The sequence below is a fragment of the Ananas comosus genome, linkage group 15 (assembly GCF_001540865.1).
Source record: "Ananas comosus cultivar F153 linkage group 15, ASM154086v1, whole genome shotgun sequence".
NCBI lineage: Eukaryota > Viridiplantae > Streptophyta > Magnoliopsida > Poales > Bromeliaceae > Ananas > Ananas comosus.
Window position 1 is genome coordinate 7508366 of NC_033635.1, and position 70751 is coordinate 7579116.

The 70751-nt window shown below is 40.8% G+C and overlaps 1 protein-coding gene across 1 annotated transcript; it reads left to right on the forward strand.

Moving 5' to 3' along the window:
• LOC109721354 lies at positions 7588-60380 on the forward strand. The gene is made up of 6 exons (XM_020248920.1): positions 7588-8039; positions 18661-18751; positions 18878-19089; positions 19169-19196; positions 43430-43538; positions 60146-60380. Exons 1-6 carry the CDS (start codon positions 7737-7739, stop codon positions 60225-60227), a joined length of 825 nt encoding a protein of 274 aa, XP_020104509.1. The 5' UTR covers positions 7588-7736; the 3' UTR covers positions 60228-60380.

A 70751-nucleotide genomic window follows, 5' to 3' on the forward strand; every position in this document is an offset into this window, starting at 1 on the left:
ATTGGGTATAGACTGGCTTTCGAAGTATCATGCAACGATCGACTGCAAGAGCAGGGTGATCACGTTCCGTGAGCCAGGACAAGAAGAATTCACCTATCAAGCTTGCCAGAGCTCGTGCTTCGTCGCGACGGTGTCGGCGACAAGGGCAAGAAAGTTGGTGAGCAACGGTTGTGCAGCATTTTTGGCAACTGTTGTGGAAGTGGAACGAGTAGCTCCAACATTGGAAGAGCTATCGGTGGTGCGGGAGTTCCCGGATGTGTTTCCCGCGGAGTTGCCGGGGATACCGCCGGATCGGGAGATCGAGTTCGTCATAGACTTGATTCCCGGCACCGCACCGATCTCGAAGGCTCCGTACCGCATGGCGCCGGCAGAATTAAAGGAGTTGAGGAGTCAACTGCAAGACCTCCTCGACAAGCAATTTATCCGGCCAAGTGTATCACCGTGGGGAGCCCCGGTGTTGTTTGTACGGAAGAAGGACGGATCGTTTCGACTCTGCGTGGACTACCGAGAATTGAACAGAGTCACGATCAAGAATAAGTACCCACTACCCCGAATCGATGACTTGTTCGATCAGTTGCAAGGGTCGTGCGTGTACTCGAAGATAGATTTGCAATCCGGCTACCACCAATTGAAGATCAAGCCGGAGGACGTGCAGAAGACCGCGTTTCGTACGCGGTATGGACATTACGAATTCACGGTCATGCCATTTGGGCTCACAAATGCCCCAGCGGCATTTATGGATTTGATGAACCGTGTCTTCAGGAAGTTCTTGGATCGATTTGTCGTGGTCTTCATAGACGACATATTGGTCTATTCTCGTAGCGACGAGGAACATGCCGAGCATTTGAGAATAGTGCTTCAAGTCCTCCGGGAGGAGAAGCTATATGCTAAGTTGAAGAAGTGTGACTTCTGGCTCCGAGAAGTCGCATTTCTAGGGCATGTAATTTCCGCGGGTGGAGTTTCTGTAGACCCGAGGAAAGTTGAGGCAATCAAGGATTGGCCGCGCCCGACGAATGTCACGGAGGTTCGAAGCTTCGTGGGCTTAGCGGGCTACTATAGGCGGTTTGTGGAAGGCTTTTCAAAGATAGTGATTCCACTTACTCGTCTGACCCAGAAAGGCACCAAGTTCGTTTGGAGCGAAGAATGCGACCGGAGTTTCAAAGAGTTGAAGCAAAGATTGACTTCGACTCCGGTGCTCGCTCTACCGGTGCAGGGCGAGGACTTCGTGGTCTATAGTGATGCCTCCTATCTTGGGTTGGGGTGTGTGTTGATGCAAAACGGGAAGGTGATTGCCTACGCATCCCGTCAGCTGAAGAGCTATGAAAAGAACTACCCCATCCATGATTTGGAGCTAGCGGCGGTGATTTTCGCCTTAAAGCTGTGGAGGCACTATTTATATGGTGCCCACTGTGAGATCTATACCGACCACAAGAGCTTAAAGTACTTGTTTACTCAGAAGGAGCTCAATATGCGTCAGCGGCGGTGGTTGGAGCTGTTAAAGGATTATGATGTCGATATCCTCTACCACCCCGGGAAGGCAAATGTGGTCGCGGATGCGCTGAGTAGGAAGTCGGCGAAGAATCTCGCTTTTGATATTACCCAGTAAGCACCCCTATGGCGGGATATGAAACGACTGGATCTCGAAGTGGTTCCTCCCGAGATTCCAGCCCAGTTGATGGTACTCGTTGTCCAACCGACCTTGTTGGAGAGGATCAAAGATCTGCAACCTGCGGACCCAGAACTCCAGAAGGTGCGGCGAAACGTCGAGGATGGTCGAGGCGGCGATTTCAGTATAAACGCCGATGGTGTGCTTCGGTTTAAAAACCGATGGTGTGTGCCGAAAGATGGAGAGCTTCGCGAATTGATTCTACAAGAAGCACACNGACACTTCATTCGAGATTGCCCGGGAGGAGGAGCCTCACCTGCCCCTTCGATTGCATTGGCGCCGGCGATTCCGGCTCACCATGGAGGAGCTTCACCGACGGCCGCGTCGACAGGACGCGCGATGATGCCGCGTCAACCTGAGGTGGCGCGATCGGCCCCGAGCGGACGGGTATTCGCCGCTCAGGTCCAAGCTAAGGAACCTGCGGAGGCGGAGGAGCATCGCCTTGTGGCAGGTATGGTTTTGATTAACGGAGTTCGCTCCAGGGCTTTATTTGATACAGGAGCCACGCATTCATTCATAAGTAGATCATTCGCACGCATGCATGGCATACATATAGAAGCGAGAGACAAGTGGCGAGTAAAGGGCCCTGGGTGGTCGCCATTTAATACCTACTCGGAGTGCGCCTCATGTCCGGTGCAAATAGGCAGATGGATTATGCCAATCCGGACGTTAGAACTCACGAAACTAGAGGCGTACGATGTCATATTGGGTATAGACTGGCTTTCGAAGTATCATGCAACGATCGATTGCAAGAGCAGGGTGATCACGTTCCGTGAGCCAGGACAAGAAGAATTCACCTATCAAGCTTGCCAGAGCTCGTGCTTCGTCGCGACGGTGTCGGCGACAAGGGCAAGAAAGTTGGTGAGCAACGGCTGTGCGGCATTTTTGGCAACCGTTGTAGAAGTGGATCGAGTAGCTCCCATGTTGGAGGAGATATTGGTGGTGCAGGAGTTTCTGGATGTGTTTCCTACGGAGTTGCCGGGGATACCACCGGATCGGGAGATCGAGTTCGTCATAGACTTGGTTCCCGGCACCGCACCGATCTCGAAGGCTCCATACCGAATGGCGCCGGCGGAATTGAAGGAGTTAAGGAGTCAACTGCAAGACCTCCTCGACAAGCAATTTATCCGGCCAAGTGTGTCACCGTGGGGAGCCCCGGTGTTGTTTGTACGGAAGAAGGACGGATCGTTTCGACTCTGCGTGGACTATCGAGAATTGAACAGAGTCACGATCAAGAATAAGTACCCACTACCCCGAATCGATGACCTGTTCGATCAGTTGCAAGGGTCGTGTGTGTATTCGAAGATAGACTTACAATCCGGCTACCACCAATTGAAGATCAAGCCGGAGGATGTGCAAAAGACCGCGTTTCGCACACGGTATGGACACTATGAATTCACGGTCATGCCCTTTGGACTCACGAATGCTCCAGCGGCATTTATGGACTTGATGAACCGTGTCTTCAAAAAGTATTTGGATCGATTTGTCGTGGTTTTCATAGACGACATATTGGTCTATTCGCGTAGCGACGAGGAACATGCCGAGCATTTAAGAATAGTGCTTCAAGTCCTTCGGGAGGAGAAGCTATATGCTAAGCTGAAGAAGTGTGACTTCTGGCTTCGCGAGGTTGCCTTCTTAGGGCATGTGATTTCCGCGGGTGGAGTTTCTGTAGACCCGAGGAAAGTTGAGGCGATCAAGGATTGGCCGCGCCCGACGAATGTCACGGAGGTTCGAAGCTTCGTGGGCTTAGCGGGCTACTATAGGCGGTTTGTGGAGTGATTCCACTTACTCGTCTGACCCAGAAAGGCACCAAGTTCGTTTGGAGCGAAGAATGCGACCGGAGTTTCAACGAGTTGAAGCAAAGATTGACTTCGACTCCGGTGCTCGCTCTACCGGTGCAGGGCGAAGACTTCGTGGTCTACAGTGATGCCTCCTATCTTGGGTTGGGGTGTGTGTTGATGCAAAACGGGAAGGTGATTGCCTACGCATCCCGCCAGTTGAAGAGCTATGAAAAAAACTACCCCATCCATGATTTGGAGCTAGCGGCGGTAATTTTCGCCTTGAAGCTGTGGAGGCACTATTTATATGGTGCCCACTGCGAGATCTATACCGACCACAAGAGCTTAAAGTACTTGTTTATTTAGAAGGAGCTCAATATGCGTCAGCGGCGGTAGTTGGAGCTGTTAAAGGATTATGATGTCGATATCCTCTACCACCCCGGGAAGGCAAATGTGGTCGCGGATGCGCTGAGTAGGAAGTCGGCGAAGAATCTCGCTTTTGATATTACCCAGTAAGCACCCCTATGGCGGGATATGAAANATGATCGCGAGGCCACCTGGGAACTCGAGGAGCTGATGAGAAAACACCATCCTCACCTATTTGAGGAGTAAGGTACGGATTTGAATTAAAATAAAGAATTGAGTTAGTTTCGAGGACGAAACTCCTTTTAAGGAGGGGGGATGTAAGGAAGTGAATTCTCGAAATCCGAGGATTGTACTTCGTCCAGGATCGACTGACTGTCGAGAGAATACCCTTTGTGGGAGTTAAGAATGTCCGAAACACAAAAAGTGCCTTGGAGTTGAGTCCGCGAGAGCAAATGAGGCAAACTGCATCATTGGGTTGATGCTGCTCTCGGGGACCGGTCTCTGCAGGTGAGAGACCGGTTCCACTGGCTGGTTGTAGCAGGGTTGCATGATGCAACCGGTCCCTGGTAAGGAGGGACCGGTTCCCGAACATTGTCCCAGCGAGAGATGCCAAAAATTGGCTAAGTCCTGAAAATTTAGCTCTCGGGGACCGGTCTCTCAGGTGAGGACCGGTCTCCCAAGGACCGGTCTCCCGGGGAGAGACCTGTTCCCGAACGCGTGCGCCCGAGGGAAGCTCTCGGGGACCGGTCCCAAGTCGGGGAGACCGGTCCCTCCGCGCGAAAACTGCCCAGTGAGGGCTGTGCAATGGATGAAAAGTTGAGGGGTCTAAATGCAAAATGGCATCTATTAGAGTGGGCTGAGCCCTCTCTCTCCCTCACACCCTCTCATTTTCTCTCTTTCTCACACTCTCTCTTGCTCCCTCTCTCTCTCTCTCTAGAAAGGAAAGAAGAAGAAGAACAAGAACAAGAAGGAGAGGAAGGAAAAGAAGAGGAAGATCAGGAAGGAGAAGAAGAAGGAGACCAAGAGGAAGGCTTTGAGCACCTCCATCTCCCTCTCCTCTTCCCATTGGTGTAGCTCTTGAGGTAAGCTACTAAACCCTAGCTTTGTAAACTTAGGGTTTTTTGGGTTTTGATATCTTCGAATGGGTCCATAATTGGACCTAAGCTAGCTCTAAAAAAGATCATCCCAAAGCATGTAGGAGATTTATAGGTGGTTTGCTATAGGTGCAAACCTTAGGGCTCCAAATGAGGTTTTTTGTGAAATATTGAGATTGTCTCATTTTTGAAGCCTGGAACCTATTGTTAGGTCACAAAACGGGGGGCGAAGTCGATTTCGGCATTTCGCGAACCGACGTGGAAGTTCTCGGCAAAATCTGGGCCGGGGCTAGTATTGATTTGGCGATGGAACGGCATAATAGCCTTTTCGTAAGAGCTTCGCCGAGAGGGATTTTTTTTTCAAGCCTCTATCACTCGATTAGCGTGGGGGGTGTAATCCGACACTTTTCGAATCCTTTCTATGTCTTAGTTGCATTCAATCTCATCTCTTCATGTTGCATTGTAGGATTGCCATATGTAGGTTCCATTCCTTATGGACTTCTAATTGATAACCTAGTGTACTTGGAACGCTTGGTAATTTAGACAGGGAGGATTGGGTTCGAGACGTGAAACCTATGGTGCGAACGGACAGAGAGCAACCCGATGGGGTATTGATGACATAGGAAGTAGTACGATACGTGTATAGAACACGGTTGCTGCCGAATATAACTGATGACAGATGCTTAATTAGTGTAAATAACACTTAGAGGTCATGGACCTAGGGTAGGTGGATCCAATTAGAAAATGCCTTGTGAACAATCGAATTTAGAAAACTATAATAGCTATTGCATGATGTTTGGGTAATGATTGAATTCCGCGATATGTCGTGACCTTAGTGACGGGCTCCCACTTGGAGAGGATCGTTGGGTTATTGACCTAGTCTGTAGAGCCTCCTCACTCGAGAGGATTTGGATTGGGTGTTGACCTACGTATACAGTGTATCCTCACTGGAGAGGATAGATCTAGCTCACAGTCTGCGTTAGGGTCATAGCCATACCCAATCCCCACTGGAGGGGATTGTCGTCGAGTACTTCGAGTGTGCGAACTAGACCACTTGGAGTCCCGATCACATGGGGTCCGTAGACGGTCCCGGCCTGGGTGCAACTTGGAGCTCCCTCCCCACTTTGGGATTTAAAAAACAAAAGAAAGAAGGTGAGTCATAGGTGACCTAGGCCTTCGCACAGATATGGGGTAAATAGGAAGGTTTAAATGCATGAACATTGCTATTCGTACATGGATCAGAATTTGCTTAGCATGATACAAACCTTTATTATATGATTGCATGCATTCATATTCATGAATATGAGCATAGTAGCTATGCTTCTACTATTGCATTTACAGCTTGCCGATACATATCTATCATCTATTCAGTTGTTACTTGTGCCCACTTGGACCTAGTGGGGAGATCGGCAGAGTCGGCGGCCGAGTCCACTGGGAACTATGGAAGATAGTTCTCACCTCATTCTATTTCCAGTGGTAGGTACAGGGTTGCCGAGAGAGGACCGCGGCAAGGGCATCGCGCCCGATCAGTGAGGCCGTGGTAGTATAGTAGCTTTCCTTTTTGCATTAGCACACCTATGTATTGAGAGAGATTCATGTAGGTGAGGTTGGAGAGCTATGTATTTTGAAGATCAAATGTATTCATTTTGGAAAATGGGGTAAATGTAAAGAATGCAACTATTGTGATAGTTAGTAAAGTACTCTCTTTATTTCACTCGTATATCTTGTGGATTACTTGCTCTTCTTGTTGTTGGCACTGTTTGTGCCCGCGTTGAATGTGTATATTTAGAATTTAAAGTCCTGGGTAAATTCTTGTACACATATCTATTGTTGAGCCTTGGGCGGACAGGGGGGTGCTGTCCGTTCGGCGGTCCGTCGCCGCGGCCTAATCGTGCCATATCGGTAATGGTTTCGGAGCGGGGCGTGATATCTCTGCTGATTGGAATTTCGAAATCACCTAGAACAGCATCTAATCAAGGTAAACTTGATTAGTATTTATGCATAGATAAGTTAATTACTTGGAGAGGGAGTTATAGGAAATTCTTGTTATTGGCAGCCTTGGTGACCTTGTTGTTGTTGGAGCTGAATTCTTGTTATTGGAGCAGCAAAGAAGGCTTCCAAAGCTGAAGTGAATTAGAAGACATGTTCTTAAACTTTTGTCTTTATTCTTCTTTTATCTATCTTATGCTTTTATTTTTAATTTCTTTTACTTTTTTTATGTTTTATTTTTTAACTTATTTTTTTTTTAATTTTTATATACTTTTAATATTTTTTTATTCGCTTTATTTATTTATTTTTTATAAAATTAATCCACTGCACCGCGCGGTTATCTTCACTGGTTAGGCTTCGTTTGGGATTGCGGGGAGATTGTATTACGTGCGGTGAGAAAGTACAATATAAAAATATCTTATTTATTTTCATATGTAATATTACGTTCTGCTTATCACGATATTCATATATATTTTTATCCCTACATGTATCTCTACATATTTTTATTTTAATTTTATTTTATCTAGTAGCGTCGGAGGTCTCCAACACTAAACTAAATCTTATTTTATAATAATAATAATAATAATAATAGATAATAGATAATAGACGGACTACCACGTAGGCTACCGTGACTATGTACCTGCTGTAATTTACACGTTCCCGTTTCCTTCGCCTTCGGGGACATAGCAAGGAGAAAAAAAAAAAGAAAAAAAGAAAAAAAAATTGTAGATAAAGGACGCCGCTAGGGTTTCCTCCTCCTCTTTAATCTTCTTCAATTTCTTCTTCCTTCTCCTTCCTTATCATCCCCTGTCCTAACATCGATCTAGGGGTTGGGAAGAAGACATGGTGGTGCACGGGGCGCACGGGATCCCGCTGGAGGTGGTGGGCACGATGATCGAGATGGCCGACGTGGCGTGGTATGCCCTCGAGCACCGCCCTGGCGCCCATAAGGCGGCGGCGCCGGAGAAGGCGTCGTTATTGGGGGAGGAGGTTGCAGCGAAGGAAGCAGGGGCGGAGGAGGCGGGAGAGGAGTTGGCGCGGTTGCGGACGGAGAACCTCCGCCTGAGGACCCAATTAGCCGACAATCTCGCCCTCCTTCAGGGCGTCTACAAAGCGCCCTCCATCTCCAAAGATTGCCCTGCCGATGTGCGAACCCCTCTTATTCCTTCCTTTTAATTTAAAACGAAAAAATTATACCACGATTTTATGTCTTAGGCAGAAGTTTGTGATGTCTGAGGAAGGAATAAACAGTAGAGTAGGTAAGTAGAAGATAGAGAATATGGTTAAAAAACTATTTACAAGTTAGAAAAATAAAAGAGTGAGAGAAGGGTGAAGCTCTAGGAAGGTCGAGGAGGTGCGCAGGGAGGTAGAAACCATGGCTGTCGACGGCGAATGGTGGAGCACCACGATCATGGCCGTCCACGGCGAGCGGTGAAGCACCATGATCGAAGGGTCTCGGATTTCAAATAACACAATTGAAGAGCCGCCCGACAGGATCTAGGTTGAAGGAGTTTGGCAGAAGTACTGAAGGGGAAAAGCTTAGCAGATGGTGTGGTGGGAGAATTCAACCGCCCCGGTACAACCAGATCAATGAAGCCCAAGCCCAAGCCCAAGCCGCGGCAAGAGTAGCTTCTCCACGTGCCCAAGACGCAGTCAAACCTAACTTAGAATTGGGCCTACAGTAGCTTGCCCGCATGCAATTGTAATGCCCTTTACACTTTAGTCCTAGCAGTTTTTGTAATTTTCTCGAGTCCTCTGAGCATATAAGTAGTTGCAAGCACAAAATTTCATCAATGAAAAGTATACTGTCCTCTTTACCAATTCTCATCTCTCCTCCATCTTGTTCTTCTCCATGCTCTACTATCTAACCTCTCACTCTCCTCTCTAATCTCTTAGTCTTCTCTCATTTCTCCCCCAATCTTATCTAATTCCCTTTCTATCAATTTTTTCTTTTATCTTTTCCAACTCCTCTATTTCACCAATCATTTGTTACAATAGGACTAAATAGTGCAGCCGTCATCTTCTATGCCATCCACATCTTAGAGAACTCTCATCATCGACGGGTTGCAGATCATCCGGTTTGTTACAAATTGGTATCAGAGCTGTCCGATCCTAGGGATAGGTGTAGTGTAGTTGCACTCTGTGTTGATCCCTTGGATTGTTGAATTAGCAACGTGACAAAGCATTCAAGCTGCGAGAACCTATTCTTGTTGGATCTCGACAAAAGATCTCACTGCTAGGTCCTTATGGACCTAGAGCCGCAGGGTGAGGTGAGCAAACAGCACCCTGAACTGCTAAATCCCTACCTCGATGTTTGCAATATTCGTAGAAGGATCCCGCACCATCAAAAAGGCAACAGAAGGCTGCAGAAGAAGGGTACAGAAGCTAGGAATTACATCAAATGCTTGGTATACATTCGGTGAAACACCAGCTGCACCTTCTACTAAAATTTAACCATCGTATACCCACCAGGAATGTACCAAGAAAAGGGAAAAGGAACTTGGCACTGTAACATTGATTAGGATAGTGTCAGAGCCTCAGTTGAATCATTGGTGCCCGCGGCAAATTAATATAGCACTCAGCAAACCTAGACCAAAGAGAAAACAAACCAACAGCAGGAGACCAGTAAAAAGAACAAAAGAGAGCCTAAAATGAAACCAACCATCAAAAAAAATTGGGAGAAAAAAAAAGCCAAAACGGATTCAAGTTCACAACCAATAAAAGTAAAATGTTAGAAGGTACTAGAAAGAAGGACTTAACTGACCATGTTAAGTTCATTGAAGAAAGGCTGCAGCAACTAAGCATGGATCATGAAGCCCGCATTAATGGATTAACCTAGCAACTAGTAGAATCCCAAGAAAGAAGAGTAGCAGAGACATAATTAGAGAGTTAGCCACATTGCCATCTCAACTCAAATTTGCTTATAGTGTGCTATCGAGCATTCTAGAAGATAGGGATTGGAATTACACCGAACCGAGCTGCAACAACACACTAGTAACCAAAGGGAAAACAAAGGCAAGGGCATACTGCCTACTCCTGTGAGAGTGCATGAAGTTGAAGAGCCACAGTGGCCTGCGAGAAATCAACCGCAGCAATGACACATACTGAATCCGAAGTTAAGACTTCCTTATGTTTAATTGAGAAGACCCTAAGGGGTGGCTGGAGAATTGCGAGCAATATTTGACATGTATCGAATTCCCTGACAATAATGGCTTGCCATATCAACTATGCACATAACAGGAAAGGCAAGAATATGGAAGCAAGGCTACTTTATTAATAAACCGGAGTTAACTTGGACCAGTTCTCCGAAGCTGTTTGCAACAGGTTCGTAGATGTGGGGAAAGATATTTGATTAGGGAATTCAGCAATTGCATCAAACAGGACCTATAGAGAAATATCAAGAAAAGTTTGAAAAACTATGATCACAACTACTATACTATAACCCATGCCTAGAAAAAGAATGCTTCATATCATGTTACATGAATGGCTTGAAAGAAGAGTTAATACCTTTCATGGATATTGCGTACCCGGATACACTCGAAGAAGCCTTTACCCAAGCTAAACTGCAAGAGAGGGCCATAACCATGACTCACAAAAAGAACAAGTTTGCTCTTAAGGTGCCAGAAAGGCAATATCAGCCGTACAACTCAAGAACTATCATTGGAGCAATCCCCTACAATCCTGTGCAGTTTGCTAAGCCAAAGCACCAGGATCAGCTTAGGGCATGGTTGGTTGCCCGAAAGTAAATTTCAAAAAGTGATGTCTTATTGGGTGTTTGATTTGCGAAAGTGGAAATAAAAGTCACTTTGCAAAATTGGGTTGATAAAGTGAGTTATAACTAAATCTCACATTTTTGACTTAGGCTAAAAGTCCGTAGTTGCCGAAAGTGGAAAGCTTATCTAAAAGGTTATGTTTGGTCTTAACTTTAATTTTTGAATTTATTTTTAAAGTTGCATGTCAACTTAAATTTGAATTAAAATCATGAATTTAATTCCACATTCTGAATTTTATTTGTAAATTCAAATTCAACGCAAAATTTTTAAATTCAGTTTTGCAAATTATATATATATTTTTAAATTTTTTTAAAATATAAATTTTAATTTAAATTTGAATTAGAGTTTTAAATTTTAAATTAGAATTAAAATTAAAATGTTGAATTACCATTGTAATCAAATTAATTTAAGCTAGGAACTTCAACTTGAACTTTGAATTCAAATTGTTCCAAACTATAAATTGAAATTATTGATTGAAACTTAAATTCAAACTTAAATTTTTAAGTTGAAATTCAAATTTGAATTTAAGTTTGCATTTTTAATTTAATTTCAATAATGAGTTTTAGTTTGAACTTTGAATTTGAATTATGAATTCAAATGTTCAATTTGAATTGTGATTTAAACTCAAATTTTAATTTAAATTAAATTTCAAGTCAAATTATGAATTCATATTTGAATTCTGAATTTAAGATCAAATTGTAAATCAAAATTTGATTCAAATCATAAATTCAAACTATGAATTAAAATTTGAATTAATGTTTTAATTTTGGCTAAATTATATATAACCTTCTTGTCAATACCCACTTTTTCACTTTCCCACCCTGTCATTTAAAAACCTACACTTTGCCTTTTTGAAAAATGAAAAATGTTTACAAGGGTGTACGGTGTGACAAAATGAGTAAATCACCCTCATCTTCTTCATCTCCTCCCCAATCTTGCTCATCCCGACGACGGAGGAGGGTGAGGGCGTGTGTCTGGGCATGGACAGAGAGGTGGGCGACGGCGAGGCGGCGGAGGGCGAGGCGGGGGCCGAGGGCATGTGTATTGGCATAGATGAGGGTTTTGGGAGTATTTTGGGTATAAAAAGTAAGGTATAAACGGAACCTTAACAGAACACTGACTGCGGGGGCTGAAGTGAACATTTTTCATTTTTTAAGGGGACAAAGTGTAGGTTTCTGAATTACGGGGGGAACGTGAGAAAGCGAGTATTGATAGGGAGATTTTCTGTAATTTAGCCTTTAATTTTTATGTTAAATTTGATTTTAGAATTTAATCTTAGCTATGAGTTGCAACTTAAGCTTTAAATTGAAATTGTAAATTTAATTATCTTAAATTTTAATTATAAATTCAACTCAGATTTAATTTTAAATTTGAAAATTTAAAATTTAATTTTGAATTCTAAACATAAATATAAATATAAATTTAGATTTAAATTTTTAATTTAAATTATAAGTATAAGTAGTTTGTTTTTATTTTCATTGTTATACATATAATCAAGCAAACAATTGAACTAGAAAACTGTAATTTTTATATCTCACTTTATAGCCGATCAAACAATCGAACTCAAATGTCACTTTTGTAAAAGTTACACGAGCCACTTTTGAGCAAGGTTTAAAGTGCTGTGACATGGGGGCGTGCCGCTGTTTGCCTGGCACGGTACGGCAACTTCACACTTTCGTGCCGACATATGGTACCCTTGCGTGCCGATGGATAAGCATGATCTCCTACTGGCACGCTTTGGCACGGACTTATTTTAATTTTTGTGGTTTCAATAAACTCTTATAATATTATTTTGGAATATTTAATCAAATAATTATAAATATTTGCAATGTATAGCCTACTATACTTATCAATTAATATACTTGTACGTTTTTTTGTATGTAAAGAATAACTATACTTGATGTAGAGTAGAAATTTTTATAGGTTAGAATTTTTAAATGCAAAGGCATCTTTTTTTCTTTCTTATCACCATATTACAGTCTTTTTTTATAAAATACAAAAAAAAATTTAAAAACTATATGAAAAAATTATTTTAAAAAGTATTTGAAAAAATAATTTTTAATTAATTTTTTAAAAAATTATTAGATCTATCAAAACAATTAAGCAATAAATTATATGACAAATAAATTAAATAAATTTAAGTATCAATTGATTTAATATAGCTTTTAATTTTATCAGTATTTTCAATCTTTTAATGCAAAAATAAAATTTTATGTTTGATGTGCTTCAAAATTTGTTTATTGAATTTGATTTTGTTCCTCTAATTCACCAAAAGTTTCGTGGTGCAATAAATTTTGATAAAATAATTTGTGAAGAAAAAATGGATGTCTGTGGTGGCCTGAGCCTGCAGTGCACCACTGACATCCGAGGGGGTTGCAGGGGGTTTTGCCCCCTGCGGTATTTGATTGGATATGTATATTAAAAATTTGCCCGTATATTGATAAACAAAAAAATTAAATTATAATTTTTTTGACCTATCTAATAAGTAGATTTTCGATTTGCAATGTCTTTGGGAGATGTGGGGTACCTGGATGTTTCTTGGTACTCCTAAGAACAAAACAAAAAGGAAAAAAAAAGCAAAAAGCGAAAAAAAGTAAAAAAAAAAAAAAAAAAACAGTGCCGCGGCATAGTGCTGCGTATCACGTTGTCTTGTGTGATAGCAGCATAGTGCCGCGGCACGGAGGGCACGATATGTGCCACCCCATGCTGTACTGCCCATGCCGTATGGCACAGGGCGGCACTTTAATCTTTGCTTTCGGGCAACCGAACATACCCTTAATGAGAATGCCAATCAACATAATGGCAGCAAACAACTAATAGAGCATAGAAGAGCCGCATGGTTGTTTCAAATGTAAAGAGTAGAATCACCAGGCGTATCAATGCAAGAATAAATCTCTATTTAGTATGGTAGCTTTAGGTAATGTGCTTGAAGTGTATGGTGAAGATTGTATGGAAGAAACCAAAGAAGAGATGAGAATAGAAAATGACAAGAGTTAGAAGAAGAAACTGAGGAAGTGGGGCTATGCTTCAATGCTTTAAATGGAGAGAATCGACAGCGAATGATTAAGATTCAAGGTTACGCGAGCAAAAATATCCTAAAAATACTGGTGGATATCGAAATATGCATAGCTTCCTAGATTTTAGGACGACGACGAAGGAAGTGAAGGCACAAGTTGAATTAGTAGCACAGTTGTTAGTAATAGTCGCTAACGGCCACAAGATAATGAGCAAACTTAAATGCAGTAGGTTTACCTTAACCATGTAAGGACAGCCATATAAAGCTGATTGAAGAATCATCCGGTTGGAAGGATCTAGTATGGTGTTAGAACTAGACTAGCTAAAAAAGTATGGCCGGGTCACTTTTGACTATGCCAACAGTACCGTGGTGCTAGATATTGATGACCAATAGTTGCTACTTAAGGGACTAATTGAAGGATCCAAATTGAAGATGCTAGCTGCTAAAGGATGGTACTAGGAATGCNAAAAAGGAAAAAAAAGCAAAAAGCGAAAAAAAAAAAAAAAAAAAAAAAAAAAAAAAACAGTGCCATGGCATAGTGCTGCATATCACGTTGTCTTGTGTGATAGCAGCACAGTGCCGCGACACGGAGGGCACGATATGTGCCACCCCATGCTGTACTGCCCATGTCGTATGGCACAGGGCGGCACTTTAATCTTTGCTTTTGGGCAACCGAACATACCCTTAATGAGAATGCCAATCAACATAATGGCAGCAAACGACTAATAGAGCATAGAAGAGTCGCATGGTTGTTTCAAATGTAAAGAGTAGAATCACCAGGCGTATCAATGCAAGAATAAATCTCTATTTAGTATGGTAGCTTTAGGTAATGTGCTTGAAGTGTATGGTGAAGATTGTATGGAAGAAACCAAAGAAGAGATGAGAATAGAAAATGACGAGAGTTAGAAGAAGAAACTGAGGAAGTGGGGCTATGCTTCAATGCTTTAAACGGAGAGAATCGACAACGGATGATTAAGATTCAAGGTTACACGAGCAAAAATATCCTGAAAATACTGGTGGATATCGAAATATGCATAGCTTCCTAGGAAGGAAGTAAAGGCACAAGTTGAATTAGTAGCACAGTTGTTAGTAACAGTCGCTAACGGCCACAAGATAATGAGCAAACTTAAATGCAGTAGGTTTACCTTGACCATGTAAGGACAGCCATATAAAGCTGATTTAAGAATCATCCGGTTGGAAGGATCTAGTATGGTGTTAGAACTAGACTAGCTAAAAAAGTATGGCCGGGTCACTTTTGACTATGCCAACAGTACCGTGGTGCTAGATATTGATGACCAATAGTTGCTACTTAAGGGACTAATTGAAGGATCCAAATTGAAGATGCTAGCTGCTAAAGGATGGTACTAGGAATGCCAAAAAGGAGCCTGCTGCGCTGTGGGTTATATTATGCAAATTGGAGAAACAAAAGAACTGGAAGTACCTCGGGTGATTCAGGAAGTATTGCAACTATATGGAGATGTGCTTAAGGAGGAGCCTAAAGGGCTTCTCCCTATAAGGTCGTAAGGTCACATGATTCCCCTACAAGAAGGCTCCAACCATTCAACATTCGGCCCTATTAGTACTCATACGAACAAAAAAATAAGATAGAGAAACAAGTCAAAGGGATGCTTGAATCATTTATTATACAACTGAGTACAAGTCCTTACATTTCGCTAGTGTTGTTGGTCAGGCAAGAGAATAGCACTTGACAATTCTGCCTGGACTATCGACAATTTAACAAATGACAATTAACAATAAATATTCCATCCCTCAGATAGACGATTTATTAGATGAATTGGATGCAAGGTTTTAAGTGCCCGTCGGCACGGGCCGTATCCACCGTGTCGTACCGTGCCGACAAGTTACCGGTACGATACAGATCCCGTACCGATGGCACAGTTCAAAACCCTCTATTCTTTAAATTAGTGAGTAATTTTCTCAATAAAGTTCAAAAGAAGTGATAAAAAGACATAATAAATAGTTAGAATATTTTGTTGCTAAAGAAAATAAATATTTCACGATATTATGTGTCGGCACATAAAAATTTTTTTTGACCGGCACGTATCGGTACGACTCGGCACGCACCGTGCCGTACCGTGTCGGCAAGTTTTCGGCAGGACTCCTTGCCACGACACTTAAATCCTTGATTGGGTGGGCCAACATACTTTTCTAAGATTGATTTGAGATTCAGTTACCATCAAATTAGGATGGATTATTCGGATGGACATAAAACAGCCATCTAGATTCGGGCCATTATAACTTTATGGTCATGCCTTTCGGGGTGACGAATGCTTCGACTACTTTTCAATCCATCATAAATGCTATATTTTTGCTCAGTATCTTTGGAAGTTCTTGCTAGTATTTTTTTGATGACAATCTAGTTTACAACAAAACTCTTGAAGCTCACAAGGAACACTTGAAGATCACGGGTTGAATACCTAGGTTATGATATAACTCAAAAAGGAGTAGCCACAAACCCAACGTAGATTGAAGCTATGGTGAGTTGGCCAACTCTGACATCACTCAAAGAATTGATAGGGTTCCTAGGGATCACTTGGTATTATTGGAGATTCATTAAACCCTTGACTGAACTTCTAGCTACCATTTGGTTCGAGATTAAGGAAAAACTAGTTATTCCAGGGATAGGGTTAAGTTTAGGGTTAAGGTGGGGTTAGAGTATTTTTGTGTTTGGTTGGGGGTTGGAGTTAGTCCAGAATAGTGAAAAATAGTGTTTGGTTGGAGTAGGTGGGATAAGAAGGACAGTGTGTTATTATGAATAGAAAATAGTGTTTGGTTGGGGTTTGGTGGGGTTAGGTGGGGTTAGCTAATCCAGGATAACCCATTTGAGGTGGGGTTAGCTGGGGTTAGCTAACCCCACCCATTTTTAGAAGTGTTTGGGGATAAAATGGGGGTTAAGGGATTATTCCACCCCTTTACCCCCAACCAAACGGAGGCCTAAAGAAGGAAAAAATCAAGTGGAGTTAGCATGCTTAATCTGCCTTTGGCAACTTGAAGGAAATCATGACCGAGGAACTTGTTTTGCTAATGCCTGACCACACCAAACCTTAAATTGTAAATGTGGACGCATATAGGCAAGGATTATGGGTTGTCTTATTAAGGGGAGACCATATTCTTATTTAAGCAACGCTATCAACCAACGAAACATAGGGTTGTTGACATATAAGGAGTTTCTGGCGATATTATTAGCAGTAAGGAAGTGGCAGCACTGAGGCATTATCTCAACGAATTCATAATCAAAACCGACTGCCAAGTCTAAAATAATTGTTGGAACAAAAGATTACCACAATCGTGCAACAAAAAGGATTGTTAAGCTTAGGGGCCTCAACTATGCGATACGCTACAAGGCATAAGTATTGAATAATTATTTCTAAGCCAAATATGTGAGAGCTAAGTACAATGCGGGACAAAGTGCTACATCATTGGTTTGGTGGGAGCCATCTTTTTAATCTCTAGGAGTCGCCTCTAAAATCTCACAACGCTTGATAATTTTGGTCTATGTGTGTGGTTGGGTTAGGATCTGACAAGGACGTCAGGGTAGGAGTTATGATTGGGTGATTAGGGACCCTAGAAATAATAACTAGGCTTAAGAACTTTGGGCCAATGGTTTGGGCCCAACGAGTTATTATTTCTAGTGGGTTGGGTCGTTACACTCATTGTCGGAAAACTAACCACCCAATGAAACTTCAGCTAATCGGTGAACCATCTACATGTGTACTGATGATTAGATAGTGGTGAGTATTTGACGAGGGGCAAAAGAGAATCAGTAGTGCGACTCGTATCACCAAGGTGGAAGTTGTGTCAAAGCTCATCGTAGGTGTCTCAACAAAATAGGGAAAAGAGGACCAAGTCAGAAATAATTATTTACGAACATCCCCACACTTTAGCATCGGAAGAACGATAGGGGGAGATCAAAATCTAAGGGAAAGTAAAAGAGAAGAAGAAAGAGATAAAGAAAGGAAGAAAAGAAGACCTTTTCCCTACCTAGCCATGGCCGCTAGCGTAGCAGAGTTATTTACAAATAGTTAATCATATTACATACACTGATCATGTCACAAGATAAAACTAACATATTGCTCTTTTGGTTAATGCAATTGTTAACCAATGCAAGGCTAATTTCAAATGTAGAAGCGACTTGTTTGAGGAGAAATTAAATTTACCAAGATTCGCTAGGGTGAATTTAGAGCTTGATAGAGGGCCGTCTTAAAGAGATTATAGCAACGCATACCCCTTGAACTTGGTTGTTCCAAAGATACAAATAAATGGATGTAATGGATGAAACTATAAATTTTTTTTTTTTATATTTTGCTTCCGAGGGAAGTGAGCGAAGCATGTGGTAAAGTCAATTGGTTGAAATCACAAACGGATTTTGGTGTCAGCAAAAAGTGAGAGGAGCATATAATAAAATTAGTAGTAGCAAAGTAAATTAGTACTTTCATCTTCGGATGAATACTCCCAAACATCTCCTATTTTGGTTGGGCTGGTTCGATGGCTTTATACGAATTAGCGTTTGAGACCTCTAAAAATGAAATGGACAAATTCCTTTTCTTAGGAACACATACAAGAAAAAGGATAATGTAACCCTACCTTTTTTATCAATAAAAACCCCTTCCCAAACTGTACAAGCTTTTTCCAAAGCATACGGCATGCAATTCAATGAAATTGAATTGCATTTTTATATTTACATTGAGATAATGATGACCAATTCTTAAAATTTATATTTACCTCATTTTGCATTTAAACATTTAGTCTTGATTATTATTATTATTGTGATTTTTTTTTATTTGCAATGTTTAAGTGTATAGTATAGAATTTTCTATAAAGTTGGTAACTTTAAAAACCAGGTTTCAAACCACTTTGACAATTCTCCATTCTTTGGTTGGAATGCTGAAACTTGGTTTGCATAGAACTCGATTCTTGTTCTGATATCTTTGAATTTCATTTAATCTTTTGTGCACAGCTATATGAACGCCTTATAGCTGCAGTGGACAACTCAAGCTTCCTTGCTAACCTTGAATCACTTCATCGAGAGTCAACTGCTGGTCCAAAAGGTAGGTTCCTGTCTGGTGTCATTTGAACTCATATGTCCTCAAGTATTTGGGACATTTAGTTATCTACATTTTGATGCATTTGCTTCTTACGTTTTTTCATCTTTTATTTTCCTTATGCTGAATCAGGAAAGGAACCTGATTCCATGGATGTGCCTATTAATGTTGATGATGGGAAGGTGAGTTGGTGGGTTTGGGTCACTAGCGAGATTGCTCCCAAAAGCTTAGAGGAAGTTAGTGGAATTGATGACGAAAATTATGTCATCATTACTGAAGAGGATGTTGTTGATGGTATTGCTAACTTCATTGCTAGATGCATACTTGAAAACCAAAAATCTAAGGTATGTTTTCAAAGGACTTTTTATATTGGCCAATTTTCTACTTTCCATATTTTGACACTTTTAATTTATCTTATACCAGACATTATCACCGCTGGATCTGCAGAAAGGTAAATTTATGCATCAACCCATCTCTTTTGTAATGCTATTATTTGACTGCATATTATTCTTGTTTAGTATTATCTTTGTTTAATTTTAATTGTTTTAATTCGGTTGTGAAAATTCTCATTCTTATTGTATTTCTAGTGACATGACTAGCGGACCAGTGATAGACTCTTATCTTTATGCCTTTTGGTGATGGGCAACCATGATATGTGTCAATCAACGTGCTCAGCGTGGATTAGCATGTTATTCTGCTAAATTAATCTTGTCAGCTTGACTAGTGTATTCTAGACAATAACTCAAAATGAATGGCATAGCTTGAGAACCTTTGAGCAAGGAATTAAGTATCGCGGTACGTACCACGCCCCCTATTAATGGGTATGGTACAGGGAGGGTCTCTATTGGTATTGCGACATGCCGACATGTGTCGCTGCGTGTCCACACAGGCATGCAGTGTTTTTTTTTTTTTTTTTTTTTTTTCTTACTTCTGCCCTTTTTTTCTGCTAGACTTTTATCCCTTTCTCTTCTCTTCATTTCTACTCTCTCTTTCTCTTCTCACATCTCATCTTCTATTTTTTTTCTTTCTACTTTTTCGTTTCTTTTTTCTCATAATTTTTTCTCTAATTTCTTCTTTCAATCCCTTCTTTTTTTAATCACTTCGATCTTAAAAGAAAAGGAAAAGAAATAGCAAAATCGAAGATCTACTTATTAGGCAAGTCAAAAATTTTACAACCTATTTTTTTTTTCCATAAATTTAGAATATATTTAACTAGTAAAGTCCTTTTGTGAAGAAATATGAAATTATGCAAAGTTTATTTGCAATTTACAAAAAATTGAAAATAGATCCACTTGATTTAGTCATTATATAGTCCGATTTTTAATTTTCGTGGATGGATGTAGCATTTTGTATGATATTTACGATATTTTGAACTTTGAAAATTCTATTATTGGATTTAGAAACATGAAAATTTTAATAAAATCACAAACTAAATTGAGGCGGTTGATATTTAAATTTCTTTTATGTATTTGTCATATGGTTTATTGTTAAATTTTCATAAATAGATCTCACAAATTTTCTTAAAAATTTTAAGAAAACTAATTTTCTTGGATGAATCTTGAAAATTTGCATAAGAATTTTAATAAAGAAATAATTTTCTCTAATTTGTATTTTATAATTTTTAAAATTCCAAAAAAATAAAGATAAGTCAACAAAATTTTATCAGCTATGAATATTATAATAATTAATAAATTAATAAATTAATAAATATAAATATTAGTTAATTAATTAGTTAATTATAAAAATAACTTAATTTTTTAATTAGTTAGTAAATTATTTTAGTTAGATAATTAGTTAAAAATTAAATAGATTAGTCAAAATATTAATGGTTGATCAATATAAATATTGGTTATTGAATAAATTGATTAAAATATTAATTATAAATAATAATTTACTATTTAAGCAATAGGTAATGACTTAAACACATTAATTAGATTAATTAGTAATTTAATACTGTAATAAAAATTAGATTATACTTTAATTAACCTTGTTCCCTCTAGGCTTCGTTTGGTTTGGGTATAAGCAAGAACTAGGTATACCCGGGATAGGTACAAGTATGGGTTTTCGTAGGAACAAGGGTATTTTTTTGTTTGGATGAAAATGTGAGTATAAGTTGGAACTAGAAAAATTGTGTTTGGATGAAAATGTGAATATAAGGTGGAATAGTTGGTAGTTATAAATAGAAAATAATGATATTACCCCTATAATTGAATTTAAATTTTTAAACTTATAATTTTAAATTTAAATTTTAATATTTTAAATTTTTGAAATTTAAAATTTGATATTTTATATTTTTCAAATTTAAATTTTAAATTTTAAATTTTAAATTTTAAATTTTAAATTCAAATTTGTATTTTAATTTCTAAATTTTTAATTAAGATTTTTAATTTTTAATTTATANTTCAAAATTTTAATTTTAAATATCTAATTTTAAATTTAAGACCAAATTTAAATTTGAAAGATAAAAATATCAAATTTAAAATTTGAAAACTAAAAATATCATATTTAAAATTTAAAATTTAAAAATATAAAATTTAAAATTTAAACTTTAAAATTTATAATTTAAAATTATAAATTTAAAATTTAAAATTATAAATTATAAATTTTAGAAATTTAAATTTAAAATAAATCTCTCTCTCTCTCTCTTTCTTGTACTGGGGGTGGAACAACTTGTTCCACCCCAGGGTAAGTGTTCCCACCTATACCCGGTTGTACCGGGTAGGTGGGTGTTCCCACCTACTAAAAATCATGTTTGGGTACAAGAGGGGGGATAACCCCCTTATCCCCTCTCTTGTACCCAATCCAAACACTACCCTAGGGAACAAGCTTGTTCCAGGGGGGAGGGTGGAATAGCTGTTCTAAGGTTATATCGGGTTATACTAGCTTATTTCAGGAGTAGGAGAACTACTATTCTCGGTACGAAAAATAGTGTTTGGGAACATAGGAGGGAACAAGGGCTACCAAACACTACCTTGAGGAACAGCCGATGATGGTGACGATAATCGCGGAGGAACGACTAGTGGCGCCAGTTGTGTAGGAATGACCGATGGTGGTTGCGAAGTTGAAATATCCTATGATGATGGCACAGGGCAACTTGTGGAGGTGGCGGCGGAACAACTAGGCATTTGATGCAGGACAAATCAGGAAAATCCTAATTTATCTTGCTAATGATGAGCCCAAATTATGTTTAAAACCAAATTTAGAATTTTCTAGAAAATTTAGGGTAATTTTTAGTTTTTTCTGATGTTTAAAATTTTAATGAATTTTAAATTAATTTTGGGAATAAACAAATTCCAAAGAAAGAAGTACGATTGCAGCAAGGTTTAGACAATTTTTCTTTTTTGTAATTTTCTTTAAAAACGAAAATTAAGAATAAAGTGAATAAAATAGTCGATAAATAGGGAAAATTTAGAAAATTTGTTGAATTGTTTTAGAAAATCGGAAAAGCAAATTTAGAAAAAGAATAAGAGAAATAGAGAAAAGGAGAAAAGGTGAGGAAGGAAAGAGAAGATAGAGCCTCTTCGGAAGAAGAACTTTGCTGGCGCATATGGTAGGGAAGGAGAAGGATATTGTCCAAGAAATCCATCACCCATGGTGAAGTCAACTTGACGAAGAAGCATGCTTTTGTCCACCTTCTCCAACTTCACAATATTAGTTAATTTACGAGGTATGAATTTTATTTTTGATCCAGCACAGTCAAACGAATAAGTATTTTTATATTTGTCATGCCATTTTATGATCATACATGATACATCCATGGCCTTCTAAGTAGTATATGTGCGACTTTCATAGTTAGAACATCACACGAGACTTGTTGAATTAACTTACCAATTGAATATATAACTAGGCACTATTCTAGTGACTTTCAAATTTTGGTTATTCACCCATGCTAATTTGTAAGGCTCTGGTTGCGGTGTGGTCTTCGGTCTCAATTTGTCAACGGCTTCTTCAGAAATAATGTTGGCGCAGCTTCCCGAATATATAATCATTGAACAAACTTGTCCATTATAAAGAACTCGAATTGAAAGATAGTATGGCGTTTCAACTCTTTATCGTCTTTCGTCACGTGAGTTGAGAGCATAGGCTTAATAACTCCACAATGTTCAAGACTTTCATCATATTCGAGCTCGTGCACTTCAATATTATCATCATCATCTTATAGTATGACGTATAATTTTTCAAAATCATCGTCATGTGCTTGAGCCGTTGCTAAGTTATGCTGTTAGACACTGGTGAGCATAATGCCCAGTCTTGTCGCACTTCAAACACCTACCTTTTTTCTTTGATGCCTTTGAAGTTGATGCCTTAGAGGACGCCTGAGAAGTTGATACTGGTTCATCTTTTTGGACAAGGTGTAGTGATGCTCGAACCATGACTCACGATTACGTAGAAAGTTGCGCCACGTCGATGAAACACGTGCTTTTTTCTCCTCCACAATCCGATGTGCGACTTGAACTACATCAGCAGGAGAGGAACTGACTGGATGCTAACTTTTTAGCTACATTGGAATGGAGGCCTTGTCGATACATGGTAATCAGCAAATCCTCACTCCATGGAATTCTTGATCGTGTTGCTAGGTAGTAGAAGCGCAAAGTGTACTCCGCGACTGTTATGCTACCTTGAGTTAACCGAGTATGTTGGTATTGAATGCGCTATCTATAATCAATTGGTACGAATTGACGTTTCATAGCTCTTTTCATATCCTTCCACGTACGGATAGCCAGATAATGATGTTGTTGCTCGTGTCCACAAATACTTGATATACAACGGAGTATTGACTCTACAATCATAATTTTTGATTTTCCGTAGGCTGGTACTAGCAAACATATGCCTCTAGGCTATGAAACTCCTAGACATGAAACTTAACACCTTTTAATTTTTTGTAGCTTTGGTATGAGATGTAGTAGTTTGAGTTTGCAGTAGGGTATTTTTGAATATATTGAGGTATAACAGGAGATAATGTTGGGACGAAATGTCACGCCCCGAGGTCCTTTTTTGGATTTAAAAGTTGATGCTGCCCAAATTTTTTTTTTGAAACCTTGACCCCAGAGTATGTCAGATCCGCCACAAATACAGAAAATTCACTGTCCACACGAATAGTCTCCCCTGTATTTGCACGGCGTCGCATAAGTACAAGATACAACCACAAACATTCACCATTCACATTCACATTCGTTTCATCACAGATATGTATAAATCAACATCTATTAGTTTAAAATGTTTCCTATCCGGAAACTCATTTTAAAACACTAAGAGTCGTGAAAATCAATAAAACGTTTTCAAAACCGTTTCCCACACGGAAACCTTTTTCTTTAAAACACGCTACCACGAGGGGTAGAAAACCATTTTTATCTCATGAGAAAACTATAAGTTCTTTATTACATTCACAAAAAACTCATTTATCCAATTTAAGCAAACCTATGAACCATAAATACTAAGTCAATTATTAAAAAGACAGGTTTGAGGATTTTAACCAAAACGGCGGGCCGATAGCTCTATCGCTCGCTAAGATGCGCACCTCACGTACCGTCCCGACTCGGATCCGTGACGTCACCTGAAAGGGGGTGGGGGGAGAGAACATGTACACATATTTCCGTTCCCAGTGGGTACCGCAAGCCGACCAGGGCGAGGGGTACTCACTAGTCAAGGGATAAACAAAGGTATAGGTAATGGTAATACAGTAGCAATAATAAACAAAAAAGGAGATGTATATATATAAATCACTACCGCTACTGTATACATGCATCAACCGGACCGCAAATCCAAAAGTACCCAATCATAAACCTGTCATATCGGTCCGTAGACCTTAGGCCTGTGCCACAACTGCTCTAACCTGTATATGACCCTAGCATAAGATCCTGGGTCTGAAAAGCAAATGACCCTAGCATAAAGCTCCTGGGCCTGAAAGCATATAACCCTAGAATAAAGCTCCTAGGCTCACGGGCTAGCACTTTTTCGGAAAAGAACACCCTCTTGCGGTGGCCAAATCGTTGGTGTATGTGAAATGCGTACGAGCAATGGCGATCAATGCTGATATGCTCAATACCCAACCGTCGGCAACTAGCAGACAATCACCGCCCTTCGGGGGCACACTGACCAATAGGTCACGAACCGTGAGGAACACAAGTACCGACCACTCAGATCAACTAGGATGGAACAACTCAACATCCTTCTGAAGGTATGCAAATATCGACCACTCAATATCAACTAACATATATACATAAGAACCGACCAATAGGTCACAAGAATGTCACGTCATGCATCGGTATAATCCAGAACTAGCAGTCAGCCTCTAGCTGACAATCCTATTCCTTAGGGTGTACCGACCTGATAGGTCATCAAACGACAGGAGTCACAGAACCGACCGAATAGGTCATAGTACGAGTTATAAGAACCGACCGACTAGGTCACAAATATCACATGTAGTCATAAACCTGCTTTACTTCTTCTACTCATGATGCTAGATAGGTAAACTAACCAAGTAGAGCAATAAGGAAATAATAAGGGTGCAAGGCTCAACATAATATATGCAAGGTAATAGTAGGAGAAGGGTAGAAAGGATGTCACCGAGCGTGCACCACTGTATCGACTTTGGGTCGAAGCACCCACTTGTACGAATGTCGTGCCTATCTCTTGACTGCGGAAGAACATCTAACCCACATATAGGAAACACTAAATCCACAACCCCACCTGTAAATCCACGGAAATCGGTTTTTGAAAACCGATTATCGTAACTCGCCGGAAGTCTCGAAAATCGCATCGGGACTCTGCCGGGACCCACGAAGTGTCCCGAGACATACCGACTCGCCCACGAGTCACCTGCTGCCACAAAACACATCGTTTTGGATGTCTTGGCAGCAAACACAAGATCACACATACAAATAATTATCGTCGGATAATCGTTCGGATCCGGGTTCTCGGAAGTGTCAATTTTGACACCGGAACCCACCGTTGCTCCCCTGTCGTCTCCAAGCCCTTGAAACGAAATAAGTAACTAGCCAATAAGGCTCAGCGACTAAACATAGGACATTTTAACACCGTCGGATGAAATCTGAACCAAAACCGTGTTTTGCCGGCGAATTTTGTCGAAAAACGCACCGAAATCGAAATTCGATTTTCGCAAAGGGCTTCAGTCCTTGGACAATCAGTCCAGAGGTCACCCGCACCCTACACGTACTGCCCACAGCAACCATGAAGTGCACAATTGCATAAAAGTCCCCACTAATACGTAAAATCACATTATTTTATGTGATTTATGGGGTTTTTGGGCTCTATATCGCAAACCGAGGCCTTTCAAGGTCGGACGAGACATGTATTGACAGGCCTCGATGTGCCGAAGGCCGTGCTCACGATTCGGAGCACAACCGTCCACTGTGGGAGGCGCAGGAGCGACCCGAAGTTCAGCGAACCCTGCGTGCTGAACCTAAAATGCTCCTAATTTCACTCATCCCGGGCTCGTTGACCCTAAATGAGGTGAGCACTGTGATCAGCACTGATCGATGATCACCGTGCATGTCACGCCCCAATCCCCGCCAATTTGGTTGGGTTCGGGTCACGTCAACAGACGCCGAACGGACAGAGCCTCCCCTGTCCGCCCAAGGCTCTAACAACATGTATAGATAGGCAATCAACAAGAGAATTGCATATATAATACAAGGCTTGCACGAGGGCAAGTAACAACGAAAGCGAAAGCTCTAAGCTAATATATAACATACATGATACTTGATTTCATTTGAACCAAATATAAGTAAATAAAACTATTACATTTGCATTCAAACATCATTTCCTTTTTACATTTAGCCATCCACCAAAATTACACGATTGTTTACAACTTTACATCTCTAAATCTACAAAAGAAGTTGATGCATGTATAACGAAAGGGAAATGGCTATAAATGTATGAGTCCCGGTGGCCGCTATCTACGGCGCTTTACCCTTGCCTCGGTCCTCCGCCGCCCCGCTCGTGCTAGGACCTGTAGGGTTAGTGGTGTGAGAACTACAACAAAGTTCCCAGTGGGCTCGGCATCCGACCTCGCCGACTTACCCACTAGGTCTATCCAGGCATAAGTATTTCAAAAGAGAGAAAGTAACCCTTACTAATGCAACTAATACTATGCCTGCAAGAAAGAGTCAGTGGATATATAATTCAATGCGATAATGGAAATGCATGTATGCTTCAATCATAATTAAGCTTTGGCTCTTACCCAATCTTGCCGGTTAACTCTGTTAACCCCAATAACTCATAACCCAAATCCCGTCATAACAGGGGGCCTCGAACCACCCCTATGGACCGTCATAAGGGACCTCGCTCCCAAGGTGACTATTTCCGGAAACTCACCGCTTGAGGGGGAGCTACCACCCTCAAGCCAAGACGTGTCATGAGTATCGATCGAATCCCCAATTTGAGGATGCTCAGCCAATAGTTACCATGCCACTTTTATGCTAGGTTCTCTACCCTTTTGTTCATATCACTCGCTAACCATTTTGTCCCAATGTAACTTTGGTTAAACCTACGCTTAACACTTGTCAATGCCAATCCATCTCTCTATGGTCAGTGTCATAGCTATTTACCATTGCCAAGTCCAAGCCTCTCAATCATGCAATCTCTGGGGTCCAACAATACATGTCCTTCATGGTTCCATATCTTTCTACTTTCCAAAAGCATTAGAGAAGACATAATGAAACAACCAATAGTTCACATGTAAATTAACCCTATTATGCATGAGTGACTATACAATCATATGTTCAAAAAAATAGAGAAACAGACATAGAAGGGAATCCAACGATTCCGGCGTGCACCCCCCACCTTGTGAGGTAGTAGAAAACGAATGCGACAGTCTCCCGAACCTTACGAACGACGTTCCGCGTCCTACAATCCAATATGGTGCCAAATTAGGCCCTTGTATACATGAACTATTTTCAAACGTTTTCGTAACGTCAGACGGAGTTGTCCCACGTGTTTAGGACACCCCCAATTAGGTTTCTACGGGGTCAATTTGCCCCCGAAAGATCCTAGGGCAAAAGCCCCAATCTTCAAGCCCTAACATGGTCATTTAGGGTTTCCCCATGAATCGATCCCAACCCTAAGCAAACAATAGCTTAGGATCATATAGAAGCATCCTAGTGAGGTTTCTAGACCTTTGATACCAACCCTAGGGCTTCTATGGTGAACCCTAGCCAACCACCATGAGAGCACTTGAGCTCCCATGGGTTCCATGGAGTTTAAGGCCTATAGAAGGCTCCCAAGGCTAAAAACAACCCAAAACTCCAAATCTTAGGGATCAAAACCAAGCCCTAGACTCATTTATAGCAAAAACTCACCTTAGCCCAAGCTCCTCCAAGTCCCTCTTGTAGGAGAGCTTGTAGAACCCACTAAAGCTTCCAAATCCACCTTCCCTTGCTTCTTCTTCCTCTCCTCCAAGCCCTAGAGCAAGAGTCCTCGAGAGAGAAAGAAAGGAAATGAGAGAAAAGGGGAGAAATGGCTGTGGGAGTGAAGGGGGTGAGTATATAAGGTGTTGTGACAATTGCACTTAAGCCCCTCCACTTGTTTCCCATTGATCTGCCCAGACTGGGCATTTTTCGCCTTCGGGGATCGGTCTCCCCGACCAGGGACCGGTTCCCGAACGGGGGTTTTCCAGGACTTAGCCAAATTTTCGGGTTTTTCAGCTGCTGCGCAGCGAGGGACCGGTCTGCCCTTCAGGGACCGGTCTCACCACCAGGGACCGGTTGCCTCAGGACTTCCTGGCAGGCTACGCGTACGGGGACCGGTCTCTTCTTCAGGGACCGGTCCCCGAGAGCACAAAATCTGGGACTTAGTCAGATTTCCAGATTACTCTCTCGGGTCCCTTTTAGCTTCACTTATGGACTCTAATGTGCTTAGGGTCCACTCAAACTCATTCATCTCCGCGTTTCGTTCGTTTCGACGGAACTCGGCACGATTTACGAGGGATGTGGTATGTTACAGTGCTCACCTCCGGAGGCATCGGAATAGTCCTGGGTTGTCGGAATAGCGGATACAACCCAAAATAGTGCACAAACAACTTACTAAAAGCTTATCGGGCAGGTGGAGGATCGGGTACGGCGTGCGGCGGCTCGGCGGTCGGCGCGCCGGCGGCAGGTGATGGCAGGCGATGTAGGGAGGCTGAGGCGCGCGTCACCCAGCGACGAGAGCACGGCCCAAGTTTGGCCGACAGGGAGCTCCGGCGGCGGGAGAGCCAGCGGCGGATGAGTGCGGCCGGCCAGGCGGAGCCGGCAGTAACGCCGGTCGGCGGCGGAAGGCGGCGGCGGCGGCAGTGGTGTTGGAGCATCCCGAGCCTTCATAAGCTTGGCTTGGGCAGAGCAGGTCGTAGTGGCCAAGGCGGCTGTTTGGGAGCTACGGGGCGGCGGCGAGGGGCCGTCGGAGGTCAGAGGAGGGCAATGCAGGTGGCCCAAGACAGCGGCGGCGCGAGGGCCAAGAACTGCGGCAGCCTCGGCCTGAGTAGGTCTGGGCGGCCGCAGTTTGCCAGGAGCGGCGGCAACGGCACGCAGGGCCGGCGGCGACCGGCGGGCGGAGTCGCCGGATGTCAAGGGATGGTGGCGCGGCCGGTTCCAGGCTGTGGCCGCACATGGGCTGAGGGCTGGCCTGGGTTCGGCCCGAGCTAGCTCGGGTTGGCCGTGAGCTGCCGAAACGGCGACGGCGGCTCGCGCGGACGTTGGTGACCGGTAGGGAAGGTCACCGGAGGCCGTAGGCACGACCAGGGGAGGATCCTGACGACAATGAGCCTCCAAAGAGGCAATTGGCCAATGTAGAGGAGGTTGAAGGTGGAGGGGTGCTAGCGAGAAAGAAACGGTCGACTCCGGCGGCCGGCAGCGTGTGCAGGCGGCCGGGGTGCACATGGCTAGGGCAGGGGGAAGCAAGGGAGGCCGTTAGGGTTTCAGCTGGGGCTAGGGTTAGCTCGGTTAGGGTTTCCTCTAAGCTAGCCTCTTTATATAAGGTGGTAAATTGCAAATAAGTCCACCACTAGTCAATATTTTTAACCAAGTCCTTCACAGCCCGAGTAATTCGTGCGGATGTACCTCCGCGTTCGAAATCACGCAAAATGGTACATAAAATATAGGATGTTTTTGCGGATTTTCCGTTTTGCCAATTTTGAACCCTCATCGATCAACGCACGTGTCACGCCTCGGATTACTCGTTCCCCGGGTACAGCAACAAATTCGCCGTATACAAAAGAATTTCCCCTGTATACGAAGCGATAGCTGTACCTGTAAAACATACAATACTACAACCAGTAGTATAGAGCTGTTGGGAAAACATATTCAGATAGAAAATAAAAGTTCACTATACATACAACATCCAATACACAAAAGCTCGTCCAGCGAGAAACAGCAAAAGTATGTATATGATCCCAAAAACTACAACTACCTGTAGCTGGTAAGCCTTTAGCTCGGAGACTCGATTGGTAGGGCTCTAACTAGCAACACCCTTGCCACGATCTGTCTCGGTAGATGCAGCAGCCGGAACCGAAGGTTCTGCAAAAGAGGGGTAACAACTGGGTGTGAGAACTACTGTAAAAACAAGTAGTCCTCAGTTGGTACCGCCCTCAAAATCATCGGTTCATCCACCAAGTCTGCAGAAGTAAGCAGGGATAGTAATAAAAGCTGGAATAAAATCTACAGCTAAATGTTACTATACTATTATACTCTAACACTAACCATCTGTAGAAAAAAAATGAGTCCTGACCCAGTCTCACTAGGGACTGTAAGCATACCCGTCTCAGGGACTGCGAACACGCCTTGTAATAACAGCTACCAGGCAAGCATCGGGATGGCACCGTACGAGGCTTTATATGGGCGTCGATGTCGATCTCCTATCTGTTGGGATGACGTCGGGGAACGCCGGTTGATTGGGCCAGACTTAGTGGAGGATGCGGAGGCAAAGATCCGCATTGCGAGAGAGCGGCTTCTGACTGCACAGAGTCGACAAAGGAGCTACGCGGATCAGCGGAGGCGTGACCTAGAGTTTCAGGTCGGTGAGCATGTGCTGCTCAAGGTGTCGCCTTCCAGGGGGATCAAGCGGTTTGGTTTGCGGAACAAGCTCAGTCCGCGGTTTGTGGGACCGTTTGAGATCCTAGAGCGCGTTGGTCCGGTAGCGTACAGGTTGGCTTTTCCTCTCAGTCTCGCTCGGGTGCACAACGTTTTCCACGTGTCCATAAGTACATTCCGTATCCGTCCCACGTCATCAGTCCGATAACTATTCAGCTATAGGAGGATCTAAGCTATGATGAGTCTCCGTTGCGAATTTTGGCACGTGAGCTGAAGCAGTTGTGGAACAGGAGCATTCCGTATGTGAAAGTCCAGTGGGAGAATCACGAGGAGCGTGAGGCTACGTGGGAGCTTGAGTCTGCTATGCGGGAGCGTTATCCGCAGTTGTTTGTGGGGGATGTCTGATTTAAGTTTCGGGGACGAAACTTTTTGTAAGAGGGGAATGATGTAATAACCGATATTTTTGACAATATAATTAAACCCTTTGTTGACGATGTTTTGTGTGTAATGTAATTACGTAAGCACTCGTCAGATTTCAGAAGAAAACGAGTTAAGATGGAGAAGTTACGTGACCCGAACCGATAACTGAAGTGAATAGTAACTCCGGCTTTTCGGATGAGCCATGGAGTAGAGAGCGGTTCTGATGCGTATTGGACTCCGATTATAGGACTCCAATAGCTCGTTTCGAACGGCTCGACCATTCTGGACCCAATGGCACTGACGGAATTGGGTTCTGATGCACGGTTGTCGAGAAAAAGGGGTTTGATTGAAATTACATGTATTAATATGAGTGGTTATATGGTGAAAACAAAGAGAATAGGTCGGAGACCAAATAGGACAAAACAAGATACTAGATTCGATGCCCCAGTCGTGCTGAACGCGTTGGCGCAATCCGTTCGGAAATCCGACAGACGGATCTTCGGGAATCGCGAAAAGTCCGCTGAGGGGTCAAGTTGGCAAAATGGATAAATCGCGAAAAAGACCCTATATTTTATGCGCCGTTTTGCGTGAATTCGAACTTCGAGGGACTTGTGCACAATGTTCACCTACTGGCAGGGGACCTAGTTGAAATTAATGGACTACGGAGGACTTTTCAGCAATTTTCACCTATATATAAATATAGGATAGCTAGGGTTTCATAAAGGAAAACCCTAACCCGAGTCCACCTAGCTACCAGCTAACCCTAGCCGTCGTTAGCTTCATCACCTATATATAAATATAGGATAGTTAGGGTTTCACAAAGGAAAACCCTAACTCGAGTCCACCCAGCTACCAGCTAACCCTAACCGTCGTTAGCTTCATCCCTGACCGCCGGCGAGCTTCTCCGGCCGCCGGAGAATCTTTCCGCACTACCCTCTCCCTCCCTCTCAGCCAACCACTCTACCATGTTGTGGTTGCGGGTCTTAAGGTGTCATCTAAGTCCGAGCGCCATCATCCCCTGGCCGAGACCAACATCCTGCACTGTCGTCGGACGTTGCCGCCGTTAGCGCGCACCGTCGGAGCCAACTGTAGAGCGAGCTGTGGCCAGCTCGGGTCAGCCCAAACCGAGCAGGCTCGAGCTCGGGTTTCGTGTGCGGCCACCACTCCCCTTCGGCCGCGCCGCCCTCCAGTCGGCCCCGGCAACCTCCAGCAACCCCGTGCGCGCACCCCCAGCCGGCCCCGTACGCCGTCGGTCGCCACTGGGACCTTCTGCGGCCACCCAGACACCGTGCGGGCCGAGGCCGATTCCCCTCGGCTCCCAAGCGCCGCCGCTGCCCACCGACGGGAGCACCACCTTCCCCTCGGCCTCCGGCGTCGAACCGTCACCGCCCTGAGCTCCTGCGGCCACCGCGTGGCCGCCGTGGACGTTGAACCCGAGAACTAGCTAAGGGTTTTGATCTCCTCCGCCGCGCCACCGGCCGCCTCCCGCCGCCGGCCAGAGGGTTCCCCTGACCCCACCGACGAGCCGCATCCTCCCCTGGCCGGGCCGCCCGCCGTCCGGTTGCCGGCAGTCAACCCTAGCTCCCTCGAGTCTGGTAAGGCTATTTTATGCTCCAGCACTGAATTCCAAGGTTCCGGTCACCTTTCCGGTGATCCGATAAGCCTCCTGAACTTCGGGAAGTGAGCACAATGATCTACAACTCGTGCTGAACATCATGCTCACCTCCGACAGCGACAAAGATGCCCTGGTTAGCGAGTTAATAGCAATCCTTGCACTGTGCGCGCAGTTCCACAGATCTTCGCATCGCTCGTGCGCACACCACAGTGGTCGGCAGTGCTCCGAAAGGTGAGCACGTCCTCCGACATGCTGAAACCTATCAACGAGTGCGATGGTCTGATTAATCGACCTCTGGTTTGTGTGTACGGCCCATAAAAGCTCCGAAACCACATAAAATGATGCGAGTTTATGCATCGGTAAGGGCTTTTATGCTTTTCGCTTCGTTGTGGCTGCTGTGGGCAGCATGTACGTGCTGTGGGTAACCTCTGGATTGATCATCCAAGGCCGCAATCGGGGCGTTTTTAGGCGAAATCCGCTGACGGAACGTGGTTTCAGTTCGGAATTCCTCCGACGGTACTTGGCAATTATTTGCGACATCGCTGAGCCTTGTTGGCTGGTCACCCGCGTCGTTTCGAGGGTTCAGAAGCGACGGGTGAGCGACGGTGGGTTCCGGTGTCGAAATTGACACTTCCGGAAATCCGGATCGGAATGATTATCCGACGATAATCGTTTCGGAGTGAATTGATGTCTTGGCTGCTAAGTCACACATAAACATGTGTTTAGTGGCAGCCGACGACTTGTATCTTGAGTCGATGTTTTTCGGGACAGTTAGTGGGTCCCGGCGGAGTCCCAATGCAGTTTTCGGGACTTCCGATGTGTTACGGCAATCGTTTTGGGAAATCGATTCCCGTAGGGTTCGTTAGTGGGGCTTTGTAAGTTAGTGTTTGGGTTAGTGGGTTAGATTCTAACCCGTTGGACCTTTCGTAGGTTTGGTTGTTCCGTCTCTGCAGTCGAGAGACCAGTTCCACAGTTATACAGGTGGGTACTTCGATCCGAAGTCGGTACAGTGGTGCACGCTCGGTGATGGTTTCTTACCCTTACTCTCTCGTTGTTATCTGGCATATATGTATCTTTATATATAGTATTGAGCCTAGCACCCATGTTGTTTTGGTTATACTCTACTCGGTTGTTTCCTTTATATCTAGTATATTATGAGTAGGAGTAGAGTAGTTATACCATGTTTCCTTGTTGCTCTACTTAGCTGTTCTGCATATCCTGTATCATGTTTAGAGTAGAGCGTTTTCGTGTTTTCATGTGAGATTGGTAACCTAATTGGTCGATTCTTGTATCTCATATCTGTGACCTATTCGGTCGGTTCCTTGACTCCTGTCGTTCGATGACCCTTGTGGTCGGTATACCCTGAGGGGTGGGATTGTCAGCTAGTGCCGACGGATGATTATAGTTACACAGATCCGTCATTTGACACTATGTGACCTAGTCAGTCAGTTCGTGACTTCCATTGTTTGATGACCTTTGAGGTTGGTATACCCTGAGGGGTAGGATTGTTGGCTTGTGGCTGACGATAGTTCTGGATTATACACTCAGATGACTTGTTGATCGATTCTTGCATATATATATACTTTAGTTGACCCATTGAGCAGTACTTGTATACTTGTGAGAGGATGTTGAGTTGTTCCATCCTAGTTGACCTGAGTGGTCAGTTCTTGTGCTTCCTGACAGTTGATGATCTATACGGTCGGTGAGCCCTGTGGGGCAGGATTGTCGGCTGGTTGCCGACAGTTGACCTTTGAGCATATCAGCATTGATCGCCCGAGACTCGTTCGCATTTCACGAAAACCAGCGGTCTGATCCACCGCAAGAGGGTGTTCTTTTCCGGAAAAGTGGTTGCAGGTGTCGACCCGTGAGTCCTAGAGGGGTTATATGCATGGTAGAGCGGCAGTGGTACTGTCGGGAGGTCTCCGGTGTGAACCTCCAGGGCACAGGCTTGAGGTTCCGGTGCGGACCAACAAAGCAGCATATTTCAGATTGGGTATATTTGGACTTCCTGTTTGGTTGATGCATATAGCTATAGTAGCGGTTGTTGCTTGTATACCTTCAGTTCTTTCTTTACACTTATCATGCTACTATAGTTTTGTTGCATGTATACATTCAGTTGTTCATTACAGTAGCGGTAGTTGTGCTTTATATATATATATATATCTCTTTTGTTCATTATCGTTGCTACTGTATTTTTACTTACCCATATTGTTGTTTATCTCTTCGTGATTCGGTGAGTACTCGCCTTCGTCGGCTTGCGATACCCACTGGGAGGGTAAGACAGTCGTATTGCGGGCGGTGAGTGTTGAGACGAGACGTAAGACAGTCGTAGCGGTCGATAGAGTTTCTGGCCCGGTGACATTCAGTATAGTTTCTATCTTTTCTTACTCAAATTAAATAGCTCTGATACCAAATGTAATGACCCAGCCCACTAGCAATAATAACTCGTTGGGCTCAACCACCGGCCCAAAATGCTTAAGCCCAGTTTTTATTACTAGTGTCTAAGTCTCTTATAAACCCAATGACAACCCCATTCCCATCCGATGTGGGACTATTGGGGTGTCACAGACTCCCCTGCCATTCCCATCCGATGTGGGACTATTAGGGTGTCACGCCCCAAGACCGCTACCAATTTGGTCCGGTCCGGGCGCGTCGAACAGACGCCGAACGGACAGGACCTCCCCTGTCCGCCCAAGGCTAACCAACTGATCATGTATAAGAATTTACCCAGGAATCAATTCATAAATACACGATCAAGATGCACTACCAGTGCAACGACCAAGAGCAAGATACAAGTATGGGAATATACAAGTACATAAAGAGAGAAGATGCTAGCTATTATATTCATTCGACTTAATATATATATATTTAATTACATCTTTTACATTCTTTCAAAATATAAATACAATCACTCGAACCTCACCCTATACAACATCTACTCTTAAATACAAAAAGGGTGACAGCTAATACAAAAGGGAGGTAGCTAATGCGGCTAGAGCGCCGGGCCCTTACCGCGATCCTCACGCTCGTCGGGAACGCCCGAACTCGAACCTGTAAAAAAAGTGGGGTGAGAACTATCTTCCATAGTTCCCAGTGGGTTCGGCCGCTGACTCCGCCGGTTCCCCCACTAGGTCCAAGTGGGCACAAGTAGATAACCAGATAGATAAATAGGTAATAAGCAAAGCGGTAAAGACAGGATAGTGAAGCTACACTACTATGCCCGAATCATAAACATATGGATGCATGTACAATGAAATGGTAAGCAACTAAGCCGTCAATATGTCCAAAAAGTAAAGCTATGCACTTATTCATCAATCTCATTTACTTGTTTCTTAATCTCGTGGCTTCTCTGAAAGCTCGCCTACTGCTCACTAGCCATCTCGAAAGTAGGGAGGGTCAACTCGCACTACGAACCGAGACCGTCTGCCGGGACCCAAAATAGGCAATCCCTTGGGACCCAAAATAGGCAATCCCACGTGACCAACTCCGGAGCGCACTTCTTGTGTGAGGCTTCCATCACAAGTTAGAAACAGACCGTGAGCATGATCCAATTATCTCCACTCTAGGGTACCCTATCCTCTAGGGTCACTACCATCATGTAGTCCATAGGCGTCGTATACACCAAGTTTAACATGTATCACTTGTTTTCTTATACACTATCAACTAGATTGCCACTCGTCTATTGTTTATTATCGACTAGATGCCACTCGTTCTTTGTTTAACATTAGACCAACCATTGAGCCCATCTCTTTCTCTGCACTATAGGATTTATAACTTTCGACCCAATCCTTATCGATCCACTATGTCAAGTATCCAATACATGCTACAATATCATCAAGGAAAGCATAAGGAAAGGTAATGCACAATCATCCTATAATGCAATAATACAAGATGCAAGAATCGAAATGTACTAAGACATAGAAGGGGGGCCCAGTTGCTTCGGGATGGTCACCACCCACCTCTTGGTGATGCCGCGATGATAGAAAACTCGACGTTGCGGTTCTTGCACGTCGCCCTAACTCCTCGGGGCGAAGCGAGCCCTCAAGTACCCGATTCGGCGATTTCTCCGCACCCGCTCGTCGGATTGAGAAACCGACTTCGCCGACGCGTTCCGGGACTTAGCAATTAGGTTTGCGACCTATTGGACTAGATCAAAACCTTAGATTCCCAAAATCCCAATTCCGTGCCCTAGAATGGCAACGGGGAAGAAATCCGTGGTGCGGGCTTCAATTGCGAGCCCGATCCATCTACTTATCTTCTCTAGGTTCCATTCGAACCAATTCTAAACAACAAAAACCCCAAACCCTAGAAATACCATTAGAGGGTCTAGAGCTTACCTTCAAACCAAGGCTCCAAGCTTGCTCTAGCTTGAAGGAGAGAGGGAAGAAGATGATCTTTTTCTTCTTCTTGATTTTCTCTTTCTCTTTTCTCTTCTTTTCCTTCTTCTTCTTCTTCTCCTTCTTCTTCTTTTTCTTTTCTTCTCTTTCTTTTCTTTCTAGAGAGAGAGAGCAAAAAGTGTGAGAGGGAGAGAGAGGGCAAATGAGAGGGGGAGAGGGGTCCCCAGCCTCTATTAAAGGCCATTTTGCAGATAGCCCCCTCAACTTTTCATCCTCTGAACCAACCCTCTCTGGGCATTTTCGCAGTGAGGGACCGGTCCCAGCTCAGGGAGACCGGTCCCCGAAAGCTGAAATTTCGAGCAGAGGGGTTTTCGCGTTCGGGAACCGGTCCTTGCCTGAGAGACCGGTCCCTGGGAGACCGGTCCTTGTCCGAGAGACCGGTTCCCGAGAGCAACACTTTCGGGACTTAGCCAAATCTCGGCTTCTCTCGCTGGGCCAACGTTCGGGAACCGGTCTTTGCCTGCCAGGGACCGGTTGCACCAAGGATCCCCGCCAGCCCAGCCCGATGGGACCGGTCCCTCCCTGCTAGGGACCGGTCCCCGAGAGCAAATCTGCTCCAGTGCAGATTTTGCACTTGGTGCTCTCGCGGACCTTTCCTTAATGCACTTTATGCATTTTAATCACCTTAGGACTTTCCGAAGCCTACACACTCGACAATTAGTCGATTCCAATCGAAGTCTAATCCTCGGATTTCGAGGATTCACTTTCTTACATAGGGTGTCACAGACTCCCCCCGTTAAGGCTCTGACGTCCTCGTCAGTCCAATCACACACACAGCCCAAGATCATCAGGCGATGTGAGACTCGTCTCGCTAGCCCGTCATCCAGACCCTGGCTTAGCCGAGACTCTCCACACATGTCCAGCTGGTGAGCCGGCTCTGATACCAAATGTAACGACCCAGCCCACTAGCAATAATAACTCGTTAGGCCTAACCACCGGCCCAAAATGCTTAAGCCCAGTTATTATTACTAGTGTCTAAGTCTCTTATAAACCCAATGACAACCCCATTTCCATCCGATGTGGGACTAATGGGGTGTCACAGATTCCCCCGGTTAAGGCCCTGACGTCTTCGTTAGTCCAATCATACACAGCCCAAGATCACCAGGCGATGTGAGACTCGTCTCGCTAGCCCGTCATCCAGACCCTGGCTCAGCCGAGACTCGCCACACATGTCCAGCTGGTGAACTAGCTCTGATACCAAATGTAACGACCCAGCCCACTAGTAAAAATAACTGGGCTTAAGCATTTTGGGCCGGTGGTTGGGCCCAACGAGTTATTGTTGCTAGTGGGCTGGGTCGTTACATTTGGTATCAGAGCCGGTTCACCAGCTGGACATGTGTGGCGAGTCTCGGCTGAGCCAGGGTCTGGATGACGGGCTAGCGAGATGAGTCTCACATCGCCTGGTGATCTTGGGCTGTGTGATTGGACTGACGAGGACGTCAGGGCTTTAACGGGGGGAGTCTGTGACACCCCATTAGTCCCACATCGGATAGGAATGGGGTTGTCATTGGGTTTATAAGAGACTTAGACACTAGTAATAATAACTGGGCTTAAGCATTTTGGGCCGGTGGTTGGGCCCAACGAGTTATTATTACTAGTGGGCTGGGTCGTTACACGCCCATCCCGCCTGCCAAAGCTAAAGCTACCTCTACCACTAAGCAGTCCGTGGAGAGCAAGTGCAATCAGGACATAACGACACCAATGCAAATACACAAAGCCCGACTCCGGAGTGGTACTCGTGGGCGCTATCCAACCGAGTATGCAAGCGTGTCTCTGTCGAGCTCAATCAGGCTCTCACAGGCTATAGTCTAGTAAATAGGGTCTAACAATCCCACTCACGTGCCCTCGGCACAATCTGATGCAAAAACTGCGATCTGGGTCCACCGTCAACGCCGACGGGCACCCAACAGTCCGAAACAGCCTAGACAGTGATGTAAAAATAAGCTCGACATCCCAGCACGAGCGTAAATGCATTCTAGACAGTGCCGTAAAAATAAGCTCGACATCACAGCACGAGCGTAAATGCATTCTAAACTACCCTGGGTATCCACCACTCTGAAACTGCGGTGATACACAAATCACGGCTCTTAAAACTAAATCTGGTAGTTTAAGCATGTGATCGGGTAGAATCGCGATTTTCTCCTAAGTCATATCCAAGTCCAACATGTACAAATATATAATTAAAAATACTAGGCTCCAATTCAGATTTTAAACATGCCAAATCCATGAATCGAGCAACTACAATATGGGAAACAACGCCACGAATACATGTCGACTATATATGTACACTTAGAAGATAAACCGACGATTAACCCACTTCAAAAGCTACTCCCAATCCGGCGTGAAGTTGAAACAACGGAACCACACGCTCGCCCGGCCTCCCCGCGACGCTACCATGACGAACGCGCGCTTGAACGGCACCGCGGCTCCCAGGCGCGACGTCGGCGTCGATCCGAGCTCTAACCGGGTCCTCCCAACACGTACGGCCGAGCCTAGAGAGAGAGAGGAGAAGAAACATGCAAACACTCTCTCTCTCAGCTTCTCTACGCATATAAAAAGGAGTGGGAGGGAGGGTGACACAAACGAGGCAAGAAAAGACCAAAAGGCCCCTTACCTACCCTGGTGTATTGGTACAACATCAATGTTGTACCGGTAATCCGCAACAAAATGGCCAACCCAAGAGCAGTTGCGCAGGAAAATATATAGGGGTACTGGTACACCCCTTTGTATCGGTACAGAATACTGAAAATCTGCAATTTGCAGATTCCAATGCTAACTTCCTGCTCTCGCGTCCCACTAAGTCCGTTTTGCGTCAATTTTGCGCCAACGCGACTCGGACTTGTCCCGACACTCTCCCGACGTGTTGACAAGCCTCAACTGCTGCACTCCAGGGATACTACAGCATGATATAAGATCTGTCCGTCGGATTTGCGGACGGATCGTACCAGTGTGATTAGCACGACTGAGACATCAAACCCACGATTTTGTTTCGTTCGATTAGGTTGCCGATTCGCGGCGAAAGTCATCCTGTCTCCGATTCTCTAAAACTCTTTTTTACGATAAAATCCCTTTTCCTTGAAAACCGTGCATCAAAATCCAAATCCGTCGGTGCCATTGGGTCCAGGAGAGTTGAACTGTTGAAAACGAGCTATTGGATCACTATAAATGGAGACCAATACGCACCAGAAGCCATCTCCACTGATTGGCCTCTCTGGAAAACCCGAGTTATTATTCACCTTAAGTGATTAGTAAAAGTCGCGTAACTTCTCTATCTTAACTCGTTTTTTTTCTGAAACTTGACGAGTGCTTATGTAATTAAATTACATACAAAAACATTGTCAACAGAGAGTTTAGCTTCATTGCTAAATTCTCAGTCCTTACACGGAAGTTGCGAATGTTAAGGAGGAGCCCATGGGTGGTGGAGGTTTAGAATGAGTTAGATTTTGAAGGAGTTATTTGATTTCGACTAATTGTTGGTTATTTTGAGCCAAGTTCAAATTTGTTCGGTTTTTGCGGCTTGAAGAAATTGCAATTCAATTTCTAACTTTTTGAAATGAGTGTTGGTAGAAAGCCCAAAATTTTCAAACATTGAACTAATCTCTGCATTTGTCGGCATTTTGAAAATTAATTTATTGATCAACTTCGGCTCTAATATCAAAATTGATGCAGAACAAATTAGAAAAATCCTAATCTACCTTGCCAGTGATGTGCCCAAAATATGTTTAAAACCAAATTTAGAATTTTCTAGAAATTTGAGGGTAATTTAGAGAATTTCTTTGATTTTTAAAGATTTTAATGTATTTTAAATTAATTTTTTGAATAAAAAAATTCCAAAAAGAAGTCCCAATAGAGCAAGGGTTCTAACAATTTTTCTTTTTTGTAATTTGCTTTAAAAAAGAAAATTAAGAAAATTAAGAGTAAACTGAAGAAAATAGCTGATAAATATGGAAAAGTTAGAAAATTTGTTGAATTGTTTTGGAAAAGTGGAAAAGCAAATTTAGAAGAAGAATAAGAGAGAATTAGAGAAAATGAGAAAAGACGAAGAAGGAGAGAGAAGATAGTCTTTTAGGAAGAAGAATTTTGCTAGTGCACATGGCAGGGAAGGAGAAGGAGATACCATGACCATAGTCAAGTTGTAAACACCGAATTAATTCATCATAACTCATCTCCAAAATTAATTCATCATGACTAATCTCCAAAATTGCAAGAAATTGGCTATATTTATAGCCGTCAATCTATAACCCGAATCTAAAACAAATTCTACGATTTTAGGGATCTTTTATAATTCAAACATACCTAAAAAGGTCTGAACCATATATTTAGTTTTTAGGGATTTATTCCACATAATAAATCCTAAAAATCTTTACAAAACGACTAAAACAAATTAACAAATAGAATAATTTCGAAAATTATAAAAAAAATTAAAACCTAAAAGAATTAATCCTATCCACATTCGATTCTGCATCAGCATTGGTAGCTACGAAATCGATATAATTGGCAATGGAATATTCAATAGTTGCCACTTTAAAGTTGAAACGTTTGATAGCGGTGGTGACGGCCATTGCACGGGCAGGTTCGGTGGTTGCTGATAGGTATTGTTTTGTTGTTACTGCATTAATTATGACTCGTGATAATCATAGTACGAATGATGTTGTAAATATGAAATGTGTGATCCACGACACAAGAAAATTTAATTTTTTAAATGTAAGCCCGTGTTAATTGCCTCCATGTTAAATCGTCGACATCATCTTTATACCATCTAACCCATTGTTTTTCTCTATCCGCCCGATAGTATATTATTTCACTAAGCCTATTACTAGAATTCTTTCTTGATCACAAATATTTCTCCACATGATTTAACCAATTTAGAGGTTCTTCTTCTTCAAATGAACTTAATATCTTAGGTTCTGCTCTCATCTTGTACATGTTTTGTTTTCTCAAGATGTAAATTATTTTCTGATTTTTTCAATAATTTTTTTTAAAGTTTTCGGATTAAAGAATATTATTTTAGTTATTTATTATTATTTTTTTTCAAATTGTTGTTTTTTTAAATAGAAAGATACTTTGGGGGATGTTTCGAGAGCAACAATTTTTTGTTTTTCTTCCAAAGAGGCTGTACTATGTACGCTTTTGTAAAGAAAATTAATTTTTTTATACATTTTAATTCTGAAAATTTTTAAGAATAATAGAAAATTCAAAAAATTATTAAAAAGTTTGGAAAAATTTAAATTCTTCTTACAGATAAAAAACTCAAAGGGAAGTTGGAAGTTGCACGCTTTGTCTTCGAAAACTGCTCTGATCAAGTGGATTCATTGTGTCTCTTACTTTGCCCCCGCAGGTAAAGCTGTTGACAGATAACCCTAAAATCGAACTTGCTCCAATACCGAATTGTTAGGATCTCACATTCCTAACTGTAGTTTTGGTACCGATAGATAAATTTAACTTCTCTGTTGGATGCTTCTCCGCTCCAAGGGGAAAAGGGACCTTCTCTTCTAATTTAGCCCAAGTTAGAAGCTATTAAAAAGAACTCACTTCTTTATTAACAAAATTGATCATTCATTAACAGGAGAGCCTCCTGTTTATTAGTCTAAAATTATTTTAATAGTTTTAATCTGATTAGGAAAATAAATGAGAATAAAATAAGTTGAAGGATAATTCTAATCTAGTAGTTATCTCAAATAAAATATTATTTCCTATAATAATAAGTAAATAATTCTAATAAGAAAAAGACTGAAAATCCGTATTGGGCTATGATCCGATAGTGATCGTAACATGCATACTCTACTCTCTATTGTACTATCAAATGATTTATAGGCCTTGTTTGTTATCGTTGTTTTTTTCCCCTTATTCTCTTAAATATAAATTTTTATGTAATACAAATTTTATGCAATCCGCACATTTAAGGGGTTTGTTTGGTGTTAAAATACAAAAACTTGGTGGTAACTTTTTTTTTTTGCTATTATGTTTTTTGAAGAAGATGCCTTCCCATGTCTGGCTGTGTTGCATTCCAATCTAGCCAATGATGATTGGTTGTGAAAACAGAACAAAACATCAACAACACCAAATGAATGCTAAGGATTATTTAGCTATTTTAGGCATTAGGTCTTCAGAATTTGCTAAACCGACCTTTATGTGAATTGGTTATGAAGTTTATTTTCATATTCTATTTCGGGTTAGTTTATACAGCTTGACATGTATTGACTTTATAATCTATATGTTTGAAATGCAGCTGTCATGAGGTCTGTGGGTGGAATTAAAGATCAAAAGAAGTGGAGAAGTATTTGGGAGGCTGGTAAAGTCATTTACACGTTGTCAACCTGGGGAATTGCTTTGGCAGGGTGAGCTTTATTTTATCTACTTTTGATTTGCATATGGGCACCTTTTGCTTTGACATCTTAAAATTTTTGTTTGAGCGCCTTATTAACAAACAACTAAATGGCCCAAGCTTTGTCTGTTTTAATATCCTTTCGGATTTCAACTAAATGACCCCAAGGCCCAAGCTTGGTCTGTTTTAATATCCTTTCCGATTTGTGTTAGCTGGTGCTTTTATTTGAAGGGTCAGGCTAGGGCCTTGGATTTGTTAGGTCAGGACTTGACCCATGAACAAGGTTACTACGATCTCGGTGTGAGCAATACTTGGTCTTGTCGGAGCACCGAATTGAACCGGATTAATTTGGTTAATTTGGTTCAGTTCTATCAGTGTCTCACTTTAGTTGGGTCGCGCACATGAAAACTGAATAAATGGAAAAAACTGAATTTACCAAATATATAGCAGTTTGAAGTATTAATCATTTAGATGTAAATATTCAACCACATTTGTCAGATCAAAACTAAGTATGGTAGAATGTCCTAACAAGTTATCCAGTGATAACTTATGCCCCGGTGGAATATATATATATATATATATATATATATATATATATATATNGAAAAATCGCAAAAATTATTTTCTAGAAACTTCAAATGCGCTAGATCAAGTCTAACGGAGCCGATCGTCGATTCGAAAACTCCATCATCGAAAACGGCTCAGGAGCACGGAGGCCTCCGTGCTCCTGAGAGCACAGCAGCCCTGCTCTCTCTCTCTATATATATATATATATATATATTTGTCATTGCAAGCTACATGTTTGCTTTTAGGTCATGCAAGTTCTTTCGCAGTCATGATTTTTCAAGATAATGCATTCCACTTGTGAGGTGATTTGTCTTATTGCAAGAAAATGGCTAGGCTGCATATATTATGCTGTTGCAGCCTTCTAATCATGGTTCTCATAGTTCCTATTACTGTATTTCCCTTGAGAAACAAAATCCATGTGCCGAACAAGATGTTCATACATCTAAACATGCCCTAGTGGACAAGATCAATCAATAATATATTTTATATAATAGGGACGTAATCAATGAAGTCTAAACCAAATAAACCAATCAAACTGAACTGAAGTGTTTCAGCTCTGTTTGGTTTGGTTTGTGTTTATATTTGTTTCATTTTAGTTGACAAAAACATTCTAAAACGCAAACCGAACTGTCTAATGCTCACCCCCTATCACCGAAAGGTCTCCACCCTCATACAGACTATGGTGGAAAGATGCTTGAGATAAGAGTGAGTCAAGGCTGCTCAATACTTCGTTTCAACATCCTTTTTTATACCAGGGTTTTGATTGAGCCACAGTAGAAGGAATAAAGGGCATGGGAATATCATATCAGCAATTTCACATGAGGTGCTGGGGTTGAGAATATTTGTGCTTGGCAAAGTAATATCTTAACTTAGCCCTTAAAACTCTTTTCATTATTTTCCTTGCCCTAAAATTTCTCATGTTCCTTTTTAACCGTTTGCACCATCACAGCACCAAATTTGCATATCAGAATTATATATGGTATAATATACTTGGACGTAACACTTTTAAAACGTGGCTACTAGGTTCATACAGACTCATATTAGTGAGCATGGATGATAGAACTTTGTGGCTATTCACAAGTAGGGTGGCAATCCAGCTTGCTATTCGCGAGCCAACTCGTTTCGACGCAAAACGGGCTCAAGATAGAATTTCTACTTTTATAAACGAGTCAAACGCCTAGCTAGAATTTTCAGCTTGATATCTACATATGTATGTGTACATGTATATATACGCATTTATATGTACATTTGCAGTATGCATATATATGTATAAATATTATATATATAAATATTATATGTATATATTAATATTATACATATACGTATAAATATTATATATATAAATATTAATATTATGCGTGTGTGTATATATATATAGAGAGAGAGAGAGAGAGAGAGAGAGAGAGAGAGAGAGAGTTGAGCTAGAATACTATCAATAGCAAACGGGCTTCATTGCCACCCATTTGTTTTCGATGATGGAGCCTTCAAATTGATGATCGGCACCGTTGAACATGATCCATACCACTTGAAGTGTTTAGAAATCAAATTTCATATATTTTCGACATTGTTCTCTTATCCATCGAGTGGACACAAAAATGAATGGCTGAAAATGAATATTCTTTAAAAATGATGATAGGAGTCTTGTAATCAAGATCAAGAGTATAGACCTTGTTTTAAATAGTTTAAAGAATTTTCTAACAAAAATTCAATTGATTTGGATATCTTTACGCCGTTAAACGAGAAAACGCCTCATATCGACCATTAAAATTACAAATTTTGAAACCCTTTGATTATTAGGCAAATGATGTAAAAAATATTTGAAATTTGATTTCTAAACACTTCAAATGGTATAGATCATGTTCAACGGTGCCGATTATCGATTTGAAGGCTCCATCATCGAAAATAAATGGGTGGCAACGGAGCCCGTTTGCTATCGATAGTATTCTAGCTCAACTCTATATATATATATATATATATATATATATATAGAGTTCGGCTGCTATGCTATCGATAGAACCAAGCACTTGGTGCTATCAAGTTTTCTGCCGTTAGATTAATCCCTTTGATTAGTTTTACCCGTTAGATTATACTATTCAACTAACCATCCACTCAACCTTAGGGGGTCCACATCATCCTAACCGCATATTTCTCAATCCAAGGGCAAGAAAACTAAAAGCACCAATAGCTTGGTGCTATTGATAGTATTCCAGCCTAGTTATACACACACAACGTGTGTGTACATATATATACTCTTAGGAGCACGGAGGCCTTGGAAGCACTAAGCCATTTTTCGATGATGGAACTTCCTAATTGACGATTGGCTCCTTTAGACTCGATCTAGCATTTTTGAAGTATGTAGAGAATAAATTTTGCGCTTGTTTCATATCTTTTACCTAGTGATCGAAAGGGTTCAAAATCAATAATTTTTTATGATTGATTTGTACCATTGTAAGTTTAGCTGTGTAGAAATATCCAAATCAGATGAAATTTTGATAGAAAATTGTTTATACAATTTAAAATAAGATCAATATTTTTGATAAAAAATTTTAGTATTATATCGTCACTTTTTATGCGATTTTTATTTTCAGCCGTTGATTTTGAATCCTTTCGATCACTAGGTAAAAGATATGGAAAAGGCGCAAAATTTATTGTCTACATACTTCAAAAACGCTAGATCGAGTCTAACGGAGTCGATCGTTGATTCGGAAGTTTCATTATGGAAAATGCCTTAGGAGCATTGAGGCCCCCGTGCTCCTAAAGAGCACAGCAGCCTTACTCTATATATATATATATATATATATATATATATATATATATATATATATATATATATTGTCATGCCCTCGACCGCACGACCCGAAAACGGTACCTATTTGGACCGGTTCGAGGGCGGCGGGCGTGAGGCCGAACGGACAGAGTCTCCCCTGTCCGCCCAAGGCTAACCAACAAGATTGTGTTCAACAAGTCTCCAGGAAGGAAAACAACTTAATTTCATACACAATCAAAAACGATAACACAAATAGTGTTAAAACCATCAAGAGCAAGCGATACTAGTAAAAGCATACAAGTATACAAAAGAGAGAAACTTAACTATTTGAACCATGAACTAGAAGCATTTAAATACAACTTGTATTAAACTTCATTTAAACCTTCATACATGTTTTCCAATCTTTTCCATAATGAAAATACATCCAAAAACTCTCCAAAACCTCACCCTATACAACATCTACCCTCAAAATATAAAGACAGGGTGGAGCTAATGCAAGTAGGAAGTAAGCTACCAACTGATACCGCTAGGGCGCCAAGCCCTTGCCGCGATCCTCCCGCTCGGTCGGGACACTCGAACTAGCGCCTGCAACAACGGGTGTGAGAACTACGAATAGTTCCTAGTGGGTTCGGCCGCCGACTCCACCGATCTACCTACTAGGTCGAAGCAGGTATAGAGAGATATATGCAATATATATATAAAGCTAAACCAACTAAAAGCAGGTATGGAAATTAAGCAAGTAAGGAAACGTAAGCAAGTAGGTAGAATCATGAATATCTAGCTATGCCTCAATCTGATATCATGCATGCATGAACAATAATAAAGCTATGTGGTAAGCTGCTATGAACAACAACAAGAAGTTAATATGAACAACCATAGAGAAGTTACTATAAACAGCAAGTAATGAGTGTGACTCAATAAGTTACCCAATCTCATGGTGAACTCGAAGTTCACAAGCATTAGTCACGTGTAAGTCTCATAGGGAAAGTCTCACTGAACTACTCCCGAGACCGCCTGCGGACAGCACACAGACCGTTCAGACAGCACACTGACTGTCCCTCTAGTGACCAACCTTCGGAGTGCACAGCTTGCGGGGAGCGACCCCTCCAAGCGCAGACAGGCTATGTGAGCACGATCAACTCACAATCAATAGTGTCCTACCCTCTGAGGGTAATTTCGTCATAGAATCATGGTGTTCTAATACTCAATCTCATAGCATTTCAGCTACACTAGGGTTCTCATGTCATAAGCTATCAAAAATCATAAGCCACTCGTCATAGTTTTCTATGTTAGATGTCACTTGCCATTTTGACTCATTATCAAAACTAGTTACATCGTACTAGTTCTTTAGCAACATAAATATTAATCATCTCATATAGGGTCTAGGTTTTCATCATATAGTTTTCATGCATACTAGATCATGGATCAATCAACTAAACATATAGCTACTAGCATGCAAATGTAAACAACAACAATCATCTACTAGCCCTATATGCACATGATTAAGATGCAATTAGATCAACATTAAACTTGGACATAGAACGTAGCCCCGCGGCTTCGGGAAGGTCACCACCCACCTTGTGGTAGTGCCGGAAAGCTAAGAAACTCGGCGTCGCGGTCCACGTGCGCCGCTTCAACACCTTGGGTCAAAACGAACCCTAGAGCGACCAAATCGGCGATATCTCCGCGCTCGCTCGCCGAATCGACGAACCGTCTTCGCCTACGCGTTCGGGAGCATAACAATTAGGTTTCCGACCCATCAAAATAGATCAAAACCCAATATTCCCAAAAATTCCAAAATCCAACCCTAGGTTTAGCACCCATGGGAAACCATGGTTTCTAGCTTTAATGTGAGCTAAATCCATGTCCTCTAAACTCATTAGGTTCCATTTGAACCATTAAAAGCAACAAAAACCTCCCAAATCCTAAAAATCACAAGTTAGGGTTGAGGCTTACCTCTAGGGTTTGCTCCAAAGCAAGCCCTAGCTTGAGGAAGAGGAGGGAGAGAGCTTCTTCTTCTTCTCCTTGATCTTCTCCTTCCTTTCCTTCTCTTCTTCTTCTTCTTTCTCTCATTCTTCTTCTTTTCTTCTCTTTTCGGTTTAGAGAGAGAGAGAGCTATGTGAGAGGGAGAGAGAGTGGCTAAGAGTGAGAGAGAGGCTGAGAGAGAGAGGTGTTATAACCCTCTAATGTAACAAAATCCCAAAAGCCCCTCTACTTTCTAATTTCCAAAGTAGACCTACAGTTTCGGGTCCCTTGTACTGGTACACGGGTTCTTGTACCGGTACAAGGCCTGGCAAACAGCCAAACCCGAGAGCTTGGTTTCTCGGTTTCGCAGGGCTTGTACCGGTACAGGACCCCCTTGTACCGGTACAAGGTCTGGCAGCTCCAACCCGAGAGCTGCGATGGTTGTACCGGTACAACCATCACTCTTGTACCGGTACAACAGCTCCAGAATGCTATTTTTCACCTCTTTTCGGCTCTACCTCCCGCCGATCGATGTCAAAACCATTCCAACACCTTTGGAACTCATTTTAGCTCTTCCAAACTTGTTGGAATACCGAATGGAACTTGTCCAAACTGTTTAATTGCCTACTTTGGTCCATTTGGCCAAAGTTAGCCAAATTCCATCGAGATTCAATATCTCACATATATATATATAGAGCTAGGCTGACATACTATCGGTAGCACGGAGGCTTCTGTGCTACCAAGTTGTTTTCAATGATGCGGCTTCGAAATCGATGATCGGCTCCGTTAGACTTGATCTATACTATTAAAAGTATTTGGAAACTAAATTTCATAATTTTTCGATATCATTTGGCTAGTGATCAAAAGGTCTCAAAATTGACAATTTTAATGGTAGATTTGATGCGTTTGTGAATTTAACGGTGTAAAACAATCCAAATCTGATGAAATTTTTATAGAAATTTTTTTTCACTATTTAGAGTAAGATTAGTATTTCTGATCTTAAATTAAAGTCTTTTATCATCATTTTTTATAATATATATATATAGAGCTAGGCTGGTATACTATCGGTAGCACAGAGGCCTCCGTGCTACCAAGTTGCTTTCAATGATGCGGCTTCCAAATCGACGATTGGCTCCGTTAGACTTAATCTACACTATTGAAAGTGTTTGGAAACTAACTTTCATAATTTTTTGGCATCATTTACCTATCAAATGAGTAGTTTAAAAATGAACGGCTCAAAATAAAAATCTTATAAAAAATGATGATAAAAGACTTAAATTTAAGATCAGAGATACTGATCTTACCCTAAATAGTGAAAAAAAATTTCTATAAAAATTTCATCAAATTTGAATTGTTTTACACTGTTAAATTCACAAACGCATCACATTTACCATTAAATTTGTCAATTTTGAGACCTTTTGATCACTAGCCAAATGATGTCGAAAAACTATGAAATTTAGTTTCCAATACTTTCAATAGTCGTAATCAAGTCGAGACGAAGCCGATCGTCGATTGGAAGCCGCATCATTGAAAACAATTTGGTAGCACGGAGATCTCCGTGCTACTGATAGTATTCCAGCCAAACTCTATATATATATATACATATATGTATATATATACATATATATACATGTACATGTACATACGCATGTGTATGTACATGTACATGTACATACACATGTATATACATACATGTGTACACATGTATATACATACATGTGTATGTACATGTACATGTATATATATATATATATATATATATATATATATATATATATATATTAGTATAGAGTAAGGCTACTATACTCTTATGAGTATTGGACCCTTCATATTCTTAAGTTGTTTTTGATGATGGGGTTTCCGAATCGACGATCTACTCCGTTAAATATGATCTAGAGTATTTAAAACTTCTAAAAAATAAATTTCGTAATTTTTCGAAATCATAATAAAGTCCATCAAACGGGCATCAAACGGGCATAAAATGAACGGTCAAAATCGAACGACGTCCTAAAAATAGATGATTGGATCCTTCAATTTAAGATCGGAGTTATTGATCTTTATCTAGGTAGTGAATAGAATTTTCTATCAAAAATTCAACCTATTCCAATTCTTTCACACCGTTAAACTAGCAAGTATCCTATTCCGGCCGTTAAAAATTGTCAATTTTGTGAGCTTTTGATCGTAAGGTAAATGATGTCGAAAAATTATGAAATTTGATTTCTAGAAGTTTTCAATGCTCTAAATAATGTTTAATGGTATGGATCGTTGATTCGGAAGCTCTATAATCGAAAACAACTTATGAGTACGAGGGCGATCGTACTCATAAGAGTACAGTAGCCGGACTCTCTCTCTCTCTCTCTCTCTCTCTCTCTCTATATATATATATATATATATATATAGAATTGAGCTGGAATACTTAGTAGCAAACCGGCTCCATTGCCACCTATTTGTTTTCGATGGTCGAGTCTCTAAATCGACGATCGGTACCGTTGAATATGATCTATACCACTTGAAGTATCTAGAAATCAAAATTTATGTTTTTTTCGATATTGTTCTCTTGTTCATCAAGTGGACACAAAAATGAACGGCTGAAAATATATATCCTTTAAAAAGTGATGATAGGAGTCCTGTAATCAAGATCAAGAGTATAGATCTTGTTCTCAATAGTTTGAAGAGTTTTCTAACCAAAATTCAGTTGATTTGGACATCTTTACGCCATAAACAAGAAAATGGCTTTATATTGACCATTAAAATTACAAATTTTGAAACCCTTTGATCATTAGGTCAATGATGTCGAAAAGGCTTGAAATTTGGTTTCTAGATATTTCAAATGGTATAGATCATGTTCAAGGTGCCGATCGTCGATTTGGAGGCTTTATCATCGAGAACAAATGGGTGGCAACACAGTCGATTTGCTACTAATAGCATTCCAGCTCAATTCTCTCTCTCTCTATCTCTCTTTATATATATAAAAGTATACATGAATTTCTACAATGACAGACGGAATCAAAAATGAAATAAAAGAATATTCTTTACGAATGGTTATTATCAATTTGTTAAAAAGTATCTTAAATAAGAATGAACAATTATGATCAATCTATTTAAAAATAACATTCCTATTAATCTATAAATCAAATCCTACGAATAGTTATGATCAATTTGTTATAAAATATCTCAAATAAAAACAAACGGTTATGATCAATTTGTTAAAAAATGGCATTCCTATCTATCTATTTTACATTAAAATTAAAAATTGAGTTTAAATCGTGAATTAAATTTACTTTTTTATATCAAATTTGAATTAATAATAAATTTTTTTTAATTACAGTGGATCAAAGTTAAATTTTAAAATTTTAAAGTAAATGTGAATTAACTTTTGATGATTTTAGTTTAAAATACATACTTAAATTTTAGAATCATAAAAAATTTTTTTAAATTTAAATTCTTTTTATAAATTTTTAAATAAAAATGATGCTCTTTATTAAATAATTATTATGTACATTTGCACGTACACTTAACTAGTATATATATATATATATATATATATATATATATAGCTAGGTTGGTATACTATCGGTAGCACGGAGGCCTTCGTGGTACGAAGTTGTTTTCAATGATGCGACTTCCAAATTGACGATTGGCTCTGTTAGACTTGATCTACACTATTAAAAGCATTTGAAACTAAATTTTATAATTTTTCGACATCATTTGGCTAATGATCAAAAGGTCTCAAAATTGACAATTTTAATGGTCGATGTGATGCGTTTGTGAATTTAACAGCGTAAAACAATCCAAATCTGATAAAATTTTTATCAAATTTTTTTTTTCACTATTGAGAGTAAGATCAGTACCTCTGATCTTAAATTCAAGTCTTTTATCATCATTTTTTATGAGATTTTTATTTTCAACCGTTCATTGTTAGACTATTCGTTTGATAGGTAAATGATGTCGAAAAATTATGAAATTTAGTTACAAATACTTTCAATAGTGTAGATTAAGTCTAATGGAGCCGATTGTTGATTTGGAAGCCGCATAATTGAAAACAACTTGGTAGTACAGAGGCCTCCGTGCTACGGATAGTATACCGCCCTAGCTCTCTCTCTCTCTCTCTCTATATATATATATATATAGAGTAGGGCTACTATACTCTTATGAGTATAGAACTCTTCATACTCATAAGTTGTTTTCGATATCACACCGTTATACATTATCTAGAGTATTTGAAATTTCTAGAAAATAAAATTTGTAATTTTTCAAAATCATTCTAAAGTCTATCAAACTTGAAACGCTATTAGTAGCAAACGGGCTCCGTTGCCACCTATTTATTTTCAATGATGAAGCCTCCAAATTGACGATCATTATCGTTGAATATGATCCGTACCACTTGAAGTATCTAGAAACTAAATTTCAAATCTTTTCAACGTCATTGACCGAATGATCAAAAGGTTTCAAATTTTGTAATTTTAATGGTCGATATGATGCATTTTTTTGTTTAACGGTGTAAAGATATCGAAATCAATTGAATTTTGGTTAGAAAATTCTTTAAACTATTTAGAACAAGATCTACACTATTGATCGTGATTACAAGATTCCTATCATCACTTTCTAGAGGATATTCATTTTCGGCCGTTCATTTTTGTGTCCACTTGATAGAGAACAATATCGGAAAAGTATGAAATTTGGTTTCTAGATACTTCCAAGTGATATTGATCATGTTCGACGGTGCCGATCGTCGATTTGGATGCTCCATCATCGAAAACAAATGGGTGGCAACGAAAGCCCGTTTGTTATCGATAGCATTCCAGCTCAACTCTCTCTCTCTTTCTCTCTCTCTCTCTCTCTCTCTCTATATATATATATATATATGCGTCCGTCTACTATGCTATTAATAACACCAAGTATTTAGTACTACCAAGTTTTCTGCTCTAAGATCTACCCCTTTGACCATTTCTATCCCTTAGACTATACCATGCCACCAACTACCCACTCAACCATAGGGGACTACTATCATCCTATCCGCATATCCCTTTATCCAAGGGTCGAAAATCTAATAGCACCGATGACTTGGTGCTATTAATAGTATAATAACCTAGTCGTATGTATATATATATATATGTGTGTGCGTGTGTGTGTGTGTGTGTGTTTGTGTGTGTGTGTGTGTGTGTGTGTGTGTATATATATATATATAGAGCAGGACTGCTGTGCTCTCAGGAGCACGGAGGCCTCTGTACTCCTGAGCCGTTTTCGATGATAGAATTTTCGAATCGATGATCGGCTCCGTTAGACTTGATATAGCATATTCGAAGTTTCTAGAAAATAATTTTTGCGATTTTTTGTATCATTTATCTAGTGATCTGCCGTTTTCAAGTTTAACAGTGTAGAAGTATTCAAATCAGATGAAATTTTGATACAAAATTCTTTACACTATCTACAACAAGATCAATATTTCTGATCGAAAATTTTAGTGCTATAGCACCACATTTTATAGGATTTTTATTTTCAGCAGTTAAAAATTATTGATTTTGAATCCTTTCGATTGCTAGGTAAATGATATCGAAAAATCGCAAAAATTATTTTCTAGAAACTTCAAATACGCTAGATCAAGTCTAACGGAGCTGATCATCGATTCGGAAATTCCATCATCGAAATCGACTCAGGAGCACGGCACAGCAGTCCTGCTATATATATATATATATATATATATATATATATATATATATATATGTTTGTGTATATTTATGTATGTATGCATGTAGTATGTATGTTTGTAGATGCATATATATATATATAGAGTAGAGCTAGAATACTATCGATAGCAAACGGGCTCCATTGCCACCCATTTGTTTTCGATGATGGAGCCTCCAAATCGACGATCGGCACCGTTGAATATGATCTATACCACTTGAAGTGTTTAGAAATCAAATTTCAAATCTTTTCGACATCATTTGCCTAATGATCCGAAGGTTTCAAAAATTTGTAATTTTAATAATCGATATAGGCGTTCTCTCGTTTAACGGCGTAAAGATATCCGAATCAATTGAATTTGTGTAGAAAATTCTTTAAACTATTTAAAACAAGATCTATACTCTTGATCTTGATTATAAGACTCCTATCATCATTTTTTAAAGAATATTCATTTTCAGCCGTTCATTTTTGTGTCCACTCGATGGATAAGATAACAAATCGAAAATGTATGAATTTGATTTCTAAACACTTCAAGTGGTATAGATCATGTTCAACGGTGCCGATCGTCGATTTGGAGGCTCCATCATCGAAAACAAATGGGTGCAACGGAGCCTGTTTGCTATCTATAGTATCTAGCTCAACTCTCTCTATATATATATGGAAAGAGAGATAGAGAGAGTCCGGCTACTATACTATTAGTAGCACGGAGGCCTCTATGCTACCAACCTGTTTTTGATGATGCGGCTTCCGAATCAACGATCGGCTCCGTTAGGCTTGATCTATACTATTGAAGAGAGTCTAGCTATTATACTATCAGTAGCATGGAGGCCTCCGTGCTACCAAGTTGTTTTCAATGATGCGGCTTTCGAATCAACGATCGGCTCTGTTAGACTTGATCTACACTATTGAAAGTATTTGAAAACCAAATTTCATAATTTTGTGACATCAGTTACTTATCAAACATCTATACTATTGAAAGTATTTGGAAACTAAATTTCATAATTTTGTGACATCGTTTACCTATCAAACAAGTAGTCTAAAAATGAATGGTTGAAAATAAAAATCTCATAAAAAATGATGATAAAAGACTTGAATTTAAGATCAGAGGTACTAATTTTACTCTAAATAGTGAAGAGAATTTTCTATAAAAATTTCATTGGATTTGTATCGTTTTATATCGTTAAATTCACAAATACATCACATCGGCTGTTAAAATTGTCAATTTTAAGACCTTTTCATCACTAGTCAAATAATGTCGAAAAAATATGCAATTTGTTTTCTAAATATTTTCGATAGCGTAGATTATATCTAATGGAGCCGATCATTGATTTGGAAGCCGCAACATCGAAAACAACTCGGTAGCACGTTCGTGCTCTAGGATTATTATGTCATTTTTGATAATGGAACATCCCAATCGACGATCCACACCGTTCAAGTTGATCTGGAGTAGTTGAACTTTATAGAAATTAAGTTACTTTTGAAAATCATTTTCTGGTTCATCAAGCGGTTGTAAAATGAATGATCGAAAACGAAAGCCTCTAAATATGTGTGATAGAACTCTCAAATTCATTTTGATTTAGATAGTTTAAAGAATTTTCTATAAAAAATTTTACTAATTTAGAACATGTTACACCATTAAATGAGAAAGCATATCATGTAGATTGTTAAAATTGTTCAATTTTGAGACTACTTGATAGCAAGTTATAAATGATGTCGAAAAATTACAAGTTTAATTCCTAGAAGGTTTAAATGCTCTAAATCAATTTGAATGGGCATGGATCGTCGTTTCAGATGTCCCATCATAAAAAATGTTCAACAGTATTGAAGCTCGAATGCTCTTAAAGAGTATTCTAGCCCATTTCTCTCTCTCTCTTTCTATAGAGAGAGATAGAGAGAGAGAAAGAGAGAACTCGACTTGTATTCTTTCGAAAGCATGGGTGCCTCTGTGCTTTCAAGTTATTTTCGATGATGGGATATTCGATTTGATGGTTAACTTCATTAGACATGATCTACATTGTTGGAAGAGAGAGAGAGAAGAAAACTCGGCTTGTATGCTTTCAAAAGCATGGAGGCCTTCGTGCTTTCAAGTTATTTTTGATGATGAGATATCCGATTCGACTATTAACTCCATTAGATATCTACGCTATTGGAACTATCTAGAAACCAAATTTCATAATTTTTTTGCGTTTCTCTACCTGGTGAACGAACAATCTCAAAATGAGCAGCTAAAAATAGAAATTTCATAAATATTAGTGGTGGAAGACTTAAATTTCAAATTGGAATTACTGATTTTGCTCTTGATGGTAAAAAATAATTTTTATTAAAATTTCGTTTAAGTTGGATTGTTCTACACTGTTGAACTTACAAACGTACCACATCAGCCATTAAAATAGTAATTTTTGAGACCTTTTGATTACGTGGCAAAAGTTATCGAAAATTTCATTGTTATCATCAAAATAATGAACTTTTCACATGAAAGATTCAAAGAAAAACAACATTGCAACTTCACGTGTCACGTCTCGAGGCTCTCAAGTCTTTTTATTGGAAAACAACGGAAAATGTAAATTTTTTTTTTTTTTGAAATTGAAAGCAAAGATGCCCCGAAACGCGCACAGACCCGCCACATGGACAGTCTCGCCTATACAAATGGACAAAGTCTTTTCTATACATGCACAGCGTAGAAACCGAAGTACAACCTCAACCAATACAATTAACCACAACAAGGACAACAATAACGAGAATGGATATAAGAACAACTATACATGAAACCGAATTACATAGAGAACACCTGAAATGCTAAACGACATCTATATACAAATGATAACTATACAATAGAAGGAAACTAGAGTAAAAGGAACACAAAATTACTGCAACGGGGACACATCTACCTAACCGCCTCCTCCAATGTCACCTAGATAAACAATGGGGCGAGAAACATATAAATATATTTTCCAATGAGGGCAATGCCTGTCGAGGGCAACGTGCACTCACTGGTCAACAGAGAAAGCTATTAAATAGGTATGACAGATATAAACAAATATAACTGATACAGTAGTAAAAGATAAAGCAGGAAAGGAAGTGAACAATTGCATAATTGAAAAAGTATAGCTACTGTAACCCAGATAACCAAACCACTAAAAATGATACTGTATGTGGCAATCGGTGTTATATGATGCTCAATAGCCAAACCGTCGGCAATTAGCTGAGATAGATACATAGAATATCGACTGACCAATCAGGTTATAATAAATCAAGTAACCGACCAAGTAGGTCAACATTTGTCATATAATCCAGTAAGCGACTGAGTAGGTCAACAAGTGTCATATAGTCAAGTAACCGACTGAGTAAATCAACATGTGTCAATCAAATAACTGGCCAAGTAGGTCAACAGGTGTCATATAGTCAAGTAACCGACTGAGTAGGTCAACTAACGACAGCTCTACTAGAGAATAAATCAAAGATGCAACAACATTAGTAGCGCAAATATGATGACAAACCAAGTGATGCAAGGATATTCTCGACATAAACCATGGAGAGAATGGAGGAAAAAGAAGAGGAAGTAGAGTCGGTAACAATAGAAAAGTATTTGAAAGGGAGGATAGGTAAGATAGGTTTATTAAGAAGTGCCATGGCATTAACACCCTCATCACTTGAGGCTGACTCTTCAGAAGATGAGTCATCCCAAGTTTTTACTTGCAAAACCTTCTTCTTAGAAGGTTTCTTATTGGAAGTCTGTGAAAATATGGCCGAAGCCTTTGCAATGATAACATTGGATTTTCCTATTGAAATCATTCATCTTTTTGTAAGACTTCGCAGGTTTCTTAGAATTAGTACTTGAAGATCCTTTGATTGTAGCCTTTTGTTTTGATGATAAAGATGAGGTGCCCTCATTGATGCTGTTCTTTTTGAAGTTCTATTTGAATTTTTTGGTGAGAAGAGCCAATGATGCTTAAACTTGGCTAAAGAAGTTTCCTTGTCTGAATCCAAGTTGTTTATCTTCTCCCTCGATAGATTTTAAAGCCATACCTGCACCGTTAGTAGACTTGGAAGAAGAAGAGTTACTAGGAAAAGTCATTTCATGAGTTTGGAGTGAACAAACTAACTCTTGAACCTTAATTTTATTTTGGTGTTTTGACTTCCTCAATAGTTGCTACCTTTGGTCTTTCTGAAAATGTTTGTAAAATCTTTCTTGCAATGTTAGATTTTAGGATCTTTTCTCCAAAGTTAGCATATGTATTCACTATGTCTTGGATTCAAGTAATCCATAACTTTCATGCTTCTTCATATGAATGGAATCAAATTGACCTGTAAGTATATGGAGCTATTGGATTTTTACTAGACTTGTATTATGTGTAACTTGTAATGTGTGAATTCGGTCTGGAGACTTAGTACTGGTACTGGAAGTCGAGTTTCGATACTCTTTGATGATTCTGCAGAAAATCGTTACTAAGTACTGATACTCTCAGAAAATAATTCTGGTATGTCATACACAGAGGCTGTTGCACGTTCGGCTACTCCAAATTTAGTACCGGTACTCCAAATTTTAGTACTGGTACTCGGTTAAAAAAATTTGAGGAATCGAGTTTCAAGTTTTCAGGAACTTCTTTGTGGTACTGGTACTCAATTCAAAAACTTGAGAGTTTTCGTTTTTGAGGAATTTCCAGGAGGCACCGGTACTAAATGTTAAAAATATGTAGTTTTCAAAACCAAAGTTTTGAAAACTTGTTCACAGCCATTTTTAACACATATGATCAATTCCAACGCTATAAACGTATAGAAATCACTACAAGTACTTATAAAATTTACCTCAACATTGTGAATTACTTTTTTCAGATTTTTGAGTCTTCAAAGTAGATTTTTCTGGTTTCCTTCGCAAACTCTTCGAGTCTTCGAAGGTGATGTTCTCGTTGCGAACTCTTCAAGATTGCAACTCAACTCATCATGAAATATGCCAACACTAAAATCGGTAAATTAAGGACGTATTTATTTGTGGAATTTCAACAATTAGATCAAAATCTAATGGATAGAATTTTAGTATTAACATTATCGTCTGTCGGCCTCCCACCTCCGCCCTCTGTGGCTTCCGCTTCACCTCTCCCTCGAGCTCGGGCCCACCTCCATTATGGAGGGCGAGGAGACCAGCTCGTGTCCGGCTTGAGCTCGTGACGAGCTCGAAAAGCCCAACTTGGAGATCGGATTGCAATTTATTTGAGCCAGCTCGTGTTTGGTTTGTTGAGGAATCGAGCCAAACACAAGCTGTACCCATCTCGCTCGTGTTTGACACAAGCTGTACCCATCTCGCTCGTGTTTGGCTCATTGACAAGCCCTGGTCGCAAGTTGAGTAATGTTTAGTGAGGCTTTCGAATGATTAATGCAATAATCTTCTATTGTAATGTCGTTTCGAACTCTATGCAGCTAAGTTTTTGCTCCTTGATGAAGTGTCTCTTCTGAACTCCCATTTAATCCATTTTCTTTGTCTCACTAATAGAAATGCTGTAGATATTTTCACTCTTGAGCCATTTTCTTGTTACTCAGAACAATGTAGCATGCTTCAAGGCTTCATCATTTCATGTGTTCAGAAAGCAATACTGCTTAGTACGAATAGAAAAATTCACGTCTACTAATATATATTGCAGGTTGTACTCAAATCGCGCCATCGTGCGAGCCGCAGCAAAAGGGGTTAGTGCGTCTGCGAACCTTGTTCTGAAGGCTCTCTGAAGAAATTTATTCCATCAACCTGTTCATGTAAATTATACTTAGTTGATTGCTCACGCTTTGTAACTCCTATTTGTCTTGTACAGTATTTCTCATAAACTAGACTCGCATTTGCAAGGAACATGCTTTATTCCATCCCTTCCCCCCCCCCCCCCCCCCCCCCCCCACCCAAAAAAAAAAAGATAATGTGGTGGTCTACGTTTGATGCATTGTCCTTGTAAGATATGCACAGATGCATGGTCTGCAGCTTTCCTTCTTTAGCTCCACGGAAGCAGGCTAGTTGCTGTCGTCTGGTAAATTATGCCACCAGGCACCGAAAATTTGGTGGAACCTACATAGGTCAAGGAATTTTAATTTTCTCAATGACGACATGGAACCAATGTCTAAATTGACTTTCGATCGTCAAACTTTGTGTGCTTGGACATTTTGATGCCTCATTTTTTTTTTTGTTGCAATTTCTAACTCAAATTTTCTACATCTTTGCAATTACCTCTCAACGCTTAATTTAATTAATTAAACAGTGACGTGTTGTTAATATGGTTGTGTTATGCAATAGTGCTAAGGCAACAACAGATAGTGTGAGAATTACTAAAAAAGTAATTTTTAGTGGTTACTGTCGCCAATCGCAATGATCTAGCTAGCAAGTCTATTAGAGGCATAAAGAAAAGGATAATCAACCGTACAATAGGATATATGCATCAGCTGGAATGAGATTCTACAGCTATTATGACTCAATACTACAGATGCTCGTGACAAAAGTGCTGAATGTATATGCACGCATCAAGTACCGGGTACTCAAAATCGTAATCCAATCTCATTGATCGACTTGAGGATCCGGTCAACTTGATTGCGAAAACGTATTCGTTACGAATGTACACTCTTAGGGCGCAATAGAACCGTCCTATGAGGTTTCAATTCTTGTTCGTTTGAATGCGAACTTGTATTGGTTATGAATATACACACTTTGCGTGTAAGATATCGAAATTCGACGATATTGGCTAACTTGGCCAAATGGACCAAAGTGAGCGATTAAACGAATTGGACGAGTTCCATTCGGAGTTTCAATATGTTTGGAAGAGCAAAAATGAGNGAGGTGTGTTCATCACGCGAGGCCTCAACCAGTGCACCCTATCGGATAAACCCCAGGGCACCCTATCCCTACCGGATAAACCCCAGGGCTCCCTATCGGATACACCCCAGGACGTCTGCCAGAGCCTAAGCATCAAACTCAGTGCTCCCTATCGGATACACCCCAGGGCTACTGCCGAGGGATGCTTAGCTCTACCGATCGGTCGTCTAACCCATTACATGAGTGCTCTTAATACGTTCAATCCGTACTCGCCATCAACTCAGGATCATCTCTCCTGTAATCCGACTCCACGTTCACTCTGCAGGAAGCGGAGCTCGGACCGAAACACGCCATGAGGCGTTTGCTAACTGAGTTCTGGCTCAGCCCGTCAATCAAAACATTTCCATCTACTTTGAAATACTGTTTTTGCCATTTCCTGTCTTTTGGAATTTACGGTTAACTTACTTTCCTCATTAGCTAACTTAAACAGTGCGGGGCGCTGGCGATGGTTAAACCGAGCCGGGCCCGCGCAGCTTGTCTGCGGCCTGCCTGTCGTGGAGGGGACAGGCGGGTTCCGATTGTTGCTCTAACACATGTTGTTCAAGGGTCCTTTTATTGAACTTATGTATGTGTTAGTTATTGATGTTGCTCTCGTGTTAGTCACGTTTTGTTGGTTCTCGTTCTATGTTCATATCTTGTATGTTCATTACTATTTCTCTCCTTGTAGATAGATAATGTAAGTAAGTCGGAAATATTATATTGAACTAATATGTAATTCGAAGATTTGTATTATATTTCGAATGTAGAAGGTTTTATATTTGTAATCGAATGTAAGTAAGGTCTCATAGAGTGTTGGATATGTAGTAGATGAGAGTTACATATATTTCCATTGAGATTACGTCTTTATCCTTTCATTTGATTACGTTGATCCCGCGATCTGGGTTAGGCGCGCGCTGTTGGTTTGCTGGAGGCTAGGCGCTAGGCTTTTAATTTCCAGAAGCCAAAGGATAATGCTACGAAGTTTAGGCAAAGGTGCTAAAATGCTGCAGCGGAGCCGGGAGGTCCGCCTGGGCTTCGGATTTGCAGGCAAAGAAATTATTGAAACGTGGCCGAGTTGCTTAGCGGCTTGGCAGCGAAGGTTGCGCAAGTCACTGGATAGTTAACCCAAATGCTTCCCAGTTTAATCTAGTTTGGGGTGGATTAAACATTTGGGGGTAAAAGTGTGGGATCGGAGTTGTATACGAGGTTTGTTAGGTTTATAATTCCTAAATTGTTTGATTGAAGTGTAATCTCCGATAATCTTGTGAATTTCGATTCCTAATTCGGTTTAGGGTTTTCGAATGGGGTTACACTTGCGGTGTTGCTTTTGTGCGGCGAGGTTGCCCGCGTGCCTTCGAGCTAGGCAACGGAGGTTGCGCAAGCGTTCGAGCTAGAGGTGGTTGCGGCGCTTAAACCCGCTCTTTATATCTCTCTACTCTCTCTATAAATCTCTCTCTTTCTCTCCCAAAGAGAGTGATGTGGTACTTGCACACTACGAACCACAACCGACGTCGACTCCTCCTTCTTCGGATCATCGAAGATGAATATCAGTTGTGGAGTTATCATCGTATGTGATAAGTGTAGTCCGTCGAGGTTTAGACTATAGAAAGCGGCCTCGAGGGACTTATAGGCAAACTCGAGTTTAAACTGTCCGTGCGAGCCAAAATGAATTATTCAGGTTTCTTTAAAATTATAAAGTCAAAGCTGGGGCAAACCAGTGGCTTTTGACACGGCTTGACGTTAGAAATAGTCTACCTAAAGCCTAAAATAAAGAGTGAAATGCCCACAGTCTTTTTATACTTTGAAATTTAGATCGGAGTAATTTTATAAAGACCGTAGGGGCGGTTAAAAGTATTAAAAGACTCTGACACGTAAAAGACGATTAAAAAGACAGGGCAAAGGTTGTCTTTTAAGATCTAGAAGACAAAAGTAGGGCTAAAGTCGTGTTCAGTGAAGACTGAATACAAAATGAAGAGATTTAGCGACCATCACAAGCTGGGAACAGACAATGAGTATGATCAATTCTGTGTCCACGAGAATATCTTGTCACTAGGACCATCATGCACAGGTGTTCTTTTAACACTAAGTTCTAATGCCACTCGTCAAGTAAGTTGTTTACATTAACTATATGCCACTCGTCATCATGTAAGCATTCTCAATACTCTATTTATACACAATCTCTAGGTTGACATTTATCTAGGTCTTATCCACATTTATCATCCCATTGTAGGACTCCAAACCATACCATTATATTATTACTACACTTATATTTCCAAATGACGGGTTTTCTAATCACCCAAGAGTTTTAGACCCAAGTCAACATGCATATGTTAATTAGCATATGTTACTCAACATAGTCCACAAATACATTAACATGCATATGTTCCAACCTGCATAATATAGCCTATGCATTCATACAACACCATTTTCATGCATCTCTCTAACATTTAGTTCATGCATCTCTCTAACATTTAGTTCATGCATCTCTCTAACATTTGTTATATTAATTTGCCATTGTCCACTAGCATGCATTATATTCATATGCAATTATCATGTAACGTACATTTCTCACATTATATGCATTTACCCAATCTTCACATCGCATGCATCATATAGCATTTAACCCATTATATGCATCAACTAGAAAATCATATTTTTCTTCGACATGAAGGCGACCTAGTCGCTTCGGTAAGCACAACCCACTTGTTAGTGCATTCCGATTGCTTGTCGACACTTGCAATCGGCCTCCTGCGGCATCCGGTGCCCGGTTCCGTCGGAACTTGCAATTGCGCACCAACCGCGCATCGCTTCGCAGCCTCGGGCAAAAAGGGTCTTCGTTTTGTTGTTACAGTGCCTCAAATCCGATTCCATGATTTTACGACGTCGCCTCGGCCCTCCAGGCGGAAACGAAGCCTAAACGTCCGTTTCTTTAATAACTTCGCACCGGCTCGACGAATCGCCGAACCGACTTCGCCAGCGCGTTCGTTTACCTAGCAATTAGGTTTACAGAGGGTCAAATGAGATCAAATCCTCATATTTACCAAACTAGCATTTTTGAGTCCTATCATGAAATAACCTCCAAATAATCCAAATTAAATGGAGCAATATGCTAATAATGATCATTAGAGGCTACTAGAACTCTTAAAGCTAAGGATTAAGCCAAATCCCAAAAGCTTACCCCAATGTGAACGCCGCAACGAAAACACGCCGCTCCAACGGGCGCACGAAAGCTCGATCCGTCGCCTCCAACGCGTTCGCAAGCTCGATCTCCACCAACCCTCCAATTTTTAGAAAGAGATATAGAGAGATGAGAGAGATATTTAGAGAAAGAAAGGAGGGTTTCTCTCCCCCTTCCATGCGTGCGTGTGTGTGTCCATGGTGGCGGTGGTCGGTTGAAGGAGAAGAAGCTGATGCTTCTAATTAAAGTCAACACCAATACTATTCACTCCAAACAACTTAAAATCTGATATCTTTCGCCGGAGCTTCCAGAGTGTTCGTTTGAGCTCAAATTTGACAGTCATGTTCGGTTTAATGTACTGAACAAGAATATATCTTAAGTTTTCAGTTTCGACCCCGTTTGGTCATTGAAAATTGTACCGAACTACAATCTTTATTAGATAGATTTCGGATTTTATTTCTCACTCTATGGGTGTCAGAAAAATATGAAACTTTAAATTTAGCCTCAATAAAATATTACTGACATCCCCGCCAATTTTCATAATTTTCTGAAACTGTGCATTTTCTACTAATTTATCTATCCCGTTTCTCACAGAAAATTCTAAATCTTCTGTTTTCGCTCTGATCTCAGCACAGGTCATTTCCAATCTATATTTTACTTCTCTAAACCCAATAAAAATAGTATCTCATACTATTTTTATTTATTTTCACTTCTATATTTAAAATCCGGTATCTTACATTCCACCGCAACCTCACCGGAATCATTTAAATGTACACCGTAACTTCGTAGTTTTAGAAGTCCGGTACCTTACACTCAGGGCGCTAGAAATGATTTAAGATGTTTCAACCCTTGTTCGTTTGAATGCGAACTTGTATTAGTTTTGAATATACACACTTAGGCACCGTTTGGTTCGGGTATAAGCAACAATTAGCTATTACAGGGATATGTACAAGTATGGGGATAAGAAAAATATCGTTTGGATGAAAATTGGGTTGTTCCTGGGAATAAAAAAATAGCGTTTGGATAGATAATATGGAATAAGAAAAATAGTCGGTAGTTATATATATATAGAAAATATAGGTATTGGTGGGGATAGTTATACCAGCTTATTTCAGGTAACCGAGAACTACTATTCTCGGATAAAAAATTAGCATTTGGGTATAAAGGGGGGATAAGGGGTTATTCCATCCCTTATCTGCAATCCAAACAGGGCCTTAGGGCATAGTAGAATTGTCACGCCCCGATCTCCGCCAATTTGGTCAGATTCGGGCACGCCAACAGACCGTCGAGCGGACAGAGCCTTCCCTTATACGTCCTAGGCATCACAATCTATACAATACAATACACAAGGTTCCAATCAGGAACAGTATTCAACATAGATTGCATAAGGATCAAAAACATAAAATGCTAAGCTTTGCTATTACAAGCATTCATCTCACAGCTTTTACATATTACAATATTATATTAAATTTGTTTTTTTCATTCTATATCCTTAGCTAGACCACTTCAGGTACCGCTATCTCTGGTCTCGGTGGTAGGGCGCTATCTATGGAGCTACGCCCTTTCCTCGCGCCGCCGCACTACCCACGTGTGAACTTGAAATCCCCAAAACAATGTGGGGTGAAAACTATATAACTATAGTTCCCAGTGGGTACGGCCACCCAAGAGAAGAGCTCGACCCACTAGGTCCAAAGGAGGCACTGCAACATGTTAGTCCACAGATATCGATAGATAATTTAAGCAAATATTAAATACATGAGAATGTCTCAAGATATGCAATATGCAATGCACGCAACACTGTATAAGTAGATCTACTGATTCTACTTTCTATCTCACTGTCCATAGCTCATATCCAACTAGCTTCTAAGGTGTCCTCTTCCTTAATTCAAGCTAACCACCTGACTCGGCCTCGAGTTAATCATCCGCGGAATACCGCGTCAAGTCAGGCTCGAGGTGAAGGACGTCTCACAAACACCTTAGCCTTAGCCCACACAACTATAGGTTTACCCCAGGGAGAAGAGAACCGTTGATACCCGAGACCATAAGTCGCTCAAGCTCAACGGGTGAGGAGAACCGTCAAACCATTCGAGCTCACACCGGGTGACGAGAATCGTCAAACCCGTTGGATTACTACCGGGCGAGGAGAACCGTCAAGCATGTAGTTCTGATTCACTTGCTTTATGGCATACCGGGTGAGGAGAACCGTCAAACCCGTTGAATCACTGCCAGGAGAGGAGAATCGTCAATCCCGCAGTTATGATTCTATTTTTGCCAATCCACTGGTCACAACCACTGCACTTGCAGCCCCCATTTCTAGGGATTCCGGAATCCACTTTCAAACTTAAGGGTTTAATACTTACCCTATGTTGTCGACCTTCCTAGGTCTAAGCTATTCATGTCCTAGTGGTCCTTTTACCACTATAACCCATAACTTAGTTTCAAGTATACTAAGTGGCGCTGTATATATCATAACCTAGGTTCAATTACACTAGGTTCTATATCAATTCCACCTAGATCTCGACTCTAGGTTCACTTATTTAACCTAGATTCAATGGCACTAGGTTCATGTCCAACCTATGTTTAATAACATTAGGTTCATGCCACTCGATCTATGTCTCATCCTAGTTGTCCATACCTAGGATTATAGTTTACACAATCTTATTTTGTAACTGTCGAGTTCTCTAATCAATCTAGAGTTATCGACCTATAGTCTACTCATATGATTCTAACATGTTCACATTAGGTTAACATTTATATATTATCTAGTATTATCCACAAGATATTGACATGCATACTCCAATGGTAGTTAACATTAACTAACACAATATGATTTATGCTTTCATATTATTCATCACAATCTACCACTATACATGTATGCATCAATAATAACTATACTTTACTTTAGCATGGAAGCGACCTAATCGCTTCGGTGAAGCAACCCACCTTTACTTGATACCGGAATACGAGACTCCACTTCCTGCACTTTTCCAATGACCGCAATCCGTGCTCGCGACAACTTAAGCTCAAAAGAGGTTTCCTTCGCTAGCTCGCCGTAGGCTCGTCGGAACGTCGATTCGAGCTTTCCAACGCGTTCGCTTTACCCTCAGTTAGGTTTGTACACGATCAACTTTAAGCTAGGCTTTTGAACCTGCAAGTTAGCATTATTGAGCTTAGGGTTCTATATAAACTTTCCTCTAGTTTTCATGGCAGCACACTCTTTAGTATTCACTAAACTCAAGCCTTAACCAGGAATTATAGGTTAATTCACCTTAATTCCCCAAAGACCTGCAATTAGGGAATTGAAGAAATTTACATCAATCCCTAATCAAAATCTTGCATAAGAGTTAATTTTGACTCCTAGCTGCCAAAGTCAGTACATACTACATATAGCTTTAGTTCTAGGTTTCCATGACACAATACTATAGTAGCCCAATAACTAAAGCTAAACTCTCTTTTAGATTAACTAAATCAACCTTATCAAAGGAATATATCAATTCTACTAAAATCTGCATGATACTTCCTTAATTCCCAATTATCAAAGTGTACCTATAGTATTAGTACACCTGAAGCCTTTTCCAGGTTATATAGCAAAAGCCAATTTCAGATTTTCAGAATTCCAATAATTCTAGAACACTATTTCGCAACTTACCATTAGGGAATTGAAGAAATTCACCTCACTCCTTAATATAAATTAGCTGAATATCTTACTTTAATTCTCAGCAATTCCAAATCACACATAATACCTGTCACAGCCCGCGACCACTCGCCTATTTGGCCGAGGTCGCGGCGCCGACAGCGCCGAACGGACAAGGTTTCCCTTGTACTGCGGACAGAGTCTCCCCTGTACGTTCAAGGCATCGCAATCAATACAATACGAATGTTCCAACCAGGAACTGATATCAATCAAGATTGCATAATGGAAGGTATCAAACAACATAAACACATCCTATGTTATTGCTTGGATCACATTAATTGTATCCAGCTTATACTTGGATCCTAACTCTTGGATCCTACTTATTCTAACTACAACTTGGATCACAGCACTTGGATCCGATCTAGCTCACCGTAATTGGATCGCAATACTTGTATCCAACTGTAACTAAGATCACAACAACTTGGATCCCAATTATTTTTGGATCCATCTCTCCATAATTGGATCAAATTTCTTGTAACCAATACATTATTCCCGCAATTTGGATCTCAGCCCATCTGGATCCTACCTTTCACGTAACCTGGATCTATCCAGCTATAGTATCCCAAACTCTAATGGGATCTCCGAACCCTTTATCTAAGGCCTTAGAATCCTAACACTTGAGCTGTCAAGATCTCGTCACCCAACTCACACTGTCCAAGGGGAGGGTGACCTGCTTGAAGCTCCTACTCGACAACTGACTTAGCTCCGGCGCCCAGCTCACACCGTCCAAGGGGGAGGGCGGCCGTCTTAGCACGAAGCGATCCCAACTCACACCGTACAAGGGGAAGGGATAGCCCCCAGAACCCGGCGCCCAACTCAAACACCGTATTAGGGGAAGGGTGGCCTTTCTAGGGACTGGTGCCCACATGCGTCGAGACCCGCTGGGCAACCCGCTGAACTAATACCTAACTTCCGATTCCACATTCACTCTCCAGGAAGTGGAACTCGGCCTGTCTCGCGCCTGATAGGCGTCTACTAACTGAGTTCTGGCTCAGCCCACCGTATCACACTAATTCCATTCTCGTTGGAATTCTTTCTTAAACGGTTACTCATATCACCCGGGTTCACATTCCACATCTCGTGGTTCATGTTCATGTTTCTTATTTCTCGTTTCTTCCTTTTTCTTTTACTTTCTATTACTTTTCCGATTACGATTCCTTATCGATCATTAACGTCCTTTACTTACCATCGTTTATCGATTTTACATTTCTGTTCGTTTCTCGAAAAACTATCAACGTATAACGTAAAGCACTCCGTACAATAGACAATCAACGTATAATTGTAAAACTATATATAGATATCTACAAAAACCTGATTGTACTAACGTCACGGAGGAACCTGGAAAACCAGCTCGAAAAGGGAACCCACCGGCATGGGTGACCCTTGATAGAAATATATCAAGAGTGGGGGCACAACGAAACCCCCATGTCCAAGCGTGCACTCGCCGCGCCGCCGCGCTCCTTTCCCGCATCGAGGTATCTATCGCGGGATGGGTCTCTGGTCTCGATCGCCATGGGGCAGCTGCACCGATCCCCATATCTTTTACTTTTCTTTGTTACATAGTTAAACATTTATTTTAACATTTTTGATCTAACGTAAACCTATTTTTTTTTTCTCTTACATATTTCTTGACACTACATTTTTAGACACTTACACTTACGCACANCACACATAATACCAATAGCTCTTTTATAGAATTTTATGTCAAATTCAACTCTAGGGTTTAAGAAATTCAGCTAATTCTCTTTGTAAAGTAATTACAATAGGTTATAACCAGGAATTAGCAACCCTTATTTTAGTTTTCCCACTACTTCACTAGCTGGTTACTTCCAGCACATCACTCCCTCACATCCTACCTACAGAGTCATCCAACTCCAACCTTCAACACTTCAAACCGAGTAGTACTAAGGGATATCCTTCGAATCTGGATTAAGAGATTAGCAAAACCTCACCTTAGATGTATGCTCTCCATCAGCTTACCTTGTTCGCGAATTCCCTAGCAGCCAAGAGCCTCGACTCCACCTTTTTCTTAATCGCAATCCCTTACCGTAGTGTAAGGTACCGGACTTCTAAAACTACGAAGTTACGGTATACATTTAAATGGTTCCGGTGAGGTTGCGGTGGAATGTAACATATCGAATTTTAAATATAAAGTGAAAATAAATAAAAATAGTATGAGATACTATTTTTATTGGGTTTAGAGAAGTGAAATATAGATTAAAAATGACCTGTGCTGAGATCAGAGCGAAAACAGAAGATTTAGAATTTTCTGTTGGAAACGGGACAGATAAATTAGTAGAAAATGTACAGTCTCAGAAAATTATGAAAATTGGCGGGGATGTCAGTAATATTTAATGAGACTAAATTTAAAGTTTCATATTTTTCTGACACCCGTAGAGTGAGAAATAAAATCCGAAGTCTATCTGATAAAGATTGCAGTTCGGCACAGTTTTCGGTCACCAAACGGGGTCGAAACTGAAAACTTAAGATATATTCTTGTTCAGTACATTAAACCGAACATGACTGTCAAATTTGAGCTCAAACGGA

What these genes read in the sequence shown, in the direction of transcription:
- LOC109721354 (XM_020248920.1), top strand. Translation starts at nt 7,737, where the DNA reads ATGGTGGTGCACGGGGCGCACGGGATCCCGCTGGAGGTGGTGGGCACG. An exon ending in GTCAACTGCTGGTCCAAAAG is followed by an intron (nt 18,752 to 18,877) that starts GTAGGTTCCTGT and finishes ATGCTGAATCAG; the next exon opens with GAAAGGAACCTGATTCCATG. An exon ending in ACCGCTGGATCTGCAGAAAG is followed by an intron (nt 19,197 to 43,429) that starts GTAAATTTATGC and finishes TTTGAAATGCAG; the next exon opens with CTGTCATGAGGTCTGTGGGT.